The sequence below is a fragment of the Bubalus kerabau genome, chromosome 2 (genome assembly GCF_029407905.1).
Source record: "Bubalus kerabau isolate K-KA32 ecotype Philippines breed swamp buffalo chromosome 2, PCC_UOA_SB_1v2, whole genome shotgun sequence".
Lineage (NCBI taxonomy): Eukaryota > Metazoa > Chordata > Mammalia > Artiodactyla > Bovidae > Bubalus > Bubalus kerabau.
Window position 1 is genome coordinate 98,195,526 of NC_073625.1, and position 72,089 is coordinate 98,267,614.

The 72,089-nt window shown below is 39.7% G+C and overlaps 1 pseudogene; it reads left to right on the top strand.

Moving 5' to 3' along the window:
* The first annotated feature begins 32,719 nt into the window (after window positions 1-32,719).
* LOC129643486 (phosphatidylinositol N-acetylglucosaminyltransferase subunit P-like) lies at window positions 32,720-33,067 on the top strand (annotated as a pseudogene).
* Window positions 33,068-72,089: the final 39,022 nt, after the last annotated feature.

Consider the following 72,089-nt stretch of genomic DNA (forward strand, 5'->3'; position numbering starts at 1 on the left):
ATATCTACAAAAGGAACTCACAGACTTAGAGAACAAACTTATGGTTGCCAGGGGGAAGGATAGGGACAAGCGATAGCTGGGGAGTTTGAGATCAGCATGTACACACTGCTATATTTTAAATGGATAGCCAACAAAATCCTACTGTACGGCACAGGGAACTCTGCTCAAAGTTATGTGGCAACCTGGATGGGAAGGGAGTTTGGGAGAGAATCAATACATGTAAATGTTTGGCTGAGTCCCTTTGCTGTCCACCTGAAACCATCACAACATGGTTAATCAGCTATACCCCAATGCAAAAAGTTTTTAAAAATTGGGTAGTAATAACAAGCTCAATGTATCGCTGCAAGGATTTTAAACAGTTAAAAGATGCATTCACAACATATTAGCCCTTATTATTTATGAATGTTAACTTTTTTTAGTTGGTCTTAAATGGGTGGCATTTTCTGAGGAATCAGTCCCTTATACTGACTCAGTTTCACTTGTTATTGCCATAGTTTAAACTGGATAGATCTTAAAAACTTTAGATCCAACCAATCATTTGGAGGCCAAATGAAACACAGAGCCAAGTCCAATGAGTAGAACTTGCTCCATCCAGACTGCAGACAGGCAGTGGGAGGAAGAACATGTAACAGAGACAGCTGATTGGTTAAAGGAAGTGCCACACAAGTCTGAAGAGAAATATCAGTGGACAAGAAATCCTCACTTCCTGAGAGTTTTCCAAATAAACAATGGAAGCTTTTATTTTCCTTTTAAGGATCTAAGAATGGCTTAGAGAAATGTCACATTTCATCCTATTACAGAATTGGTTACTAAGCAAAACATTTTCTAATGATTGACAATATAACTCTAGAAGTTACCAAGCAAGGTCGCTCCTACATTTTTGAACATGTACATGCTACAACATTTTTCAGTCTTCTCCCTATCTTATGATTCATGAATGTTTCAATTATATTGAAGAGAAGTTTGTGGTTTTTTTTTAACTCTTGGGTTTAATCTCCCATGGAAAGCATTTTCTCCATCTCTTTTAAGGATAGTGGGGACAGCAGTCACTGGAAATTCTGCCCACAAAAACTCCTAAACATAGCACCTTTCAGATACACACCACGCAGAGTTGTCAAAGCACTTTCACTTATATTATCTCACTATCTTCACAACAACCAAACAGAAAGAAAGTCTATATTCCCAGTGAATGAAGAAACTGAAACCCAGACAGATGGTTTTTCTGATTTCTGATGCAAGTGTGTCTTCTGGGTCTTACTTGTAGGCTTCATCCATGACCACTCCACACATGGCAGAGCTGTTAATGTTGCCCACGCATGTTCTATCTCCGCATCTCATCTAGATGACAAAACTGTCTGGCCTAGGGTTCATTAAATTGTAGCCCAATGCCAGAGTTCCCAAACAAGATTGTCAGGGCTTATTTTACTTCAGTCTTTCTATCAGCGCATGGCTATGTTCATAAGCTTCCTCAACCAATTAGATTAGAAACAAAAATAACAATAATAATAATGGCAACTGCAAGACAACACTGTGATAGAACTTTTATTTACTATTTATTTTATCCCCACAACACTGCTGTAAATTATCAATATTTTTACTGTACAGAAGAGTTAACACTCTCAGGTAAGCTAAGAACTCCACAGGGCCACAGAGATGATGATGGCAATGATGTCAGATTTGAAAGCCAACTGTGGCTAGCTTCAAAATCCATCCTCTTCATGATGATACACTGTTTTAAATCTCTGAATTCCCAGCATCCAGCATGTCTACCACATGGTTGTAAGTCACTGCATGCATCTAAGTCACGTCATTCCTGTCCGTCTCTTTGCAACCCTTTGGACTGTAGCCCACCAGGCTCTAATGTCCATGGGATTCTCCAGGCAAGAATACTGGAGTGGGTTACCATGCCCTCCTCCAAGGGATCTTCCAAACCCAGGGATCAAACCCATGGCTCTTATGTCTCCTTCATTGCTTAGCGGGTTCTCTACCACCAGCACCACCTGGAAAGCCCTATAACTCATTAAGAGTTGTTAATAATTAAAGCCAAAGCCAAAAAGAAATGCACTTTCTCCTAATCTGATAGGAAATCTCTGTTCCTGTCTGATGCTCTCAAACAGATGCTGCTCTCCTCCGCTCCTCTGAATTCAGTGGGCTGGAGGAGCTGGCATCCCATAATCTCCACTGCTGCTTCCCAATAATTGCCCATCACCAGCTCTCAGTGCACTTTTGGAGGTACACTTGAGCATTTGTATACTTTCCTACATCTTTATCACTATCATCTGGTGACTGGTGTGATTCTCAAGTTATTTAAAAACTGAAGCATCCAAGAGAAAATCTTCTACAGCCCACCATCTGCCATCTCATCTTTCATGACCTCCTCAATGTCAAACAACTACAATCCACTTCAGCTACTCTGCAGCCTATCATCCCTTAGAACCACCCTCTTCAAGGTTATGATCTTTGTGTTTCCTTTCCTGGGCTATGTTACCCTTGTTTCCACTGCCAATCTCTGCATTACCAAACCTGATCTTTCTCCTTCCACTCTTTTGTTACCAGTCATCATAAACAATCTCCTGTCTCTCTCATACCTTCACTCCTTCCTTCCCTCTCCTCTCTCTTCCCTCTAATACATATACACTCAGCTTCCATAACCTGCAAAATCTTTCCCACAAGCCTACTTAAATCCAAATTATTCCTCTATTTCTGCATTTATTATTTGTCCATTTATTTGAAGTTTATAATTTGAGTAAATCCACAGCTTGTAATTAGCCTTTAGGAGTAACAGAGCAATGTATAGAAGAAGACTTATGCATAAGAATGCAATTACAAGTATGAGTTCCACATGCTTCCGTGATAATGCTTCAAGTGCCAGGAATAAAATGATGATATAACAGAAAATATCCTTGCTTTAACAACTGGTTATCAAAATACAAAGAAATCACATTTAAATTCACTCTATTCTGCCTTCTTAACTATCATGAAAAAAATTTTCTTTTGCTGTTTCCCAGGGAGCAATCCCATGTTTTCATCATTTTTGATAAAAGAAGGTAGATCCTCTCCCTTAGATACAACTTATCATAAAAACAAAATATATACATTTATGCCAATAAAAATTTCTACTGCTATTTTCCTACTAATAATTATGCAAGAATTCTTTTCAAAAGCAGACAATTGTGATTTTAGTTCATTTTCTAAAGCTTGTACTTCTAAAGAGGAGAAAAAATATTCAAAATTTTTAAATTTTATGGTAAAATATGGCTTTGGTTAACTACATAAAGAAAACAAAGATTTTGATGTGAGATACAAAATTTTTAAATTCTGAATTGACTAATCTACATTTATGTGGGTTTATTTATACTTATTTTATTTGCTTATATTGAAGTAAACAGAGCTAAGAATGCCATATATAGGGAACACTTCATTAGTCAAGTTATGATGAAATACAAGTTTATTCAGGATAATGCCAAACTCAAAGATCTCCTTTATATCAGTAAACATAAAACTCTCTTGCCTGGCTTGTCTACCTTCAAATAAATGCCCTCCATCCTAGGTGAACATCTGAGAACAGAGAATATTTGGATCCATTTCCTCTTTTCTCTGATTCACCTGCAGGGGGCAGTACAGTTCTGATGAAGTTGGATTGCCCTGAATCTGAAATCCCTGCTCTGTCAGTTTCAGTTACATAAACTAGGTCAAGTTAGTTAACCTGACCCTTGGTCTCTCATATGTAAAATAAAAGAATAGAACGTATTTTATAGGAAGGTCATAAGAACGAAATGAGAAAATGGTAAGTATATTACAAGTGCTCTTTCAATACTTGTCTGCTATTATTATTTCATATGTTTTCATTGTATTAGCTTTCCCTGTGATTTAACTAAACATAATTTGATTAATATGTTTTAAGCACCCAATATTTGTTAGGTCCTATAGGTGATGAGGCTAAAAACATAACTCCAATCCTTCTCCATAAATTCAGTCTAGTAGGGGAAAACAGATGTGTTGATTATAAACAAAACAATGCAATAAAGACAATATACAAAGTACTGCAAGAATACAAGGTGGATATCTTCACCTCCAACCAGGTAAGTGAGGGAAGGAGGCTTCCTTCTTGTCACTGCTGGGAGAGGAACAGATAGATAAATTGAGCTGAAAATGAAAAAGTCCCCCTCCTAATCTCATGCTCACCCCACCCCCACACCACAGCCCCTCCCTCATCAGGCACCAACCCCAGATGTTTAGACAAACACACTTGACCTGGACTCAGCCAATGAGGTGCTCTTGACTGGCCCTTTGATTCTTGAGAAAGAGATATCAAGTTGCTCAAGTAGCCAGAAAATATTCTGACCCCCATAGCAGAAGGCAGTGATCAGTGGTGCGGTGGTAAATGCTCAGGGGCATCGTTGTCAATGGCAACAAGAATAGTGACCAGTTCTGAGTAGTGGAGGGAGCTCAAATGTGTTCTCAGCTGCTCATCTTCCCTTGGTCCCCAGGCTCTTTCTGAGTTCAATCTCTAGCTCTCTAGATAATTTGTAAGAAACCTAATGTCCTTCCAACAAATTATTTCTCTGCCTGTGTTAGCCAGAGGTTCTCTATTCTTGGAACCAAGAACCCCAACTGGTACCTTTTGTCACCAAGTAAACTTTCCAGTCTCATTGAGACTGTGGCTCTGGCTTTCCAACTGGCCTCTCATTACCACTTTCTTCTGTGTTAACTAAGATACTATTCTGTTGCCCTTTTCAGTACAAACAGAGCTTATCGTGAAACTTTATCTTGGCAAAATGCATATTAAGGAAAGTATTATATGAGTTTTCATTTAGCAAAAGAACAATTGTTTCTATGTGCCACAAAGAAAAAAATCTTCCATGATTCATCTCTTCCAAACAAGATCCTCTTATTCTTTTCATTTTATGATAAACAATGAAGAAGAAAGCAAAAGGGAAGGACAATGTAAGGCAACAAAGACATAAGAAATCATGGAACTGGTTTCCTGTAGAAGTCAACAACCCACTCCTATCTTTATTTTCTTCTTAACATTAGGTTGATCAAATTGGCAGGGCTTTTTAAATCAAATATCAGCAATTATTGAAGTAGAAGCTTCAGTCACAGGAACATCTTAGCCTGAGGACCACTGTCATCGTCCAAGGATAAAAGGTGAAAAAGACTGTGTTGAAAATGCCCACCCCACCAGAAGGCCCTTGAGGATGACCAGATCAGTAACTGCACTTTGAGAATCACTTCTGTGAACACTGCAAAAAGCAATATCTTGGCAACCTGAGCTACTGAAAAAAAAAAAAAAAAGAAAAGAAAGATTAGCTTTGATTCACCATTTGGAGTGGAAGGTATACAGGCAACCAAACCTAAGGAGAATACTTAATAAGACCTTTTCACTTTCATATTCCCAAATTTCTTCTCCCCCGCCCCCAATACCCCACCCCTTATCACTTCCCAGCTGTCTCCAGATTTTAGCTATAAGGTCAGAGTTAAGCCTTCAGGAATGTGTCTCTCTATAGGCAGAAACCTGATTCCATCTGAAAAAAACTCTTGGTAGACCTTGGGAAAACTGCAGTTGCTATCCCATGTTCAGAGAGAGCTTTTGCAGTCATTGGACTTTAAATGCCTGTTTGTTGGCCTGCCAAAAGGTTACAGCTCCCTGGAGAACTGAGCCAGTTCCTCTAAACCCCTCCCACTGACTCATATGTTTGTCTGGCTGCAGCTGCTAAAAAAGATGAGAATTTAAAAGCTGCTACACAAGTGCAAAAGCAATAACCAGAACAGTGGCAATATCCTCAGGTCTTGAAAAGAAAATATTTACTGAGAAAGGCAAAAGGTGAGGGAAGGGACATTGGCAAGAAAACAGTGGACTATAGAACAGATAAAGATGAGAAGAACAGGAAGGAAATCACGGGTTCTCAGGGCTGGAATTTATTCTGCTCCGTGACCTTGCTAAAGGCAGTCTCATGGATTTATTTTCTTTCCCCTGTGGTTAAATTTTCTTTGACCCAGATTTACATGGAAGTTGATATTGATAACTTGTCCACTATCACAACATTATAATCATTTTCTTCAGCAATGCTCAGAGAACTTTAAAAGTTGTTTATTATTTCTATCCTAGCAATATTGCAGTGAGATAGGACAGAAGGTCATTTCCTACATAAAGTAAAGATTCTTTAACTCTCAAGTCATTGTAACAAATCCATGTTTCATTCAGCACAGCCCAAGGAAATATTGGTAAACCAGCACCACTGTCTTCTAGGACTCTGACTCCATTCTACAGTCTCTGCTTTCCCCACCCCCTTCCATATTCACCTCCTTTCATTCTCAAATTTTCCCATCTCTCTGATCAAACAGGAAAGTGATCTAACAAGCATTGATCTAAAGTGTGGAGGAAAGAAAGTGCTGCCATTTTCAGCAATTCTTCCACCTTCAAAAAGAGACAAAAGGAAAGGATGATGTTCATCACTGAGAAATTGCTAATAATGGCACTTTTTAGTCCTAAGTGTGAGAATTAATTGGAGATAGGAAGATTTCCTGAAAGCCCTTAAATCACACTGTTGAGACATATTAAAGATACAGTCTTTTTAAAAAAAAATCTAAACCTTTTTCCCGATGCCTATTATGTCACAAATCCTGCACAACACATTTGATCCAATAGTAGTAACACTGCAAATAAACCCCATGCCCATAGATTAGAAATGTCATCTTTACTGCGCTTGGTATAGAAATCTCTTCCTTACCAGAATGTGTCTCCTCCATAGTCTTTCTTCATCTGTTATCAAAAGTGGGGTTTTTCTTTCTCAAGGCAGAATCAACCTAAGAGGGTACTTGAGAATTTCACTAACTATATCTCACTTTCTAGTTGTGGTTGTATTCCTGTCACCACCTAACCTAAAGTTTTGCATGAATGTCTCTGATAATAGGTACATAATCCATGAACAACTTCTTTGATTTTATATTAGATCTTGCTAAGGAGGGTCCTGCTGAGGTGTCAAATCCCCATGGATTCATTTTCTATCAGTATTTCAGTATATTTCCACAAAGATCTGAAGCTATTTATAAGCTGCTTCACTTCCTGGAAAGTTTTTGCTACTCCAAAGAAATTTTTAAAGTTTAAGAACATCACTTTGGAACTGAACATTCTGGCACAGATCCTATTTTTTTTTTTTTTCTATTTTGGGGGAAAACATTTCAAAAACTCATATTTAAATAATCCTAACTAAATTGTTTATTTTGTGAAATTGTGCCTCCCCAGCAAAACTGTTAACTCGTCGAGGGCAAGAAATGCGCCTACCACTTTGTTTCCTAGTTAGTGAGTCGACTTACTGTCACACTCCTCCCAGAGCCTAACACGGCTCCCATGCACACAGGTGGGTATACAACCGCATTTTGGTAACTGAACTGAAACTAGGCAATTCAATATTTAAGGCTGTGTTTTCAGCAGCCAACTTTTTAAAATTTTTATTTATTATTTTAATTGGAGGATAATTACTTTACAACATTGAGATGGTTTTTTGCCATGTATCAGTATGAATCGGCCATAAGCATATATGTGCCCCCTCCTCCTGAACCTCCTTCCCACCTTCATCTCAACCCTATCCCTCCAAGTTGTCACAAAGCAATGGCTTTGGGTCCCCTGCATCATACATCAAACTCACACTGGCGATCTATTTTACATATGGTAATGTACATATTTCAAAGCTATTCTCTTAAATCATTCCACCCTCTCCTTCTTCCACTGAGTCCAAAAGCCTGTTCTTCATGTCCGTGTCTCCTTTGCTTCAGCAGCCAACTTTTTTGTCTATACAGACAAATGAATATGGGCACAGTTTAAATAGCTTCGGCTATGACATACACATTGACACTTGTCTCTTAGCTAAGAAATGCATAAATGTAGAGCTGAGGGGAGGAATTATATTATTCAATGTCCTGAACACAGGATAATAACACTGATTTATTGAATAGTTACACATCTCAAGGAGCTGGGCCCCCTTGCCCTTAAAATCATCAGTGAACATGTGTAACAGGCCTTTGAGCTTTCAGGGTTTTTTTTTTTCAGATACATTATGACATCAGGCTATTTTGCGTGCACTTATTTTTTCTTTAGGCCATTAACTTTCCACAGTAGTTTTTTTAAATATATGCATACTAAATAAATTTTCCCTGGTAGCTCAGATGGTAAAGAGCCTGCCTGCAAAGAGGGAGACCTGGGTTCAATCCTTGGGTTGCGAAGATCCCCTGGACAAGGAAATGGCAACCCACTCCAGTATTCTTGACTGGAGAATTCCATGGATGGAGTAGCTTGGTAGGCTACAGTCCATGGGGTCACAAAGAGTTGGACATGATGGAGCGATTAACAAATAGCAGGTATATATGTATCACTTATTAGTCATCATTTATGGTATACATTTAAGAATTTTGACTTTAAATACTTCTTTTAAATTTAAAATTATCCTTGTGAGAGTAACTTATGCATTGGCATTCAGTAAAGTATTGACAGTAAAACTGTAGCTTTTTTTATTCAAATAATAATTTAAATACAAATAAATAATTAAACTTAGTGGATACTGAACAAGTCAAATCACTGCATTACAATAATTTCAACAGTTAAATAAGACTCTGTGCCCTAAGTTGGATCCTAATTTTCAGTAGTAACATTTAGGAAATCCTTTGATTTTCTTGGGCAACATTAATGGAAAATATATATTTAAATATGTATATGTATGTATTTATATATATTGGGTTGGTCAAAAATTCTAATGGGTTTTTCCACAAGATGTTATTGAAAAATCTGAACAAACTTTTTGGCCAACCCAATATAAACACATCTATATATATATTTAAGTATAAATACATACATATTCATGTGAATACACATATGTATATATGTATATTCACAATTTTTTAAGGATAAGCTCATTAAAAAGCATCTTTCTCAGATGCTTTTTTTTTTTTTTTCCTCCTAATTTAGATCCAGTTCCCATTCATTCAAAAACACTAGAAAGCAAAAACTGTTTAGGATAACAAAGCAAACATGTGTTGAGCATTTACTGCTTACTAAAAAACCGTGAAGCTCCTAACAATCTTGCTAGGTAGCTATTATTATTCATATATAAAAAATGAAGAAACTACATCACAAAGGAGTTTTGATCAGCTCTCATGGACAGTAAACAAAAGAGTAAAAATTGCCTGGCTGCGAACCCAGTGCTGTTTACACGCACCAGGCCCTTAGAGTAACCAACTGAGAATTACAACCAAGGCAGCTGCTTGCAGAAAACTTTGACTCTACAAAGTGTTTGCAGACCCTTATTTGTGAGGTATTTTCTTAGAACAATAAAACCCATTTTCCCATAAATATAATAAAACCCATTTTGCCATAAAGTGAAAGTGAAGTCGCTCAGTTGTGTCTGACTCTTTGCGGCCCATGAACTGTAGCCTACCAGGCTCCTCTGTCCATGGGATTTTCCAGGCAAGAGTACCGGAGTAGGTTGCCATTTCCTTCTCTAGGAGATCTTCCCGACCCAGGGATTGAACCTGGGTCTCCCACATTGTAGGCAGACACTTTACCATCTGAGCCACCAGGGAAGTCCCATTTCCCCCCACCCCCCATAAACAGTAGCATTATTAATGTATATACAGTACTTTAATCTAACCATCTTATCACAGTCATATCATAAACCTTACCAAATATTCTTTCTCAATATACAATCTGTTAAAAACAAGACAACAGGCCAATATGGAGTCACCTATGTTAAACCCCAAGTCATCAAACCAGGACTTAACTACAGGTTTGGCTCTCCCAGAAATGGGGTGTAAACCAATCAATCAGGAATCACATGATCAGCACTGTTAGGTCATCTGTCTGAGAGACCCCTGGCATCACCGAAAGCAAAGTATCCCTGTGATGACCAATCTGCTTTATCGCCTAATAAAACTTCCTTGTTCCTGCTCTCCTCTGTCTATAAAAGTCTGTCATTTTGTACAGCTCCTTAGAGCTCCTTACTATCTGCTAGATGGGATACTGCCCAATTCATGAATCTCTGAATAAAACCAATGAGATCTTTAAAATTTACTCAATTGAATTTCATTAACAAATCAGAGAATATGAAAATTAGAAGGAACCCTATAAGTAGACTGATCGACTCTGTTTCCCCAAGACTATAAGTGAATCTCAGTTTTAAAACTGGTACTAAGGAGTTCCTGGGACCTGGGACTTGCAGTGCTGAAATTTGTACTCTTCTGTTATTTATACAGAGTCATTGAGTCTCAGCTATATTATAATTTCTCAGGCTTAATCAATTCGTGTATTTGTTCATCATTTATGCTCCTTATTAGGATCTGTGTGTTAGGAAGGAAATCTCTGTTCCCTTTGTATTTTCAGCACTATATTTCCTGACTTGGTCTACACAATTTGATATATATTTGTTGACTGTTATTGATGAGCAATATTATGTTGCTTGGGGGAACTGAGGTCTTTATTCAAGTCATATTGGACCAGAAGAACAATGATATATTAAAGATAGAAAGCTGACAGCTTCATGAGAACATCTTCACCAATTTTTCCTTTACTTCATATATTTTATGTACTCAGTGTATACAACTTCATAATGAAAAATAAAAAGCATTTGTAAAAGACTAATTATCAGTGCCTTGTGTTCCCTAATTAACCAAAGGGCTGCTGATTCAGGAGGTGAAGATCGTGTCATAGGATAAATTACTATCTCAGCTGTCCTGATTGCCAGGCTTCCTGCCAGTCGAGCAACAACAAGCACCTTATCATCCCCCTTCACTGCCCCTCGCCTGTTGCCCTCACAAATTATTTGCAAAGACAGAGGAGAGCAACAGGCGAATAGACTCTGATGCTTCCTTGACTATATCAATAAACATCCCCCAGTTCCTGTTCATATTAAAATCCAAATTGGCAGTGGAACGAGCTTAAAAACTGATGTAGCACTTGAGATATGCGATTTCAAAGAAGAGGATTTTTCTCCAGCTGTGCTGCATCTCCACATCTGCCAAAACACTCATGGTTTGACTGTGCATTCCGAGTTCCATTCCTCCCTCTTAAAACGATGAGAACCATGAGCCAGAACTCATTAAGAAATTACCCAGTAAACACTCTGACTCCCAAGTTGCTTTCTGACACCAAGCAACTTTCTTTGATCAGTAGAAACAGCATATTATATTCACTATAGACCTTTAAATGGGAGTCACTGCCAAGAAATTCCAACAGAGATGAAAATACCAGAATTTTGAAGTTGAACCACAACTACTCCTTGATACCACAGTACACTGTGTTTAAAGAGTTTAATTCATTACTATTTAAATTTGCAAATATTTCTACATCCACTTAAAAATATCCTTTTTCATTTGGCTCCCCTCCTTGAAACTCAGAGTATTATTGTCTTATAACTTGAAACTATACCCTGGGATTGTTTGATTATAGTGCAGAAGTAGATTTCCAGAGCTCCATAGACTGCCACTTGTTATGTAATGGCTCACAAAACACAAGCCATGCGGTGGGTGTGGCTTCCCCTTTCCCATCCCGCTCTCATTCTCATAGGTTAAAATAATTTGAATCAGTTCTACTGAGGTGGATGAAACTGGAGCCTATTATACAGAGTGAAGTAAGCCAGAAAGAAAAACACCAATACAGTATACTAACATATATATATGGAATTTAGAACGATGGTAACAATAACCCTATGTACGAGACAGCAAAAGAGACACTGATGTATAGAACAGTCTTATGGACTCTGTGGGAGAGGGAGAAGGTGGGAAGATTTGGGAGAATGGCATTGAAACATGTATAATATCATATATGAAACGAGTCACCAGTCCAGGTTTGATGCACGATACTGGATGCTTGGGGCTGGTGCACTGGGACAACCCAGAGGGATGGTATGGGGAGGGAGGAGGGAGGAGGGTTCAGGATGGGGAACACATGTATACCTGTGGCAGATTCATTTCGATATTTGGCAAAACCAATACAATATTGTAAAGTTTAAAAATAAAATTAAATTAAATAAATAAATAAAATGCATACTAAAAAATGAAAAAAAAAAAAAAAGTAGTGAGCATAGACTGGAAGAGAAAAATGTCCATCAGTAAAGGACAATCTGGACTGAATATCTGATGGAAGCAAGACTAAATCTCTTGAAGACAGGCTACAAGGAGTTAATGCAATTTCTCTCCGTAGACCAGAGATATTTTCAGCATCAGTGTGTAGGGTCACTTTCTTCTGCTCTCCTGGCTACTTTCCTTAGAGTTCCTAAGCAGAACAAACTCCAAAACCATGATGCTGGTTAGGACAGTCCTGATGGCTCAGTACCGAAAACAACTTGCACAGCAGCATTCAAATTTTTGGGTAGAAAACACAGAAACAAACTCTGGTACTGTGGTGCTCACATCAGAATAACATGGAGAGTTTGGTTAGAATACTCAAGCTCAAACTCACCCCCGAGATGCTTCGAAATGCCCTCCTCCTCACCCACTTGCACCCCCATTAAGACCATTGCTCACAGCTACTGCCTACCTGTGATACCACGAACAGGATGTGGTCAGCATGTCACTAGTCACCCTGCCATTTGACATGTGCATAGCTCATTAGTCAGTGAGTCCACTCATAGAACTTTATTCAACTGACACAGAAAAAGAAAGTCAAAATATGCAAATCACGTGACATTTACCCATGCTTATAATAATAAAATGAACTGATTAAATTAAGCATGATATCAAAGCACTGCTGCTGCTGCTGCTAAGTCACTTCAGTTGTGTCTGACTCTGTGCAACCCCATAGACGGCAGCCCACCAGGCTCCCCCGTCCCTGGGATTCTCCAGGCAAGAACACTGGATTGGGTTGCCATTTCCTTCTCCAATGCATGAAAGGAAAAGTGAAAGTGAAGTCGCTCAGTCGGGTTCGACTCCTAGTCGCCATTGCCTTCTCCGATCAAAGCACTAAAATTTTGTTAAAAAGGTAACTCTGTATCTAACATGATAAAGAAAAATAACTCAACTTCTCACTGATTTTGACTGTCTATTAATTGGCTATGAATCATCATTATTACATAGGAACAGGGAAAGGAATGAGGCTTAGAAATGATATCTTGGGGCTGGGTCCACATAGCACATCCATAAGAATACTTGGAAGTTTTTGTTACATCAAAGCTGCTAGACCTGCAGGAGAACTTCTTGACCCACCTGGTGTAGCACACTAGGACGGTCTACATTTGATACAACTATGACAAGATTTTGTTCCCCTCAATGTGGCCAGGCAAGGACTGTTGCCACCAGCAGAGAGCAGCTTCTTCCGTTCACTCCAGGTGCTGCACAAATAGCCACTGTTCCATGTGTGCACAGAAGTTTGGGAAATTGTGAATTTTGGGAACTGCAGAAGTTACCTGGTACTTGTATCATTGCATGTCTCAAAGACTAATTCCCAAAGAACAGGAAAGAAAATATTGACTGCAACTAGAGCATCTTATGTAAAAGAATGAAGATTCCTGGGGCTATTTGAACCCTTCTTCATCTTTTACCTTAAAGTCACTTTGAAATGCTAAGTGAAAGAAGTCAGACACAAAAGATCATATAATATATGATTCCATTTATGTGAAATGTCCAGAAAAGACAAATCTATACAAACAGAAAGTAGATTAGTGGTTGCCTAGGGCCGGGGGTAGGAACAGACCAACTGCAAATGGGCATCAGGAATCTTTGGGGGATGATGAAATGTTCTAAAATTGGACTGTGCTGATGGCTGAGGGCTGAACAACTCTACAAATAATTGAATGGTACACTTAAAATGACTGAAGTTCACAATATTTAAACCATATATCAATAAAGCTCTTAAGAAACACTCTGAAGTAATATTAAACAATTTATAATTTTATCCATATTACTTAGATTTCTCAACAGAAATATATACGTTATAAAAAAGAGGTTGCAACATTGATATCCTTTTTTTCATTAAAAAAAGAAGTTGTATTTTAAAGGAGGAAAAAAGTATTTAATTTTGAATATGCACAGAAAATAACTCGGAGGAAATACAAGGAATGTGGTTTTTAGTGGATGAGATTAAAGTTTCTTCGCAGGGAAATTTTTACTTCTAACTTCATGTATTTTTGTATCATATATTTTTATAGGAAAATATTCCCTTTGTTTAAAAAAATACAAATTACCCTTAATGTCTATGTCTTTCTTTGAGTCTAAAACAGATCTGTCACCAAGGTTCTTAGAACGTGAGTTATCTATAATTAAATGCATCAGTTCCAGAATAAAATGGTAAAGTATTTGCTGGTTCTGGAAAACATGTGATTAAAGATTTAATGCATAGTTTTTCAGCAAAACTGCCCTGTAATAATGTTTACAGAGTGTGCTATGTGTTGTATTGACGATATGCAGACAATTTTAGGTCAGAGTTTGTCAAGTTTTTCAAAAGGAGTCAGATAATGAATATGCTAGTCATTTTGGGCCAGCCTGTCTTGGTCTCAACTGCTCAGCTGTTACAGGTAAAAGCAGCCATAGACAATTCATAAATGAACAGACTTGACTATGTCTGTTGATTCCTGTATTAGGTGGCAGATTGGATCATTTTTAATTTTAACACTTCTCTGAATACGTTTTAGAAAATTATAACTAGCTTCAAGTCCATGAATTCATAAGTATTATTGCTTAGAATGAGGCTAAATTCATGTAGGTTTTTTTAAAGGTTGGAAATTTTTTAAAAATATTGAATAAATAACAGCACAGAAGATATCCGAGTATGACAAAAATCCATGAAAGATGTTTGCAAATGACAAACATTTGGGAAAACTACATTTGAGTATAAACATCTATTTTAACAATAAATGGTAGAATGAATAAAATCTCTCCAGATGAAGTAACTCTTATCAGAACCCAACCCAATAATTGAGGCAAAGCTCCCTGAAAAAAATAGCAAATGTAGACCAAAAATCCTCAAAAGCAGTGATCCTCACCCAGAGAAAGAAAAAAAAAACACACATAGGTCAAAGTAGCTCCCTGCAATACATCCAAATTCAGAGACTTCAAAATGGTGAAAGAAATGAGAATACACACAACAGTGTCGTCCCGTGTTTTTTCCAAGCGCCCCAGTGCACATGACCTGTGCTCAGCGATGAACTCAGCAAATCAAACAGACAGACCAAGAACACAGTGTTCTTCGGGAACGAGCTGCCTGCTCGCATACCAGTTGTGACGACACAGGAAACCGCAGTGTCAAGAATAGCGTACCGATGCCGCTGGCGATTGTCCCCATTCAACTCGACAGGCTGCAAGCCAGGTCAGAAAAGAAGAGTTCTAAACCCCTTGACTCTTCCTCCACTTTCCTAAACATAGCCATAATTTCCAAACTGATCACCATCATTAGGGCTTGTTTTCCACTTAGGAAAATCAGAAGTGTGAAAAGGCGGGAGAGGCTATATGGTGGAGGAAGAAAGGAGAGAAGAGTTTTTAACATCTACATGCTACGTTCTCTACACATCCTATTTTACTGAGTACTTACAACAAATCCACATCATAGATATAATTATTTTCATTTTGGAGAAAAGGAAATGGAAACATTAGTCTAGACTTATCTCCTTTTTCTCTTCAAAATGACACTTTCATATCAGTAGTACTGAACAGTAAATACTGATCTGTAGATATGTCTTATTATTGTAGTTCATGGTTCCCTGTTAGCTTTGCTCAGGCCACTGGAATGTTCTTTCTATATCTATATTCAACTAAATTGCACATGGCTTTAAGACTCAGCTTAAGCAAGACTTTCCCTAAGACACCTGCCGGAACACCCTCCTCCACTCCCAGTTCACACACTTGGGTTTAATTCCACACGGCACTACCATTCTACATAGCTCCATGGTATACTCATGAAATCGCTGATTTACCTGCCAACCTCTTCCAGTAGCTAAAGTCTCTGAAGATACAGAGATTATTTCTATATGACTTCTCAAGTTTTTCTCAGAGCTTTAATACTGTGTCTGGTACAAAGCAAGAACTCCAGTATTTGCTGAATAAATAAATGGAGGAAGGAATTGCATTGCCCAATGTCCTACAGTATATACATTGTAGAACCAGAATTTGAAACTAATGTCTCTTTCCATTATACCACAATGTGAGTACAAAAAAAATTTAATTATTTACTACTTCAGCCTTAGGATGTTAAAGAAGAATTCATCAATGACTCAATTGCTCTAAATTACCTTGGGAAACCTTCAGGAATTACTGTAAACTTCTAAGGGGAAAAAAGCTTATAAAGGGGAAAAGAATTTAATACCTGAAATCCAGTGAAAATTAAAATTCTGTTATGTAGAAAAACTGAGATTTTCTCAGAATTATAGTGCCCAAAGTGGGAAATGGCAGTGTGGTACTGAAATCTCCATCAAAGTCAGATGACTCTATCTTTGTTGTGAGGTCCGTCTAAACTCACATCAGGACAAAGTATTTCTGTCATTTGTAAAAAAAAAACAAACAAACAAACAAAAACCCTCAGTAAGGTCCCGAGGTGGAAGCTGTTTCATATCAAACTGCCTCTTTGAGATGTCCCAAGAGTAGTTCACAATACCTGAGCACCCAGGAATCTATATATACCCACTATTTGACTAGGAAACAAGCTGAGCTCACACTGAATACCAAGTTGTTATTCCTACTTCTCTTCAGTATTTTTCAGACAGTTCTGTGGTATGGAATGTGGTTGGGGGCTGGAGGCCTTTACCAAAGTGAATCTGCATCCTTTAGGGGCACAAGAACCCAGATTCTGCTGATATTACCACCATGCTGAGCCCCGAGTCCCAAACAAGTTTAGGGACTGACACTGGGGAACAAGAATCTATTGCAAGGTTATAAACAAAGCAGTGATCAGACTGATGTTTGAAGTATTCTAGTTGTATCACCATCATTACTGTTATTGTTCCTATAACCTCTACATGATTGCATTCTCATACACACTCCATAAGCTTCAGGAGAAAGTGCAGCTGCAGCTAGTATATACGAAACTACTTTCAATAGACATGGAGAGATGCGTTAGAAGGTAGAAGCAACATCAGTCATGTACGTCATGAAGGGAAAGTGACAGACAAATGTTTCTCTAGACAAATGTATTCTACTGAACTGACAAAATTAAAACGTATTTGTTGCAGGTCTGCTGTGTGCAAAGCATTGTACCAGGTGCTGCTATATTATCTGTGGAGTGAGATGAGGAGCTCTGACGGCTTCTCAGGCAAGAACTCTGGGGAAATTTTTTTTAGTAACAGCACCATTGTCTAAGTCAGGTCCTATGCTTTTCCACTTCACTTTTTTTAAAGACACAGTTAGCTGACTCATAAATAATTAAATATAAAGAATCATCTGCTATTTTGTGCACAATATATTTTTTCCAGTGACCAAAATATTAACGTCTACTCTCTCTGGCATTGGTTTTTGAGTATCACAGTATTTGAGAAATTCAATTATTAATCAGAAGGTTGTGTGTACAGCACACATCCAGAAATAGAATAGAACTTGCTAATTTTAAAGAACATTTTATGAAACACTGAACCATGTCTGCTCCCAAATTACCTAGGAACCAAAAATACACCCATGCCTTTAAAACTCAGGATCATTCTTCTTTGAATAAAGATATTAACTCCTTACAATCAAACAGCCTTTGTTAAAAGTAACCATAAATACCACTATACCGTGTAATGAAAGTTACAGTACAATTAAATAAATAAAAGTTTTAATTTATATTCCCATTACACTTCCTTGAGGATATACCCTTTTCAACTTTATTGGACTTAGGTATTATTCAACTCTGTAACAGCAACACATTTAGAAACCAACTCTTCAGATGGATACTAGCCACATATGCAGTTAATTCATTTAATAAGCATTTACTGTGCATATGTGCTGGATATTGTTCTAGATACTAGGAATTCAAGCAAAGATGTTGTAGAGGAGACAAGCAGGTAACAGTTAAATACAGTCAGTGTGGCATGTGCTCTATTGAAGTTCCTCAGGAGGGTACCTGATCAGATGTGAGCAGTCAGGAAGCCTTCCTAGTCTTGAAGAAACAGCAGAAACTAAACGGTTTGAAAAACCATGCTAAGCTAATCCACAGTGAGCTAATTATAAAGGAAAAAATTCCATTCAACAAGCAGTCTTTTTTTGACTTTGACCCCCACAGGCAGTCCCTATGGAAGATACCATTAACAGCAAATACCCTATTCATCTACAGGCCTATAATCTAATTAAGCTAGTAAACACACATTTTAGATGATGCTTTATCAGCAGAAAACTTGTGATCAAGCCCTCGATTGCCACTTGCTAACTGCATGATTTGGGACATTAGTGTCTCATCATCTGTATAATGTACATTAATAGCATATATGTCACATGTTACGGCAAAGATGAAATAATGCTACTAAAACACTTAGGCCAACCTGGAGAACTCAGAAAAAATGAGCTATCACAAAAGCCTCATTAGCATGGTTAATCTTACAGTTGAGTGTGCAAATATTCAAAAGAGCATGCAACCATTTTCAAAGTTGGTTATTTTTTTAAAGATTTAGAAGAGACAGTGAGGTTTGAGCTCACACTTGAAGGCTAAATGAAAAAAGTTCTATATGGTAGAATGAATGAGTGAGTGAGTGAAGTTGCTCAGTCATGTCCGACTCTTTGCGACCCCGTGGACTGTAGCCCCCCAGGCTCCTCCATCCATGGGATTCTCCAGGCAAGAATACTGGAGTGGGTTGCCATTTCCGGTAGAATGAATAGCAAAAGTCAAAATAACAGTGATTTGTCCAGAGGATAATGAGAAGACTCAATTTTGACTCTGAGTAAAGTTTGCTTAAGGAAATAGAAGTAGGACTTGAAAGGTAAGCTGGTGCCAGGTTACAAAACTCCTTCAAACAAGCTTGAGCTTTGTCCTATACATGATGGGGACTGAAAGTTTTTGTTCAGTACAGTCTGATGACCAAAAGCAGTAGTTTATAAGAAAAACTGGAAAGGGGGAGACAAGTTAGACAAACTAGTTGTGACTACAGTACCGCTGCATGGCAATGAGTCAATTAAAACCCACATTGGAGCAGTGACAAGCAGAAAGACGGAGACAAGAAGCATTCTGAAGAATAAATAAACAAAGCATAGTCACTGAACGCAAATACTGGCCATAGTCTTTCTAAAAAAATGTTATCAGGCCACATTTTCCTAAGAGTACTTAAGTCTCTGAATTCAACCTGTGAAATTCCAGAGACATGCTGATTCTTCCAGATAGTTTAACAGCTGATAAGGGTATTTTGCTCACCATAAGCATTAAATCAGTGTTGGTGATCATAACACTGTGATCTGTACTTGTACACTCATGCGCATGCCAGCATTATTCACACTAGCCAAAAGGTGGAAGCTACCCAGATGTTTACCAATGGATGAATGGATAAACAAATGTGATATATACATAAATTATGATACTATTCAATCCGAAAAAGAAATAGAATTCTGATTCATGCTACAATATGGATGAAACTTAAAGATATCATGGTAAGTGAAGTAAGCTAAGCACAAATGAACAAATAACACTATGATTCCACTTACAAGAGGTCCTTGCATGTGTGCATGGTAAGCCGCTTTAGTCGTGTTTGACTTTTTGCAATGCTATTGACTGTAGCCCACCAGCATCCTCTGTCCACGGGATTCTCCAGGCAAGAATACTGGGTTGCCATGCCCTCCTCCATGGGATCTTCCCGATCCAGGGATCAAACCCACATCTCCTGTGGCTCCTACATTGCAGGCAGATTCTTTACTGCTGAGCCAAGAGGTCCCTGCTGCTGCTGCTGCTGCATTGCTTTAGTCGTGTCCGACTCTACGACCCCATAGACGGCAGCCTACCAGGCTCCCCTGTCCCTGGGATTCTCCAGGCAAGAACACTGGAGTGGGTTGCCATTTCCTTCTCCAATGCAAGAGGTCCCTAGAGTTATCAAATTCATAGAGACAGAAAGTATAATAGTAGTTGCTAGGGGCTTAGGGAAAGGAAAATGGGGAGTTATTGTTCAATGGGTACAGAGTTTAATTTTACATCTGACCTAGAGACAGATATTAGTGATAGTTGCACAACAATGTGAACACACTTAATACCACTTAACCGTATATTTGCTGCTGCTGCTGCTAAGTCACTTCAGTCGTGTCTGACTCTGTGCGACCCCATAGATGGCAGCCCACCAGGCTCCGCCGTCCCTGGGATTCTCCAGGCAAGAACACTGGAGTGGGTTGCCATTTCCTTCTCCAATGCATGAAAGGGAAAAGTGAAAGTGAAGTCGCTCAGTCACGCCTGACTCTTAGCAACCCCATGGACTGCAGCCTACCAGGCTTCTCTGTCCATGGGATTTTCCAGGCAACAGTACTGGAGTGGGGTGCCAGTGCCTTCTCCGACCATATATTTAAGAATGTTTAAAATGAGTATTACTCAGTCATGAAAAGCAATGTAACAATGCCATTTGCAGCAATGTGGATGGACCTAGAAATAATCATACTAAATGAAATAAGCTAAAATGAGAAAGACACATATCATATGATATCAATTATATGTGGAATCTAAAACATGATATAAATGAATTTATTTAAAAAATAGAGGTAGACACACAGAAAACAAATTTATGGTTACCAAAGGGGAAGACTGCTACTGCTACTGCTAAGTCTCTTCAGTCGTGTCCGGCGCTGTGCAACCCCATAGACGGCAGCCCACCAGGCTCCCCCATCCCTGGGATTCTCAAGACAAGACTACTGGAGTGGGTTGCCATTTCCTTCTCCAATGCATGAAAGTGAAAAGTCAAAGTGAAGTCGCTCAGTCACGTCTGACTCTTAATGACCCCTTGGACTGCATGCAGCCTACCAGGCTCCTCCGTCCATGGGATTTTCCAGGCAAGAGTACTGGAGTGGGGTGCTATTGCCTTCTCCAAAGGGGAAGAGGGGAGGGATAAATAAGGAATTTGGATTAAAATATACACACTACTACATATAAAACAGATAATCAACCATGACCTACCTTATAGCACAGGAAACTATAATTGTAATAACCTATAATGGAAAAGAATATCTCTCTCGCTCTTTGTCTCTCTCTCTCTCTCTCTCTCTCTCTATATATATATATATATATATATATATATACACACACACACACACACACATACATACATACATATATAGAAAGTGATTCGTGATTCATATATATATGAAAGTGAAAGTAAAAGTGTTAGTCATCCAGTCTTGTCCAACTCTTTGTGACCCCATAGACTATAGCCCGCCAGACTCCTCTGTCCATGGATTTCTCCAGGCAAGAATACTGGAGTGGGTTGCCATTCCCTTCTCCAGGGGATCTTCCTGGCCCGAGAATCAAACTCAAGTCTCCTGGATTGCAGGCAAATTCTTTACTATCTGAGTCACCAGGGAAGCCTACATAAATAATAAACATATATGGCAGAAAGTGAAGAACTAAAGAGCCTCTTGATGAAAGTGAAAGAGGAGAGTGAAAAAGTTGGCTTAAAGCTCAACATTCAGAAAACTAAGATCATGGCGTCTGGTCCCATCACTTCCTGGCAAATAGATGGGGCAACAGTGGAAACAGTGGCTGACTTTATTTTTTTGGGCTCCAAAATCACTGCAGATGGTGACTGCAGCCATGAAATTAAAAGACACTTACTCCTTGGAAAGAAAGGTATGACCAACCTAGACAGCATATTAAAAAGCAGAGACATTACTTTGTCAACAAAGGTCCGTCTAGTCAAGGCTATGGTTTTTCCAGTGGTCATGTATGGATGTGAGAGTTGGAGTATACAGAAAGCTGAGCGCCGAAGAATTGATGCTTTTGAACTGTGGTGTTGGAGAAGACTCTTGAGAGTCCGTTGGACTGCAAGGAGATCCAACCAGTCCATCCTAAAGGAGATCAGCCTGGGTGTTCATTGGAAGGACTGATATTGAAGCTGAAACTCCAATACTTTGGCCACCTGATGTGAAGAGCTGACTTATTGGAAAAGACCCTGATGCTGGGAAAGATTGAGGGCAGGAGGAGAAGGGGATGACAGAGGATGAGATGGCTAGATGGCATCACTGACTTAATGTACATGGGTTTGGGTGGACTCCGAGAATTGGTGATGGACAGGGAAGCCTGGCGTGCTGTGGTTCATGGGGTCGCAGAGTCGGACATGATTGAGCGACTGAACCGAACTGAATATATATATATGTATATATATATAAACTGAATCACTTTATTATACACATGAAACAAATGCAACATTGTAAATCAATTATATTTGGATTTAAAAAATTTTAAAAGAATGATTAAAATGGGAAATTTTGCATTACCTATATTTTACTACAATAAAAAGTAATAATGTATATCTAATGCCCTGAGAAAAAGCATGCTCGCTCAAAACAAGAGAAAAGTAAAGCCTGCCAACCCACTTAGCCTAACTACTCAGCCAAAAGAGATACCCATCCTTCTCCAGACACCATTAGTTGGCTTGTCCAACTGAAGAAATGAAGGGGACAAAATGTCAACCATCATCTGTATCAAAATGATAATGGTAGTACAATGGGACATGCCTCCCTGCTTCTCAACTGCCCTGGTCTGACACTAAAGGAAAAAAGAAGTGACTTCATCAGTCAAAGCAATCCTTCACCTTGGTACTTCCACTTAGTGACAAATTCCCTGGGGAAAGGAAAAGTAACTTGCCTATCTCTGTGCCCTTAACTCCAGAGCTGTAACAAATGCTCCATAGACACATTCATGAATTCTGAGGGACTGCTGCTGCTGCTAAGTCGCTTCAGTCGTGTCTGACTGTGTGTGACCCCATAGACAGCAGCCCACCAGGCTCCCCCATCCCTGGGATTCTCCAGGCAAGAATACTGGAGTGGGTTGCCATTTCCTTCTCCAGTGCATGAAAGTGAAAAGTGAAAGTGAAGTCACTCAGTCGTGTCCGACTCTTAGTGACCCCATGGACTGCAGCCCACCAGGCTCCATGGGATTTTCCAGGCAAGAGTACTGGAGTGGGGTGCCATTGCCTTCTCCGTCTGAGGGACTAGAATTGCTTAATATACTTCTATCAATTAAAGTTTTCCCAAGTGAATACTATGCGCAGCACTATACTAAATGGAATGCAAACACAGAAGATAAGATATGGTCCCTGCCTTTTAAGATCATGTAATCTACTTGTGTGGAGAAGGAAATGGCAACCCACTCCAGTGTTCTTGCCTGGAGAACCCCAGGGACGGGGGTGCCTGGTGGGCTGCCGTCTATGGGGTCACACAGAGCTGGACATGACTGAAGCAACTTAGCAGCAGCAGCAGCAATTTACTTGTGGGAACAAGAATCATACAATGATATAATAATGAACAATACAAGACAGTATATAATTAGGTGCTAAATTGTGTAGTCCAATTATAAGTACTCTAGGAGGTCATAATGGAGAAGGCAATGGCAACGCACTCCAGTACTCTTGCCTGGAAAATCCCATGGATGGAGGAGCCTGGTGGGCTGCAGTCCACGGGGTTGCTAAGAGTCGGACATGACTGAGCGACTTCACTTTCACTTTTCCTTTCATGCATTGGAGAAGGAAATGGCAACCCACTCCAGTATTCTTGCCTGGAGAATCCCAGGGATGGGGGAGCCTGGTGGGCTGCCGTCTATGGGGTCGCACAGAGTCAGACACGATTGCAGTGACTTAGCAGCAGCAGCAGGAGGTCATAAACATGTCTAACACCCTGTTGAAATGAACAGTGGGTCAGGAAATCTTTACTCATTGCCCACTTGTAGGAGTAGCAGAGACATCTATAAAATGAACTGAAGGCTTATAAAAATATCATATTTAATTTTGTTTGCAATACACTTCCTCTACCAAATAATTCCTTTTGTGACTTTTTTCTTCCACATTTTCCTTTTTTCTCAGCTTTGTTTAACAGTAATTATAAAGTACTCAAAGGAAAATAAATAAATATGCCAACAGCCATTGAAAGAATGTGTAAATTACTGTGAAACACAGGTACTCAATAAAAAATTAGTAGATTAGTAAATTCAGCCTTTGTAAAAATAAACTTTTCATTCAAAGCTTAATTTGTTCAGACAAAGCCAAGAAGAAATAAGTATACAGACTTCCCCCCATCTCATATGAGGGTTAATGAGATCCAAGGACAATTGTATTTATTTAGTATCAGAATTCAGACCATCTGCTTAAAGAAATAAGAATTTCACAACACTTTACATGTCATAGATCAAAACAGACTTTGTTTCTATGAAGACTCAAACTGTGAATGTATATATCTTTTTTTCTGGCCAACCTCAAACATTAAAAGTTGCATGGCTATGTAGTTTAAGCAGTGAGCTGAAGAAGCAAGGCTTTAAATTCTGTTTCCTAGGCTGCCAGTGACTATAATCTCTCTCCATCACTTTCTTTATCCATTCTCCCTAAGTAGCAATCAGACATATTCTGCTCCATCAGAATTGCATAAATACAAAGCTATCTGGTATTTCTCAGTCAACTATCAACCCTACATAAATCTGGCAAGACTTGAGGGTACTTTGGGTAATATACTGCTGTATAACAAACTCACTCATGATTTTGTGGGTCAGGAATTAACAAGTGCTCAACTTCATGGTCGGAGAAGGCAATGGCACCCCACTCCAGTACTCTTGCCTGGAAAATCCCATGGACGGAGGAGCCTGGTAGGCTGTAGTCCATAGGGTCGCTAAGAGTCGGACAAGACTGAGCGACTTCACTTTCATTTTTCACTTTCATGCATTGGAGAAGGAAATGGCAACCCACTCATGTTCTTGCCTGGAGAATCCCAGGGACGGGGAAGCCTGGTGGGCTGCCGTCTATGGGGTCGCACAGAGTCAGACACGACTGACACGACTTAGCAGCAGCAGCAGCAGCAACTTAGTGGTTCATCTCATCCATCTGGTGCAAACTAGTAACTGAGGCCAGAGGATCAATATTCAAGATGGTTTCCTCACTTAAATGTATTGCACCTCTCTGGTACTTCAGTTCTCTCTGTTTCTTCTGCTCAATCTCACTACCCACTCTTTCTCTCCTCCCCCCTGCCCTTCTCCCTCTCTGTCTTTCTCTCCACTTGGTATGTCATCCTCCAGGAAGGGCAAGGACTAGGGTAAGGAAACAAGAGGTGCCTTGGGCACAAAATTTAAGGAGGCACAAATTCCCAAGTGCTGCCACTGTACTTACTGAACCTTGAGAATGAGTGCCTTCTTAAGAGTGACTCTCCCAGTGTGCAAAATTTAAGGAGGTGCTCACTCTCAGTATTGTGCAAGTACACCTGAGAGACAGCATCTCCTTAAATTTTGCACCCGAGAAAACCCACTTGCCTCAACTCATGGTCCTCCTCTAGGGCCTCTCCATATGGATCAGAAATACCAAACTGAGACACATCAAGCATGGTGATCTCAGGGAAGACCACCTATGTCACAACTATGGGAGTTAAAGCTGCTGGGCCAAGGAAAGTCTTTGCATATAACTGGGTGGTATCACTTTAACCCTATTCTATTGGTCAGTCAGTCAGTGACTCTGCCCGTGTTCATGGGTAAAGAAACAGACACCAACTACTGATAAGGTTTAAGGCAATCTCGTTACAGAAGAGCAAGTGGTATAAGGACAATTTTGGAGCTACCTTTGGAATATACACTCTTCTCCATCTTCCTTGATAAACTTCCCTTCATGTTATTCCTGGAACATTGCAACTAATTAATATTCTAGCTGCTAAACTTCATTTTCAATTCAGTATACTGAAGCATACTGCTTGCTACCAGACCTTCCTTTACTAACTATGCTGCTGCTAAGTCGTGTCAGTCGTGTCCGACTCTGTGCGACCCCATAGACGGCAGCCCACCAGGCTCCTCCGTCCCTGGGATTCTCCAGGCAAGAACACTGGAGTGGGTTGCCATTTCCTTCTCCAAAGCATGAAAGTGAAAGTGAAGTCGCTCAGTCATGTCCGACTCTTCACAACCCCATGAACTGCAGCCTACCAGGCTCCTCCGTCCATGGGAGTTTCCAAGCAAGAGTACTGGAGTGGGTTGCAACTGCCTTCTCCGACTCTTGCTTAAAATTTACAGCAATTTCACTGGCTTACAAATAAAACCTAGTCTTCAATCTATCATTTAAAGTGCTCCCTGATTTAGTGCTGTCTCACCTGTTGTGGGTTAAACTGTGTTCCCAAAAAGATACATTCAAACACTAACCCTTAGTACTAGTAAATATGACTTTATTGGGGGTGGGGGGTAATGTCTTAACATGTAAGCGAGTTAAAATGAGATTATGCTGGATTAGTTCAGTTCAGTCACTCAGTCGTGTCTGATTCTTTGCGACCCCATGGACTACAGCATGCCAGGCCTCCCTGTCCATCACCAACTCCCAGAGTTTACTCAAACTCATGTCCATTGAGTCAGTGATGCCTTCCAACCATCTCATCCTCTGTTGTCCCCTTCTCATCCCTTTCTCCTCCTGCATTCAATCTTTCCCAGCATCAGGGTCTCTTCCAATGAGTCAGTTCTTTGCATCAGGTGGCCAAAGTATTAGAGTATCAGCTTCAGCATCAGTCCTTCCAATGAATATCCAGGACTAATTTCCTTTAGGATGGACTGGTTGGATCTCCTAGCTGTCCAAGGGACTCTCAAGAGTCTTCTCCAACACCACGGTTAAAAGCATCAATTCTTTGGCACTCAGCTTTCTTTATAGTCCAACCCTCACATCCACACACGATTATAGGAAAAACCATAGCTTTGACTAGACGGACCTTTGTTGTAATGTCTCTGCCTTTTAATATGCCATCTAGGTTGGTCATAGCTTTTCTTCCAAAGAGCTGCAGTCACCATCTACAATGATTTTGGAGCCCAAAAAAATAGAGTCTATCACTGTTTCCATTGTTTCCTCATCTATTTGCCATGAAGTGATGAGACCAGATGCCATGATCTTAGTTTTCTGAATGCTGAGTTTTAAGTCAACTTCTGCACTCTCCTCTTTCACTTTCATCAAGAGGCTCTTTACTTCTTAGATTGGGTCCTAATCCAATGACTGGTGCCTTTGTAAGAAAAGGAGAGAGAGATCTGGACAGACACAAGGAGAGACAGGAAAGAAAGCCACATGAAAACACAATCAGACAGGAACAATGCACCTACAAACCAAGGAATGCCTAGGAGCCATCAAAGCTGGGAGGAAGCAAGGAAGGATTCTTCCATGGAGCCTCCAGAGAGAGCATGGCTTTACCAACACCTTGATTTTGGATTTCTGGCCTCCTGGCTAGGAGAGAACAAATCTCTGTTGTTTCAAGCCACAAAGTTTGTGGTAATTTGTTATGGCAGTCCTAGGAAACTAACACACTGCCCCTCCAATTCTAATCCACACTGCTTCCAAACACTCCCCCTTATTTAAGTAGAGTTTTCTTCCCTCTCCCCACCTTCCAAATAATTATTGCATCTCTCTTTGTCCTGTCTTTTCACTAAAAGGACTTCCCTGTAGCTCAAACGGTAAAGAATCTGCCTGCAATGCAGGAGACCTGGGTTTGATCCCAGGGTTGGGAAGATCCTCTGGAGAAGGCAATGGCAACTCACTCCAGTATTCTTGCCTGGAGAATCCCATGGACAGAGAAGCCTGGCAGGCTACAGCTCGTGGGGTCACAAAGAGTTGGACATGACTGAGCAACTAACATTTCACTTCCACTAAAATGACTAAAGCAGTGTACGCACCTATAAATCGTCACTGAGTTATAATTGGCATCTTGTGGCATTCTGCTAGGCAAGGCTACTTGTCCCAAACACTGAGTTAGAGTACACCTGGTATAAAGAGAATTTCACCTCAATAAAAATGTTGAGAAGATACCAAGTTTTTTTAGTAACGTGCTTAGAGTTATAAGTAGAACAATTCTTTCCCTGTCATGTTCTTTGTTCACCAAAAAATAAATAAAATAAAAAGTTTCAGTGAGAGAGTAATTTATAGAAACAGACCATGCAAAACTATAGAAATCCTTCCTCGGCTGGTCAGAAATCTCTTCAGTTCAGTTCACTTCAGTCACTCGGTCGTGTCCGACTCTTTGCGACCCCATGAATCGCAGCACGCCAGGCCTCCCTGTCTATCACCAACTCCCAGAGTTTACTCAAACTCACGTCCATCAAGTCAGTGATGCCATCCAGCCATCTCATCCTCTGTCATCCCCTTCTCCTCCTGCCCCCAATCCCTCCCAGCATCAGAGTCTTTTCCAATGAGTCAACTCTTCGTATGAGGTAGCCAAAGTACTGGAGTTTCAGCTTCAGCATCATTCCTTCCAAAGAAATCCCAGGGCTGATCTCCTTCAGAATGGACTGGTTGGATCTCCTTGCAGTCCAAGGGACTCTCAAGAGTCTTCTCCAACACCACTCTGTCAGAAAATGTATGAACAACAGTGGCTTTAATCAACTGGACCAAAAATGCCTTCCAAATAATAATTCAATAACCCAGAATTCAGGTTGCCTCATTATAATTCCCATTTGGAATGTCACATAGAATATATGAGAAGCACTTCAAGAAATTAAGAAGGTCATTTATCCTTTTCCCCAAAATACCTTACATGGCAACTTGTGCAAAATAAATACAGTACTTTTGAATAGTTACACATTGATCACTCAGGGAGATTTCAGGGACAGAATCTGGAATGCAGGAAGTAATCATACTGCTGTATCCTGCAATGGTCGGACTACATCTGGAGCCCTGAATACCCAGTGGCTACCACAACTTTGGGCTTCTCAGGTGGTGCTAGTGGTAAAGAACCTGCCTGTCAATGCAAGAGACATAAGAGATGCAGGTTTGATCCCTGGGTTGGAAGGATCCCCTGGAGAAGGAAATGGCAACCCACTCCAGTATTCTGGAGAACTCCATGGAGAGAGGAGCTTGGCAGGCTACAGGCCATAGGGCCCCAAAGACTTGAACATGACTGAAGCAGCTTAGCACACACCGCACCTTTAGAGGTAAGTAAATGACCTGGAAGGCACTCATGGGAGTGAGAAAGATGATGAAGAAGAGGCTTGAGAAATAGCAGGATACAGTGATGTTTAATTTGAAGAATTAAGAAAAAAGAAAGTTAATTATCTTAATAAGAGAGATATTTATATTACAGAATCTGACATTTTTTGTGACCCAAAGAGTAAAGCTAACACCAATAAATGAAAGTTACAGGAAGACAAATTTTGAATGGTCATAAGAGAGATTCCTAAAAATCAAGCTAGTAATTGTGAATTGTCCTTGGAAATGTTCGTGCAAAGAGCTGTAACTACTTGACAATAGTAACTTACTTATCTTTAAAACACTAGTGCACAGAATATATACTTTCATGTAATAACTAATATATACTTGATAAAGAGGAATTCAAACAGTCCCTTCTTAAACCTAGGATTCCAGGATTTTAGGATTCCAAAAGAAACATAACTGTGAGACACTATTTTCCTTTCAATAGGTCATATTATCATAATTTTCTTTATGCTGGATGTGTACAACTCAAGAAAATAAAAAAGGACACCAAGCATGTCAGTAAGGACATCCTAGGTAATACCACAGAATAGTAAGTATAAAATGTGAAACACTTAACAAGCTCAAAGATTCAAATATACATATTTACACATACATTTAATCCCTCTAAAATTCCTCTTAATCAAAGCAAAAGTGAGCTGCAACTTATCAAAGCTTTATCACACACATTAAACTAAGTACTTTTGTATTCATTCAAAAACATTTATTGAATGCTGATGATATGCCAGACATGTCTAGTACTATCAACCAATTTAGTGAGGTAGGTATTAATATCTTCACTTGAAGGCCAAAGGAGTTACGTAACTTGTCCAAGTTCAGGCCACCACTACCCTATACAGAGGATTTGCACACACACAAAAAAGTACCTCTTCCTCAAGACTCTTCACTTCCATTTGTCAGAAAATGTATCATAATATACTAATTCTATTAGAACAAGAAAACATATTACCTTCTGCCATAAAATTGTCTTAATAAATATTCAAATTGATAAGTCTATGACCTGATGGCTCAGCAGTAAAGAATCTGCCTGCAATGCAGGAGATGTAGGTTCAATCCCTGGGTTAGGAAGAGCCCCTGGAGAAGGAAACGGCAACCCACTATGGTATTCTTGCCTGGGAAAACCCATGGACAAACGAGCCTGGCAGGCTACAGACCATAGGGTCACAAAGAGTCGAACACGATTTTAAGCTACTTAGCAGCATGATATAAAGTTTGCACCTTTCATGGGTTTCTTTGTGCAGTGAACAATTTACTTAATGGTCAATCCCATACGATATCTAATAAATGCAGCACCAGGGATTTTACTCCAGGGTACTACTATTAACTCCCACCCTAAATGGGAATCATTAAGAATCTCATGTGAATTACATAATCCTCTGGCTGCATATGATCGTTGCCTCCTTTCAGCATTGTTTCATACTCAAAGCACTTATAAATATGTATTTATGGACATAAACCCCTGAATACATAGAAAGCTACAAATGCTGGATGAATGAGAAGGGTTTCTCAGAAAGACCATCATTAGCATCTCCCAAACAAGAACTGTTTCTCCAAAGCCTGGTTTTACCCACCAGGCAAATTGGAAAATATTAAGATGAATATAAAATATTTGTTCTCATAAATATCAAGCAAATGACCTGAAGATCTTAATTATCACAAAAATGATTTTAATCAGATTCCACTAAGAAGGAATCTTAGTTCTTCAGATCAAAGTCAAGTCAAAGTGCTTCAGATCAATATTCTGTCAAGTTCTGAAAGATTTTTCAGAAACAAGGGATTTAACAAAAAGATTTTGCTTTTTCCTAGAGGAAGATATCTCAGAGTGTAAAACAGTCTTAATATCCAATAAAAATAAACACGTCTTTAGAAAGAACAATGTATGTTTATGTGGTGCTTTAATTCATCCAAATCTCCCTTGTTGGGTCTCTATCAGGTTTCAAGTTTTGTGTCAGATGCTGAGAACATGCGGATGATCAAATCCAGACCACGCACTACTCTCATTCCAGCAGGCAAAATTGTGGTAAGTGCTACAATAGAGATCTAGACAAAATGTAATAGACCCACTTGCTCTTGCCTTGATTTGTTCTCCATACACGATTTCTTGGAATTTAGGTAAATAAACCTCACAAAATTTTAAGTATGCTCTAAAATGAACGTGAAGGCCAATCACTGTCATCGTATCTGGCACATAGTAAATATATAATAGATGTGGAACGAATAAATAAATCAACTTTCCAGATTACAAATTAGAGTTGGGCCACAAGCAAACATTCCCATCAATTATAAAATAAGTGTTCATGAATACAAAATATTTTTAAATAACCAAAGCCTAAGGCAATTTGAATTGAGAGAAGAGACCATTTAAATATAAACCTCATACTACCTAGCCTAAAACATAAGATAAATTATTTCCTATGTCTTAGTCTATTTAACGATATATTTTCAACATCTCAGCAGCACATTCATTTTTATTTTCAAAGTTATGTCAGCTATTTTTTTTTTCCTAAATCCCAACCATATCTGTCAATCTGGTTTTGGTAAGAGTGATTAATTATGAGGAGGTCTAATAATTTCCATTGTTTTCAGTCATCCAGACAGAGAAGATCTGGGATTAAAGGCAAAAGAGAGAGAGAGAGATACACGGGCAGATTCCTTGCTGTATAGAAGGGATCTATATTCACGAATTCCAACTTTTCAGGTGGGTAATTTGAGGTTTGTATCTTCAACGGTTTAACCACTCCATCCGGTACTAACCAAACGTCCCCAAAGACATTTCACTGAATTACAAACAAAACGCTATCCACCTTACTCACTTTTTCTTCTAATTCTGTGCTTTTGGACTTCTTTTTATTCGTCTCACATTCTGTTAAAAATAACTTGAGGATGGGAACACAGTCTATGCTATCTCCTTCATCAGCACCTAGCCCGGCACCTTATGCAATGAAGCACTTACAAAATGCCTTGGGATAATATTACTAGACACGAAGCCACCGCACGTATGAAACTCCGAGGTTAGCACTTTCTAACATGCTTTCAGGCAATGCCTGATGTAAAGAAGAATCACAAAATACTAAATTAAAAGAGGCCTTTACGCTGTTTAAAATACAGTTCTTACCACCACCACCACCACCACGAGAAAATAGTTCCAAACTTTCCACGCATAGTTAATGCTCCTCCGCTCACACGCTCCAGCCGAGGACTGTGCGCCTGCGCCCTAGGGGGTGGTACCTTTGCACCTGGCTGCTGCTGCCGTTGCTGATGCTAAGTCGCTTCAGTCTTGTCCGACTCTGTGCGACCCCATAGATGGCAGCCCACCAGGCTCCGCCGTCCCTGGGATTCTCCAGGCAAGAAAACTGGAGCGGGTTGCCATTTCCTTCTCCAATGCATGAAAGTGAAAAGTGAAAGTGAAGTTGCTCAGTCGTGTCCGACTCTTCGCCACCCCATGGACTGTAGCCTACCAGACTCCTCCATCCATGGGATTTTCCAGGCAAGAGTACTGGAGTGGGTTGCCATTGCCTTCTCCATTGCACCTGGCCTTACCCTCAATTTCTCTTTCCCCGCCACCTGCGGCTTCCTGATCCGTGCTTGCGCAGGGGTCTGAGGTGGCCAAGCTGTCAAGAGAAGGGCCCGAGTGGGCTCTTGGAGGGCCCAAGATTGTCCATAGCCACAGAGGGGAAAAAATGGTGGAAAATTCAACGCTGCCATTTGCAGAAAGAGCATTCTATGGTTTTCTCCGTTAAGCTCCCAATTTTGGTGCACACTCTGTCTCAGATGGGCTTTTATTCCTGAATCTTGAAATTATTCGGCAGTTCCATTACTACCTCCTTGTTACCATAGTAATCCATTATATACTCTTATTTGGAATAAACATGACGAGTCAACTGCATTCATGTTATCACAGATAACATTGCTAAAAATCAACAGCAGAAGAAATGCCAAGAGGCCATCCAGTATTAGAAGATATACCTATTAGTGAAGTAAACTAAATATTCCTTCTTGTAACCAAAGAACTTCACACCAAAAACTGAATTGTAGGTAGACTAACACCAAGCATTTATTATTTTTGACATAGTAATCCCTTATGATTATACAGTGGAAGTGAGAACTAGATTTAAGGGACTAGATCTGATAGAGTGCCTGATGAACTATGGACTGAGGTTCGTGACATTGTGCAGGAGACAGGGATCAAGACCATCCCCATGGAAAAGAAATGCAAAAAAGCAAAATGGCTGTCTGGGGAGGCCTTACAAATAGCTGTGAAAAGAAGAGAAGTGAAAAGCAAAGGAGAAAAGGAAAGATATAAGCATCTGAATGCAGAGTTCCAAAGAATAGCAAGAAGAGATAAGAAAGCCTTCCTCAGCAATCAATGCAAAGAAATAGAGGGAAACAACAGAATGGGAAAGACTAGAGATCTCTTCAAGAAAATTAGAGATAACAAGGGAACATTTCGTGCAAAGATGGGCTCGATAAAGGACAGAAATGGTATGGACCTAACAAAAGCAGAAGATATTGAGAAGAGGTGGCAAGACTACACAGAAGAACTGTACAAAAAAGATCTTCACGACCCAGATAATCATGATGGTGTGATCACTGACCTAGAGCCAGACATCCTGGAATGTGAAGTCAAGTGGGCCTTAGAAAGCATCACTGCAAACAAAGTTAGTGGAGGTGATGGAATTCCAGTTGAGCTATTTCAAATCCTGAAAGATGATGCTGTGAAAGTGCTGCACTCAATATACCAGCAAATTTGGAAAACCCAACAGTGGCCACAGGACTGGAAAAGGTCCATTTTCATTCCAGTCCCAAAGAAAGGCAATGCCAAAGAATGCTCAAACTACCGCACAATTGCACTCATCTCACATGCTAGTAAAGTAATGCTCAAAATTCTCCAAGCCGGGCTTCAGCAATATGTGAACTGTGAACTTCCTGATGTTCAAGCTGGTTTTAGAAAAGGCAGAGGAACAAGAGATCAAATTCCCAACATCTGCTGGATCATGTAAAAAGCAAGAGAGTTCCAGAAAAACATCTATTTCTGCTGTATTGACTATGCCAAAGCCTTTGACTGTGTGGATCACAATAAACTGTGGAAAAGTCTGAAAGAGATGGGAATACCAGACCACCTGACCTGCCTCTTGAGAAATCTGTATGCAGGTGAGGAAGCAACAGTTAGAACTGGACATGGAACAACAGACGGGTTCCAAATAGGAAAAGGAGTATGTCAAGGCTGTATATTGTCACCCTGCTTATTTAACTTATATGCAGAGTACATCATGAGAAATGCTGGACTGGAAGAAACACAAACTGGAATCAAGATTTCCGGGAGAAATATCAATCACCTCAGATATGCAGATGACACCACCCTTATGGCAGAAAGTGAAGAGGAACTCAAAAGCCTCTTGATGAAAGTGAAAGTAGAGAGTGAAAAAGTTGGCTTAAAGCTCAACATCCAGAAAACGAAGATCATGGCATCTGGTCCCATCACTTCATGGGAAATAGATGGGGAAACAGTGGAAACAGTGTCAGACTTAATTTTGGGGGGGGCTCCAAAATCACAGCAGATGGTGACTGCAGCCATGAAATTAAAAGACGCTTACTCCTGGGAAGGAAAGTTATGACCAACCTAGATAGCATATTCAAAAGCAGAGACATTACTTTGCCAACAAAGGTCCGTCTAGTCTAGGCTATGGTTTTTCCTGTGGTCATGTATGGATGTGAGAGTTGGACTGTGAAGAAAGCTGAGTGCTGAAGAATTGATGCTTTTGAACTGTGGTGTTGGAGAAGACTCTTGAGAGTTCCTTGGACTGCAAGGAGATCCAACCAGTCCATTCTGAAGGAGATCAGCCCTGGGATTTCTTTGGAAGGAATGATGCTGAAGCTGAAACTCCAGTACTTTGGCCACCTCATGCGAAGAGTTGACTCATTGGAAAAGACTCTGATGCTGGGAGGGACTGGGGGCAGGAGGAGAAGGGGAAGACAGAGGATGAGATGGCTGGATGGCATCACTGACTCAATGCATGTGAGTCTGAGTGAACTCCGGGAGTTGGTGATGGACAGGGAGGCCTGCATGCTGCGGTTCATGGGGTCGCAAAGAGTTAGACATGACTGAGCAACTGAACTGAACTGAACTGAATAATAGTGATCATAATTTTGACTCTCTCTCTTATTAACAGCTAATATTAAAATATAAAAGGGCTTCCCAGATGACTCAGTGGTAAAGAATCCACCTACTAGTTCAGGTGACCCAGGAGACTTGGGTTCCATCCCTGAGTTCGGAAGATCCCCCGGAGGAGGAACTAGCAACCTGCTTCACTCTTCTTGCCTGGGAAATTCCATGGATGGAGGAGCCTGGCAGGCTACAGTCCATGGGGTTGCAAAGAGTTGGAAATGACTAAGCTACTAAATGCACACACACACACACACACACACACACACACACAGTGAAATGTAAAAAGAAAACAATGTTAAGTTGAATTTTTCTTAGATTGAGCATGTGTGTGCCAAGTCACGTCTGACTCTTTGTGATGCTATGGACTGTAGCCCACCAGGCTCCTCTGTCCATGGGGTCCTCAGGCAAGAGTTCTGGAGTGGATTGCCATGCCCTCCTCCAGGGGATTATCCTGACCCAGGGATTATCCTGACCCCTGCAACTCTTATGTCTCCTGCATTGGCATGTGGGTTCTTTACCACAAGCGCCACACTTAGATTAAGATAGAAGCCCCTCTCTTAGACTAAGTCCCATTAATAGTGTGAAAGTGAAAGTATTAGTCATTCAGTTCTGTCCAACTCTTTGCGATTCCATAGACTGTAGCCCACCAAACTTCTCTGTCCGTGGGAATTTCCAGACAAGAATACTGCAGTGGATTGCCATTTCCTTTCCAGGGGATCTTCCTGACCCAGGGATCGAACCCACGTTTCCTGCATTGCAGGCAGAGTCTTTACCATCTCAGCCACCAGCAAAGCCCTTATTAACACTGCAAATGTTCTCAAATAGCAGGCATTAATAGAATAAACTAATGTTACATTACTCTATATAGATATCTTTATATCAGTAGTTACAGAAACTATATATGCAAAACTAAATATACGCCAGGCTCCTCTGACTATGGAATTCTCCAGGCAAGAATACTGGAGTGGGTTGCCCCCTTCTCCAGGGTATCTTCCCAATGCAGGAATTGAACCTGCGTCCTCCACATCGCAGGCAGATTCTTTACCATTTGAGCTACCCGGAGAGCCTCATATACTCTATAGTATAACACAGTATATTTGCAGAGAAGATCCATTTCTCAGTAATCCAAAGAAATTCAGAAACCATTTATGCTTACAGTTTTCTTAGATACTGGCATTCAATACAATTTAAGTAGAACAATTTAATAACAGCAGATAATTTGGGTTATGCCATTAAGGTGGCAAAAAAGCATGTTTCAATATACTATGAATTTTGTACAATGAAACACTGATAAATAAATTCTTGACCAAAAAGAAAATGTTTCAGCTTCCTTTTGAAACACAAGCATCATCATTCATTGCTCTCTACTTATCTTGGTGTTTCTACCAGGTAGGCTGCATATACCCAGATCGGATAAGAACTTCACAGACAGAAATATTGAAAATTAATAAGCAATTTATGAAAATCATTAAAAAAGAGATTCAAGTACTGACATGGTGGAATTTTGATGTTTTAGTTTTCCTCATTTAAAAAGTTTCTAAATATACTTTAGCATTTGAATAGAAACAAATATTTCTAATACTTCCTTCCAGGTTTATATAAATTCCTCCTAATTTCACTCTTCTCCTCTGTAGAAATCAAATGTGTATCTAGTTTACATAGGCACAGCATAGTACAAAGGCTCCTAATAAGTAAGTGCTCATATTTCATTTAGCGGATATTTACTGCAAATGTGTGCAAACTTGTATAAAGCACTTGTATAAAGTGCTAGAGTACTAGGGATCGTGTAAAGATACATAAAAAGGATAGTCAGCTTTCCTGATTTGTAATTTTAAAAAATAAAATGAATACAAATAAAATAAAATAGTAAAGAGAAGAAATGAAATAAAATGATAAAATGAAAAAGGATGCGGAGATTATTTTTCTATCTCTTGGGCTCCTTCTTTTATGATTATCATATTGTTGTTCTACATTTTGCTAAATTACTATAAAAAGCTTAAAGGCAGAGTCTATCATATTTTTCACCCTATCTTTAACATCTGCCATAATGAAGAAGAGGCTTTCCTGGTGGCTCAGGCAGTAAAGAATTCGCCTGCAATGCAGAAGACCTGGGTTCAATCCCCAGGTTGGAAGATCCCCTGGAGAAGGGCATAGCAACCCACTCCAGTATTCTTGCCTGAAGAATCCCTGTGGACAGAGGAGCCTGGCAGGCTACAGCCCATGGGGTCACAGAGTCGGACACGACTGAGCAACTAAGCACAGCACATAATGAAGAATATAAATTTAAGTGAGTAAATAAACATTAAAATGTCACATAAGAGAGAGAAACAAAATGCTATAAGCACTAAAATCAACACTGTGATTGCAACTCCCTCAAGTATTAAGGAAACAGCTTATTGTTACCTGAAATAAATGATTTAAATGTTTTCTCAAAATCCACCATTTATGATTTGAGGTAGGGACTTCAGAAGTTAGAAACAGCATTCTTAGCAATATCTAGAGCCAAATCTAAATCTTTGAAGAGTAGTTCAGGCTGGATTTCTAGGTGTATCCTAACAGGATGTAATTTTGTATATAAATATGCATGTGATTTTCTAAATATTAAAAGATTCTTCTCTAGTCATGTTCCTCATGGAGAAAGAGTCTGAGCAAAAATCAAATGCTGAAACAAGGCCCCTACTTTTTAAATTGCTGTTTCTGAATGTGAGGGGATCCTGGCAGCACCTTATTACCTAATCCCATGGAAGAGCTGGAATACAGATTATTCTAGCAGCCCACAGTTGCTACAGTTCTGAAACAAATACCATGAACTCCCATGCTCAAACACACACATCTGCACATGGACCGACTTCCATCCAGGAAATAGACCTGACCCCTTTAGAAATGGCAGAGTAAATCAGGAAATCAGCTCCAAGGATTCTGTCCTTCTACTCTGCTTCAGGGACCCAAATTCATACCCTAATGGTTTTAAGTTTCCATGACCAAACCCAAGAACAAGGGGCAGAAGACCTGAAGACTCACAAATAGCCCATCCACGCTTTTCTGTGGAAACAAAACAGTTTTATCCAACATCCCTGGAAAAATGTGAATGATCTGTTCGGGACTGAACTGCTTCACCCCTGTTGTATGTAAATTATTCATGACCCTCTCCTTTGGCACATTTTGCACTCCATTTTCTCTGCTCACTTCATCAGCTTTTTTCCAAGCTATCTCAATTGCCTTGTGCTCTGCTCTCTTCAGAAACTTAAAGAGGAAACTGCATGATTCATTCAATTAACTGAATCATACATTTCTTTTCGATATATTGGGAAGTAGGGAAGGTGCTTTGGGATTTCTTTAATAGCTTTTTAGAAAACAACTCCTTAAATTATTCTATTTTAAATCTTTGAAATGCTTTGTATAACTTTCTCTGATAGCATGATATTGCACTAAAACCCTGGAGTGTTAGGAAAACCTATTTCTGTTGTCAGTACTTCACTGTGAACAGCAGGGGGCAATAGCATATCAAAAATTGTGGAAACTGTCTCAGGCTCTGAGAAACACTGTTGACTTGCTGCACTGGGTCTGTGTTTCCCAGCCCGATGATCTCAGCTCTTAGATGAAGTCTTTTGTTTTGTGTCCTATTTTACAATGCACTGTTCAGTTTTCTGTGAGTTGTGACTTATTCAGACAGCATTTCACTGTCAGTTTAGCTTAAGAAAAAAAAAAAAGGTGAGAAAAAAAAAAGAGGAAGGAGAAAATTAAATTGCAGCTAAATGAAATACAAAAAGACAAGTAATCCTGCCTGTATTTAAAGTTTGTCCCTTCTCTGTTCCCATCCATTGCAATCTTGAAAATAGTTTTTCTGGATTACAGACTTAATATACCCTTGAGCCTTCCCACATAGATGCACGCATTTCATTTTCCCTTCTTTGTCATACAGTTAACAGATATCTGTATAAAAAGGAAAAACTGTTTTAAGCTGAACATTTTTTAAAATAGTTCAAAAAAACTTCTATGTTGTGTGCTAGCCTTTGGTCAAGCATCTCTGATTAGAATTTTTATATTTTTCTGCCTTTTAAACATTTATTAGTCAAGATACATTTCATTGTTATGTTTCAATAAAATTATTCCCCTGTGAATTCACACCTTCAGCTAAATGGCAAAAAAGCTGAAGTTGTGAAGCTACAGCTGATGAATTTGGGGGTAGAATATAATGTAGAAACTAAAACATCAAACATTTGAGAATATAGTCAAGGATCATTTCCACTGCATTGGAAGGTGTTTCATAATCCAACCTTCAAAATCAGCAGAAATTAAACTATTTCATGCATAATTTGAGTTACACCTTAAAACATAAAACCGCTAAGACTGGCTTCTCCCACTCAGGCTGAAATTCCCAGAGTTATTAATTTATTACTGTGGAATGGCAGAAGTAATATTATTTCAACATCTGGCAACAAAATTACTCTTCAAGAGATATTCCTTCCCTCCTTGAGACTGAGGGCCCTATCTGATACTCTGATACTCTTCTGGCCTGTCTCCTAGTATTCAGCTGCACACAGCACTCCAGTCACACCAGCCTCGTTGCTGGTCTTTGAAAACACACCAAGTAATCATGTGTCTCTAGGCCTTGCTGTTCTCTCAGTCAGGATAAATCTTACTCCACTTATCTAAATGACTCATTCCTTCACCTACTTCTATGTCCAGGGACTTCCCTGGTGGTCCAATGGCTAACACTCTGTGCTCCCAATGTAGAGGCCCCAGGTTCAATCCCTGACCAGGGAACTAGATCTCATATGCCTCAACTAAGAGTCTGCATGCCACAACTGAGACCCAGAGTAGCCAAATAGATAATTTTTTTTTTAAGAATGTGTCCAAAAGTCAGTTTCTCCATGAGGCTTTTCCTGACCACCTACTTAAAACAGAAAATTTCCCCCAGCATTTCCTATACTCCTTGTCCTCCTTTATCTTCCTCATTAGTACTTATCACCAAATATGTCACATATTACATGTAAATATAATAAAGATGAGTTATCTGAGACCAAACATATCAACTAATAGGGACTTAACCCCTCCATATTACAAGGACAAACAAAGCAGTTGATTGTAAAGCAAAATCCAACTTTTTGCTGCACATAAAAGACAAACACATACCGAAAACAAAATAATTCATAAATGTTAATAATGAAAGGAGGCAAAACGGTATACCAAGAAAATACAAAGAAAGAATTAATATTTTGAAATCCAATTAAACAGAATTTAGACCGAAGCCTATTACCAAGTCAAAGAGCACTTTACAACTTTAAAGGCTACAATCACAGTGAAAATAAAATATTTAGGAAAGATATGCAGCAAATAACACAGTAGCTTCTTTCACTTAGCAGAAACTACAAGAGAGTCAAAGACACTAGAAATACCTAATAATAGCAGACTTTAGTATACTTATTGTGGTCCAAGACCAAAAATGATACCAAAAACACTTTAATAGTTGAGTCTATAGTTACATACAGAGACATCTATACCTCAGTAAATTACAGTAAGAAAAATACAAATAATATTCTCCATCAATGACATGATAAAAGTATGAATCCATAACAAGCAAAGCACAAGAAAATCTTCCCACCTTGAAATTTTAAGTTTTCTATTAAACTTAGCTTGGCTCAAGAAAAAACAACAACTGATAATGAAATTTTTTAGAAAAAAAATAATGAAAACATGATATCAGGGTTTACAAGATACTGCTGAAAAGTGTCCAGAGAAAAATTCATGAATTTAAAAATTTATATCAATAAAAATGAGAGAAGATGAGTTAGATATTATATTCAAAAAGTTATAAATATTTAAGGCTTGCTTTTTTTTTTTACATTTTGGACTTAATTTTCTTTTTAATTAAGTAACCTATACTTGAAAACAACCTGGAGCAAATCTAGCTGTATCAAACTGCATTTAGCACTTTTATAATTCATTATCACATTGGTACTGTTATTTTGAAACTACTATATATATTAAGGGAAAAAGTAAATATGAAATTATTTAACATTCGGAATCATGCTTTTCAGTAGAAAAGAGATACAACATAAAATCAAATAAGTAGAAAATTATGTAATCTTTCATTAAAAGTGGAACATCAGCACAAATTTATGATTTATTTTTCTTTGAAAACCACATAATTCCTACATCTTGTATTTATAACTCTGAGAAGTAACAATAAGCCTTTCAGTCATGAAGATCCCATATGCACAGAGTGTGGTCACCAAATACCATTTTCAGTGAATGCAATGAAGACTCTTTTGAGAAATGTCTCATTCTAGGTGTGGAACAGTAAATGAGACTGTTACAATATGAGACTGGGACTCAGGGTCTTCATATATTTAAGCAATAAGCAATTATAGAGGAAAATAGAGGAGATGACTCTATTTATATTACCAATAAACCGAAAAATTATCCTAGGAGTAAATGTCATAAGAACTGTGCAAAATCTATATGAGAAAAACTTTGAAGCTTTTCTGAAAGATAGAAAACTGTGACTTGAATAAAAGGAAAAATAAACCTTGCTCCTCAATTAAATAATAAAAAAATTATAAATTAATGCCACTTTTCAAAGTATGTTTAGGTTAATGAGGCAGTACTGAGGAAGGCAATCCTGTGAACTTCTAGTTCCTGTAGTGTACATGGAAGAAATAAATAAGCAACATTATTTCCCCCAAAACCAGGAAATCAAAATAAGAAAACAGCAATAAACTATTTTGTCAATAACTAGCTCTACCAGATATTGAAATATACAGTTTCTATACTTTAAAGAGTATATTATTAGCACTTGAGTAGACAATCAGATCAATGGAAAAAATAGAAAATATAAATGTAGAGCCAAGAATGATGTGAAAATTTATGTATGTGATAAAAGTGGTATCTCAAATCACTGGGAGATAAGTGGACTTTTGAAAATTAAACGCTGTTAGAACAGCTAAGTAGGTCTTAGAACTAGGAAAAAAGTGGATATAACACTACCCATGTGGAATTTCAGCCAATAAAAGCCAAAAAATTTAACATGAATCTTACAATGAAGACCAATTTGATTATCCAAATAGAAAGACATTTTGGAAAACCACTGGTCTGAACTTTCCAAAAAAGCCAATGCCAGAAAAAAACAATAAACAAAAAAGGCTGAGGAAGTAGTCTAAATTGACGGAAGCTAGAGACTTGATAACTATAATCAATATGTGATCCTCGTTAAATCATGAATTTATATTTTACAAACAAGTATAGGGGAAGCAAGGATTGAGGGTGGAGGGGGACAATCAAGGAAATTCTAATATGTGTTATATATTAAATTACAGAAATGTACCAATGTTTAGTGCATTCCGACTCCCTATGTTGGAAAAATCTAGTGATATATATCCTAATGACATACCACTGTGATCCTATTGGACAGTAGTCCTCAATCAGGGCGATTTTGCCCTCCCCTCCCCTGTCACACAATGTCTGAAAACATTTTTGATGGTCACAAGTTGGGGAGCGGAGGGGAGGGTTGCTACTGGTGTCTAGCAGCCTCTAAAGCCAGGAGTTCTACTAAACATTGCACAATGCACAAGACGGCGGCCCCACTCCCCTCGCAACAAAGAAACATCATGCTAAAAATCAATAGCGCCACAGTTGACAAACCCTGATGTAGGAGAATCCCTTATTCTTAAGGGATAGTACTGAGATACTGGGCTTCCCTCGTGGCTCAGCCGGGAAAGAATCTGGTTGCAAAGCAGGAAACCCAGGTTTGATCCTTGGGTCCAGAAGATCCTCTGGAGAAGGGAAGGGCTACCCACTCCAGTATTCTTACCGGGAGAATTCCATGGACAGAGGAGCCTGGCGGGCTACAGTCTACTGGCTTGCAAACAATTTGTCACGTCTGAGCGACTACGCAACTAAGACACACACACACACCCGAGATATTAGGCTGAATTAAATGAAACTGTCTTCTGTTCAGTTCAAATATCCGTAATATTGAAGGGTGAAGGGATATAGTATTCACAACTGTCAAACTGTGCAGCAAAAAACACCGTACACAACCTTCCGCCCTGCTTCCTCCCCCATGGGCTACCGCAGCAGGGTCGCACTCCTCCAGGGCGTGCTGACCTGCCGAGCCTGCGCGATGGGAGGATCCTGCGAGCAGCCACTGCGCAGGCGCTGGGTGGCAGCCGCACCCACGCGGCGCTTGTCCAAAAGTTACAGATGTGCACAGGGACCTCGCAGTCCGCGCGGCTGCCTACAGCAGAGGAGAGAAGAGAGAACGCCGCAGGGCGCGCCGTTGGCTTCTGCGTGAGTGACAACGCTGCTTTCCCAGTTCGACCCCGTCTCCTCTGCGTTCCGCAGAGGGCTGCAGTGAGCATCGTTTATCCTTTGGAGCATTTATCCTTCGCCAGGAAGAGCCAGTTGTGTTTGGTCCCTCGTGCCTGGCCATTCCCAGGCTGGATTCTTCGGAGGTGGGCTTTTACACTCTCCTTAGTGGATTCTGACTTCCTGTGTCTGACGAGCCTGGGCAGTACTACATCTCCTGACCAGGGACCGAAAGTGCCCTGGTAGGCTCATTCCACACCCGGCTTCTCGTCAGGAAGAGCTTACCCAGGTAACATTTTTAACTACCTTAAAGTTTTCAGCCTAGAGTTTCCTAAGGAGTCGGCAGACTTTTTCAGTAAAAAAGCCAGAGAGCAGACGTTTTAGGATTTGCAGGCCAGGAACAGTCGTTTTTGTCGCTTTTCTTTTCTTTTCTTTTAACAATCTCATAAAAATGTAAATAAATAAATAAAACGCTCTTAGCTTCGGACTTCACAGAAACATGAGGATTACAGTGTTTAGACTACAGTCTTTCAATTTACCCAGCACGGAGGCTAGAGCTTTAGCCCCCAGTTCAACCACGGTTTTGCAATAGACTCAGAGGACTACGACCCACCCCCGAGTGTACTGGGCCCCGCCTACCGAGGCTGAGCTTACCATCTTTGGGGTCCCTACACCTGCACTTCTGCTTTTCCATGATGAGTGTGGCCAGTGGCGAGTTCCTAGCAGTCAGCAGAGCTGCTAGGAAATCCCCAGACCAACAGCCACACCCTCCTTCTCTCTAAAAGGGCAGTCTCTTCCTATCTGGGAGCAAAAACCAGTCCTTACACTGAGACTAGGTGAGTATAAACAATACAAGAAGATCTCACAATGCAGTATCAACTGTATTTGTAATTTGTATAGCATTTTTTCTATTGATAAATGTAATATATTTACGCCCACTATGGTAATTTGGGAAATGCTGAAAAGTAGATAGAAGAAAATTAAAATTTAGCATACTCCCAAGCCACAAAAATGAACTATCAAAATGTTTATGTATTTGTTTAGTTGGTCTTTTAAGTGTATATGAATAGGATAACTTACTGAACTGGATTTGTAAAAAATGTTTCTTAATCAACTTTTGTTGAAGTGAAAAATCCAGGAAAGTGGTCAAATTGTAAATGAACAGTTCAATAAACTTTTGAAGGCTAACACAAACATATCCTTACATCCACCACCCAGATCAAGAGATAGGGCATACCTAGCTCCTCCAGCCCCATATTCAGTCAAGGGCAGCTTCTTCCCAAATATAACCATTGTCTTATCCTCAAATTCATAGATTAGTTTAATTTCTTTAAATTCACGTGAACTGAATTAATCAGTAAATTTTCTTTAATTTCATGTGAAATGAATTAATCAGTAAATATCCTCCTCCTGTAATATTTTCTTTCCCTCCATATTACATTTGAGACTCATTCAATGTTGCATGTAATGTCTATGTATTTTGTCTTATGCTGTACAGCATTTAATTGTGTGAATATACTGCAATTTATCATTTATACTGTTGTTTTTTAAATTTAAGCTATATTGAGATATAGTTCCCATACCCTGCAATTTTCATCCATTTAAAACGTACAGTTTAATATTTTTGTAGTATATTTACAGATAAGTGCAACCACTGGCAGGCACAGTCAATTTCAGAACATTTTCATCACCTCAAAACAGCTCCATACTCTTTAGCTATCACTCCCCTACCCTGCATCCTCTCCAGCCCGAAGCAACTACTTTTTGCCTCTATAGATATGCCTATTTTAGACAGTTCATAAAACTGGTCCGTTATACTGATACTAAATATTGTGATTGGTTCCTTATACTGATAGTGAATATTCATGTTATTTCCAGGTTTGGAACTAGAAATACAAATAATACTTCTGTGAACATCATTATACTTAATCAGCATATTATATGTATCTAAAGCTATATATGTATTGAATAGATACATATTTCTATGGGATATATATCTAAAAGTAGAATAGCTCCAACATAGGGTATATTTCCATGGTTAGCTATAGTTGATGGTGCCAAACAATTTTCAAATTTACACTCCCGCCAGCAGCGGATGAGACTTTTCATTGCTCCACACCCTCACCAACATTTGGTGATTGTGTGGTTTCAATTTACACTCCTCGGATGACTAATGGGAAAAGAGTGTCTTTTCATGTAATTATTAGTTGTCTGAAGATCCTCTTTAGTAAAATGCCTTAAAGGTCTTCATTTCATTTTTGGAGGGGTTGTCTTTTTCTGTTTGATTTATATATTCTAGATGTGAGTCCATTTTCATTAATGAGTACTGCAATCAAACAGATACTTTTTCTTATCTGACTTGCATTTTAACCATCTCGTTAAATTTTAATGACTGTACATTTTAAACTTTTACTGAAGTCTTAATTTCTCAGTCTTCTTCTATGGTTAGTACCTTTGCTATCCTAAGAAACCATCGCCTACAAGAACCTTCTCCTATTTCACCATCTAAAAACATGTTTTTCTTTGCATCTTTAAATCCACTAACCACGAATCGATTTTGGAGTATGGCGGGCAGTAAGTGTTAATTTTTTTTTTCATATAGCTGTCCAGCTGATCCAGATGCTTTTCTTGAGACTTCTTTTCTTATTGCCCTGCAGTGTTACCTTTCTCACAAATCAATAGAAACATAAATCAGTACAGATATTGGAATAAATAGGCAAGGTCTTTGACCATGACAAATATATTAAGGAATCTTACAAAAATAAGATGTAATATATGAAGAAGTAGAGAATTTCAAGAGAGAAAAAAATCTTTTTTTTGTGAGATGGAAGTCCTACAACTGAAAAATACAATATCTGAAATTATTTGATAGGTTATCAGTAGGTTGGACACAATCATGAAAGCATCATTAAACTTGAAGTCAGGTTGCTAGAAATCACCCAAATATAAGTGCACTGAGACAAAAATATTGTAAATAAACAAAGCAGCAGTGACTGATACGAATAGTATCAAGTGGCCTAAAATATATGAAATTTAACTCCTAAAAAAGCAAAGGGAGAGAACCTGGGACAGAATTATATTTGAAAAAATATTGGCAGAAGCTTTCCAAAATTAATCAACTCTGTATTACCCAGGACATTTGCTTGTTTCCAAGGAAGAGAGTGGATCCCAATACCCTTGCTTGCCATGAATGGAATTTGGAAGTGAGCACAAATAAACTTCTCCATCTACATGAATGAGCAGTAGAACATTTTAAAGGCACACAAAATTGGGGGAAATACCTTGTTTGGTGGAACTGTCCCAAACATTACTATACTTTTAACATAAATTTTGCTTACCCACTAAAGCCCAGAAGACCACCTCAATCATAGTAATACCAAAATGTCCTCCCAGGTTTTCAGAATATCCCCTCAGGGCATTGTATGGCCCTACATCCATTGAGGGCCCCTCTCTCATGCGATCTGCCACTGCCTTCTTTCCCACCTCATCTTCTAATGTTCACCTCTCTCAAACCACTCTGGCATCTTTCCATCTGAGGGCTTTGGGGATGGCTTTTCTTGCTTCCTGAATGGTCCCCTCCCAAACATCCATATGACTGACGCTTTTCTCCTCCTCAGGTCTTTGTTCAAACATCATTTTCTCAGTAAGACCTAGAAATTAAACAAAACAAAACAGAAAACTTGCATGTTCATTCCCGCATCCCCAGTTTATTTTTATCTGTACCCTTTATTTGAAGTGCTATATATTTTAATTATTTAATTCCCTTACTGTCTCACCTTCCCCACTCACAAAATATAAGTTTCAGTGAGGAGGGAGAGGAATTTACCAATTTTGTTCTCTGTAGTGTCTTCAGTACCTTAAATAAGTAAAAAATTTTAATGATAACATTTTTCTCAGAGATGGCATGTGGGCATCCTTAGTGTATTCCTAATAACCCCTAAATCTTTCAAGATATTCTTTCAGTGTTTCATGAATAAGAAAGTTCTGACAGTACTCCAGTAATTTTTACATTTTTAAAGTATGTTTGAGTGTCTTAGAAAAAAGGATTACAGCGCTAAAAGCTCCAGCTTTTTACCAAAGAGAATAAGAAATGTGATATGGTTGTTTCCAAAGCAACAAAAAGCTTTACCTCATTAAGTAGACTGAGGGCTTCTCCTTATTAGATTGAAAAATCCAATCAAATAGCTGAGGGCTGCCTCACAAAGAAAAAATACTTAGAGCTGTCATCGCAAAGAAATTTGCCTATTCAATTCTAAGCTAATTTGTACCAACTTTTTTTTTCTTCAGGCATTCAGGCATCAGGATCAATGATGAACTTTCAAAAAGGAAAAAGATGGAAAATCATCGAAATTATCATAATCTGTGCTCACAGCTAAATAAGTGTTTCTTTGTAGCATGTGTAGAGTTCAGGGAAATTATATTCCTGTGTTATTTAGTCTACCAGCCACCTATCTGCATACTGTCTTCATCTAGACTATTCTTGAAAGCAGAGCCTGAGACAAAGGTAGAGACATATTCTATTTGGAAATGTGGTCCCAGGGAACAAGGATGAGATGGGAGAAAACAGGTGGAAAAGGAAAGAATGTCCAAGCAAAACAGGTAGTGTTAGTGAGTGGCCCACTAGTGTTCTTGGCTACTTAGTGCAGAACCCTCCCAGTATCCTAATTAAACTGTGTCTCAGAATTGTCTGCCTGAGGGATGAAAAGAAGAAGCATTTATCTGTCAGCTGATCTCACCTGTGTGCTGAGGGCTGCTCCCAGGGGGCAGCAACACCCCCACGAGGAGAGCCTCACTGCGCTACAGCATCACACGTGCTGCAGCAGAGAAGCTTCAGGACAAGAAGCTAGATTCTTGATACAAGCCTGAGATGAGGCACGGTCAGCACAGAGCAGAGCGAAACCTGCCCAGAGCTGTTCACCAAAGCCACAGCTGGAATTGGAGGTGGAGGACATGGGAGGCAGTGCACAGGAGGCATTTCTGAAGCCTAGAGAATGTGCTGTTAGCCTTGTCTAAATCCTCTCTCCTTTCTATCATCACAATTTTATTGTCCAGAACAGAGGTTGGCAGAGGGCTAAATAGGAAGACTAAATGTATTTCCTAGAAGCTGTATGTTAATAACAGTTTTAACCTTGAGTAATGCTCATAAGAAATAGAAAGTGACATTAGAACTTGAAAAAACTTAAGTTACTCTATTGGATAGCAGGATTAGATATCCTCTAAATTCATGTAATCTGAGAAGTAATCATAAATTGGAGAAATAAAATCAACCATTTCTTATATTTCTATGAGCTTTATAAATGTCATTAGTTTTTCCTAAGATATTGTCTTGTATTGTCACATAGCACTAGTGATATAGAAATTACAACCAATGAAGGGAACACTGGTAGGAACACAGGAATGAAAAATGTTGGAATAATTTCCATCACATAAAGGTTGGTATTAATATAGGTTGGAATCAGCAGGGGATGGGGGATAACTGCACATTTTGATTTGGGGTTCCTCTTTGAAGTTCCATTTTATCAGAAATAATTTTCTTTCTGCCTACATCCACGTGATAGCATAATCATCCTCTCTTATCTGGTCTGGAATTACCATCAATAGGAATAAACTTTTGAGTTACTTAGTATGGCTTGAGTTCCTACTGTTTGCTGTTTGTTAGCACAGTGCATGCATGTTAGACATGAAACATTACATCCAAACATTTCAGAATGCATGCTCTTTTAAGGTATGAAAGTGTTAGTTGTTCAGTCTCGTCTGACTCTTTGCGACCCCATGGACTGGAGCCTGCCAGGCTACTCTGTCTTTGGAATTCTCCAGGCAAGAATACTGGAGTGGGTTGCCATTTCCTCCTCCAGAGGATCTTCCCAACCCAGAGATTGAGCTGAGGTCTCCCACATTGCAGGCAGATGCTTTACCATCTGAGCCACCAGGGAAGATATACACAAGACATTTACCAAAACTAACCATATGACTGGTCACAAATCATCTGAACAAATCGCAAAAGACTGACATCCTATAAGAGTATGAAATCAAAATCAATTATATAAAGGTTAAAAAAATGTCCCAAATGGTAGTAATGTAAGGAACATACCACTAATGATCACTGAGTCAAACTATAAATCAGAGTGGTATTTAGAAAATAATTTTGAAATGAATTCTAATGAAAATACAACATATCAAAACTTGGTGGGATACTGTGAAAGCATATGCTTATGGGAAATTTATATCTCTAAATATCTAAGTATCTTAGAAACTTTACAAAATGGTTAGCTGTCAAAGTTTCAAGAAGCTAAAACAATTGTGTGAAGCAGCTTTTTAGACACCGGACAACCGGAAGCAAAGGACTGGTCACTGAGCAGGTGAAACAAGGTGACCCTACCACTGTCCTGCCTTTCTAGGGTTAAGCACTCTGGATCACATTGCAGGAGGAGGAGCTTGAGCAGAGCAGAGGAGTCTTGCTGAGTTGAGGAGACAAAGACTGGTATTGAATGGGACAGGTGTCTTGAGTTTTCAAGGCAGAGTATCAGCAAGAAAGAAGGTATGCAGAGAAAACATTCCCAGAAATTTGCTTACACATCCCACTGTACCCACTGCTAAATACTAAACAATTCCCCAAACTAGCAATCCATTGAGCCATAGTGGAGAGTCCTCACAGAGAACTCCAAACTTTTACTCGGATCTCAGGAAGTTATACATTACGTGCTATCTCTAAACTAGCGTGATGATAAAATCTACACTGTTGCTGCTGCTAAGTCGCTTCAGTCGTGTCCGACTCTGTGCGACCCCATAGACAGCAGCCCACCAGGCTCCCCCATCCCTGGGATTCTCCAGGCAAGAACACTGGAGTGGGTTGCCATTTCCTTCTCCAATGCATGAAAGTGAAAAGTGAAAGTGAAGTCACTCAGTCGTGTGTGACTCTTAGCGACCCCATGGACTGCAGCCTACCATGCTCCTCTGTCCATGAGATTTTCCAGGCAAGAGTATTGGAGTGGGGTGCCATTGCCTTCTCCAAAATCTACACTAGACTTGCTCAAAAAACAAGCCTCAGTAACATGAAGCTGATCCTCAGGTAACTACCTGCGAGAATGTCCAAGAAGCACATGCAAATATGGGATTCAATTTATAAGAGATGTACTTGGGGAAATGCCTGTAAGGGCTGAAAAGAGAGGAAGCCAGAGGAGCAGAATCTTCAGACTACCTAACATGTGTGCCCCTTTGAAAGAAAGGAAGGCTGAGAAGCAAGAGTCCCAGACTGCAGCACAATTTCAGGAGGAATCTAATCAGATGTCAGCTGAGAGGGCAATGTCAGTGGAGAAGCGCCACTAAGCAGAAGGACAGCTTGAAAAATGGGTTAAGAACAGTAAAGAACAGGGAACCCCTTTTTCCACACACCTGACTATGTGACTTGTAAGCCCATACTTAGTATAACAACACCAAAGTTTTCAAGCAGGACCTATAGGCAGGGGAGGGTGGAGAACACCATCTGTACTTAGTTCTTTTAACATAGCCTGCAAGGCACTGTAAGACTAGTGAGAAATTTATGATATTATGTTCTGTGATACAGTAGTTCCATAGGATGTGAATTGATGGTAGGAAAAAAACAAAGCTGGAAGGTTTCTTCGGTGCCAGATTCTCAAAGCCATTCATATGTGGAAGTTTAGCACAACTCTTCCAAGGAGATGATCTGACTCCCATGGCAGCTTGTGATCTACAACTCAGATCCCCCATCAAGGAAGCACTAGCTCCTCATTTGCTGGGAGTACTGTCAGCAGGCAGCCTATAGCTGTCTGCTTTCTTTGGGAGCTGCCTCAGCTTCAGGGAACTGCTCAACTGAGGTCGCACCCTTTGTGGTGTTGCCCATATCCAGTGACCTGCCAGTGCAAGATGATGAAGCTGTCCTTTTGCCCATCTCAGGACACCTCTGAAGGTCATTCCGACCCCAGAGCTCTCGGGTTGCTGGCCAAGGCTGCTGTTGGATTTGGATTACAACACAGTTTTTCCTTCTATCCATTCCTGCTGCTTTCCCTCTTTCCTACAAATACTGGTTTCTACAAGCACTCTGCTTAATAAACATCCTGCAGGTTATGCTTCATCTCAGGAGACTGCATCTTAGAGAACCCAGGCTGAGATGCCCCACTTCCCAATTCTGTTTGCCCACCAAAGCCTTTCTTCATAGAGTATCTAATGAGCTCAGGGATAGGAAACATTTTGATGCTGTTAAGTACGAGTGTGAGAACTAAGTGCTTGTTTGGGACGTGAGAGGGGTGCCTGAGCCTGAACACAAGCCCATGAGTCCTTTGCAATTTGAAATCAGGTCAATATTGAGAAGATGTTGTTTAGTCACTAAGTCATGTCCGATTCTTTGCGACCACATTAACTTCAGCCTGCCAGGCTCCTCTGTCCATGGGATTTCTCAGGCAAGAGTATCAGAGCGTGTTGCCATTTCCTCCTCCAGGGGATCTTCTCGACCCAAGGAATGAACTAGTGTCTCCTGCATAGGCAGGCGGATTCTTTACCACCAAGCCACCAGGGAAGACCCTTGTCTGATTCTGAAAGTGCTACAGAATCCATTAGCTATTGAGGCAGATGGAGAAGATCTAAATATTATATGACCTATGCAAATAAATTTTCATTTATCCTGTAACAATGCTAAAGGTGATCAGTGAGGTTGGATGAAATGCAGTCATTTTTGTCTGACAAAGATTTTGTCTTCACTGCTGCCTTGGGATATTCAGTGGGAGAAGAAAAAGGAAAAGTATAATGAAAGCCTTTGAAAATCATTTTCCAAGAAATGAAAACTAGGCAGTAGATCTTCAGAACTGGGAAGTCTATCCTAAAAGAGTCCAGTGAATTATAAAACACTTATTTAAATATTTGTGTTTGGCAAGCCACTAATACTATCTCAAGATGTATTACTTAAAAAAAAAAATTGTTACAAATCTTTGAAATAATCATTTTTGTATTTTCATACTGCTCTGAAACAAGAGCTGGCTTGGAAGACTTGCACTTAAATGATCAGAGACGGTGAGCTATCAGACGGCATAACCAGCATAAAGCAATTTCCAAATAAGATGAGATGTGCACAGCCTCTACAAACATGGCTTGGGGAGGAGTTTGCCTTAGCTCACTTGAATAAGCTACTGTCTATAGCTCACAAGGGTCCCGTTCTTAATGAGGTGGTGCATAGCAGCAGCACACTGTGAGTGCAAATAGCAGATGGAACACTGTTGAGTAGGCTGGCAGTCTGATGTCTAGCAACCAACTGGCAGCAGTCATTATTAAACTGATTCATGTGCCCAGGGAAAATCTTTACAAGACTCTCAGCAAATGTGAGCAGTGAGAAGCAAATGATCTGTCTGCTATTCCTATCTTCTATGGATACCTATATTTTAAAAAATATTATTCCCCAAGGCAATCTCCAGAAAGAAGTGGCATGATGCATGAGCTGGAGGCCCTATTCCTTTCCTATATACTCATGTACCTTTAAACATGATGGCTTTGATTTCTGTCTTCAGTGAATCACTATTAACTCAAAGGAAATAGCTTCATTGTATTCACCCTATGGACTTAATGGCAAATATTCAATGATTTGTAAGCACTTATAGATTTTCTAAATAAGCTTCCATGTAAATGGTATTGCAAATGTAATAACAACATATTCTGTCTCACATAATGAAGCAATGGCCTTTGTTCATGATCCATTTACCTGCAGCAGATAACACATCCCTGGGTGAAGAGCTTGTTATTATCACAATTGGTTAGGAATGCTGACTAAGAAAGCCACTGACTTTATTTTATTTATTTAGTTTGGTCACCCTAGCTTCCCTCTCTTTGCACCAAGGTCAAAGCAGCTCCAGGCCTGAGGGCTGTTAGAGGCCAAAGTGCACAGTAGCTGGGGGTGGGGTGAAGAAATCCACTAGCTTTAGAAAACTGTTATCATCTAAGGATTTTACACACACACACATTAAAAAAAAATTTTTGAAACTATTTGTTTTAAAAATTCTGTCTTTACAAATCAAAATGTTAAGTAAATGTCATTTTTTCTTTTCAAATGTTAAAGGATTTGCTATTTGTTATTATAAAGCCAATTTCTATACCTCTATATAATAATATGCAGATGACACCACCCTTATGGCAAAAAGTGAAGAGGAACTAAAAAGCCTCTTGATGAAAGTGAAAGAAGAGAGTGAAAAAGTTGGCTTAAAGCTCAACATTCAGAAAACAAAGATCATGGCATCTGGTCCCATCACTTCATGGGAAATAGATGGGGAAACAGTGAAAACAGTGTCAGACTTTATTTTTGGGGGCTCCAAAATCACTGCAGAAGGGGGTTGCAGCCATGAAATTAAAAGACTCTTACTCCTTGGAAGAAACGTTATGACCAACCTAGATAGCATATTGAAAACCAGAGACATTACTTTGCCAACAAAGGTCCGCCTAGTCAAGGCTATGGTTTTTCCAGTGGTCATGTATGGATGTAAGAGTTGGACTGTGAAGAAAGTTGAGTGCTGAAGAATTGATGCTTTTGAACTGTGGTGTTGGAGAAGACTCTTGAGAGCCCCTTGGACTGCAAGGAGATCCAACCAGTCCATTCTAAAGGAGATCAGCCCTGGGATTTCTTTGGAAGGAATGATGCTAAAGCTGAAACTCCAGTACTTTGGCTACCTCATGCGAAGAGTTGACTCATTGGAAAAGACTCTGATGCTGGGAGGGATTGGGGGCAAGAGGAGAAGGGGACAATAGAGGATGAGATGGCTGGATGGCATCACCAACTCGATGGATGTGAGTTTGAGTGAACTCTGGGAGTTGGTGATGGACAGGGAGGCCTGGCGTGCTGCGGTTCATGGGGTCGCAAAGAGTCAGACACGACTGAGTGACTGAACTGAGCTGAACTGATATATTAATAATTAAGACTTAAAGGGGAATAGGTATGATGATATTACTAGCACTCAGTTGTGTCCGACTCTTCACGACCGCATGGACTGCAGCCTACCAGACTCCTCTGTCCATGGGATTCTCCAGGCAAGAATACTGGAGTGGGTTGCCATTTCCTTCTCCAGGGGATCTTCCCATATATGAATAAGACTTAAAGGTGAATAGGTATGATGATATTAATAGCAGGACTACAAAAGCTCAATCTGAATGTCAGCCACCTTACCAAAAGATAAATATGGTATTCTCTTTTAGAACAGAAGAGTTCTAGTGATCATGACCTAGATGGAAACGCGTTGTATAAATTTGTATGTACCAAGTAGTCATCTTCTAATTTTCCAGGCAAGAATACAGGAGTGGATTGCCATTTCCTTCTCCATTCTAAATCCCACCTTTCATTAAAGCTGCTCTTATCAAAGACATCAATGATATACATCTTGCCAAAAACAATTTCATTCTCACACTCGAACTTACTCTAACTTCCAGAGGCATTTAAAGCAATCGATCACTACCAGCATCCTGAAACACTTTCTTGGCTTGGTTTCTAGAACAGCAGTGCACCTGCCTGGTTTTCCTCTCTGTTGCTTCAATTCACTGTCCGTTTTCCTCATGAAAATCCAGACCTTGTGACATCTGAATAGCCTTAGATATTCTCTGCATGCATTCTGACATTTGAATGAACTCAGACATTCTGTTATGTACACTTTAATGAGGGCAGGCACTGTGTCTGACTTACAGCACACAGTGAACACTCAAATACTTGTTGAGGGAATAAATGAACACAGGGACAACATACCGTTTGAATAGATGAGTGTTAAGAACAATGATGATGACCTGGAATTAAATGTTTCCTAATGTTATTGAGTTGGGCATAAATATCATAATCCTTATTTGTTATCTTTTTAGAATACAAAATTGAGGTTTAGATAGGTCAAATAACTTGCTCAATAACATGCAGCTTCAAATTACTAGAGCTGAGACTTGTACTCCTTTGTCCTAGTCCAAAGGCTGTGCTCTTAACTCAGTGTTCCATGAACTGATAAGTATAAGAGAAAACAAAGAAGAGGACCCCTAGTTCAGCTTGCTTATCTTCTCTGCTACAATAGTGTAGTCTTGAGGTTGGTGGTTCTGATGACAGCAGAACTAAAAATGCTATTTTTTCTCACATTCAAAATTTAAAAAGACCCATCCCCTTAGCTGTAAAACAGAGATGAAAATACTATCAACCGATCTTCCATAGATTGTTACTTTTAGGGAGAAATAAGATAATGGATATGCAAAATATAAATCACCATACAAAAATATGGATGGTTTCCATTCAATAATTATTACTACTGGGAGATACTAAATGAAGTGCTGAAGTAGGGAGGCAGAAAATCTGACTCACAGGAACAGACTAAAGGAGCAGGAAGAAGACAATCAGGAAAGAGCTATATTTAGTCAGTAATATTGCATTAACTTTGTAAAGTAACAGAAAAAAATTTATATAAAAAAAGAGCTAGAACATTCTTCACCTACTTAACACTTATCAGTTAGGGAAAAAAAGAGTTAATGTTCTCTAGTTCCCATGTAAAAGATAATGAACACCCACTACAAAATTACAGAATTAAAGGTTCATTGACTTAGCCATATTATAATTATTTTTAACAACCAAAAAAAGAAAATCATAAGGATAAAAGCCTGATGCTGTGAAATAAAACTAGCATTTCTGTAGTTTATTCATTTTGTGCTTGTGTGGTTTCTACCTTCCATTGACTCCAGAGGCATTACAATTAGCCTCTCCCAGGGATGACTGGAGATGGAGGAGGCAGGGGAAATCAGGTTAATGAGGCAGTACAGAGGAGGGCAATCCTGTGAACTTCTGGTCCTCAGAATATACAGGTCTTTGAACTGTAATCAGGTAGCCACAGTTAGGAGCACTCCCAAAACTTCCTTTCACTACTGGATTCCAGGTTGTAATATTAAGTTATTATAGAAAATGGTGACCAAGATAACTTAAATTCTGGTACTTTAGTTTGCTATGAGGGCTTCCCTCATAGCTCAGTTGGTAACAGATCCGCCTGCAATGGAGGAGATCCTGGTTCGATTCCTGGGTCAGGAAGATCTGCTGGAGAAGGGATAGGCTTCCCACTCCAGTATTCTTGGGCTTCCCTTGTGGATCAGCTGATAAAGAATCTGCCTGCAATGCGGGAGACCTGGGTTCGATCCCTGAGTAGGGAAGATGCCCTGGAGAAGGGAAAGGCTACCCACTCCAGTATTCTGGCCTGGAGAATTCCATGGACTATACAGTTCATGGGGTCACAGAGAACCAGACATGACTGAGCAACTTTCACTTTCACTTTAGTTTACTAATGGTACCTCCGTCCTTTGTTAGCAATGTAGTCATCAGTTCTCTATTAAGGAGACTAAGGATGTGTGTGTGTATGCCGCTCAGTCATGTCTGACTCTGTGACCCTGTGGACTGTAGCCGAACAGGCTCCTCTGATTCTCCAGGCAAGAATACTGGAGTGGGTTGCCATGCCCTTCTCCAGAGGATCCTCCCCAAATAGCCAGATCTCCTGGTCACATCTGTGTCTCCACTGTGGACATCACAGGACATTTAACTTAGTTACCCAAAAGTATTTCTTAACCCACAAAGCACAGAGGTATGACCAAATGGGTAGAGCTTTGGAATCAGTCAGGTTAATATTTAAATCTTAGTTCACATACTTAGCAAACATAATGCTCAGCCTCAAAATGTTCATTATTTAAATGGATATAATCCCTCACAAGTTAGTTTTGAAGTCTCATGATGATAAATTTAAAGTGATTAGATTGCCTGGCACAGAGTCAGTTTTCAATAAAGCATGGCTGTTACAATTACCAAAGTTGTTAATTATTGGAATGGTGATACCAAAATTGTTGTGATTTTTCACTAATTGTTTTTTTTTTTTAAAGAGAGATCCATATGTGTGTTTACATAGAATTTATTCTAGAGATTTAGTCATTCGTGCAACAATCACCTCAGTTCTCTTCTAATTATTAACGGAGTCAAAGAACGGTAACTAAGTGCCTACTATGTGCCAAGTACCATGACTCTAAGGTCTAGGGAAGATACAAAAATAAATGTACTATAGACTCCATTATAGAGAATATGTAAAAAATAATTTCAAAAAGAAAATAAGCAACATAAATGAGGCATAAACAAAATACTGTGGAATTCAGAAGTACATGGTTCTTCTCTGTAAAAGATTCTAGGAAACTATCATGGAAGAGGAGGTATTTAATCTAAGCCTTACAGTAAACATACAATTTAGATACACAGAGATTGAGGAGGAGGAAGACAAATGAATGGATGATTCATGAATGAGTCATTCATTTCAAAATCTTCCCATTGCTCAAATTCCTGGAGATCAGCCTTTGTGGTGCCTACACTCTAGCGATGGCCAGCAAAGTCATATGAAAGTGAGGTGACATGAGAAAGACACATGTAGAGGTCTGGGATGGCCTAAGGGAAGAGTGACTGTTAATAAATCTGCTATAAAATCTTGGGAAGTTTCAGATGCTGAGGTTAAATATTTTAACTTTATTCAAGACTTTCAGAACGAAATTTCAAAAACATTAACCACATGTTGAAGTTAAAAACAAAAAACATCTGGTCCAAAGTACAAGCTGACTGAAAGAACATTGTTAAAAGATAAACTGAGGCATACTGAAAATTATAAGAGTTTATTTAAGCTAAAATCATTGTGCATTCAGTTCAGTTCAGTTCAGTGGCTCCGTCGTGTCTGACTTTTTGCAACCCCATGAATTGCAGCATACCAGGCCTCCCTGTCCATCACCAACTCCCAGAGTTCACTAAGACTCACATCCATCGAGTCAGTGATGCCATCCAGCCATCTCATCCACTCGTCCCCTTCTCCTCCTGCCCCCAATCCCTCCCAGCATCAGAGTCTTTACCAATGAGTCAAGTCTTCTCATGAGGTGGCCAAAGTACTGGAGTTTCAGCTTTAGCATCATGCCTTCCAAAGAACACCCAGGGCTGATCTTCAGAATGGACTGGCTGGATCTCCTTGCAGTCCAAGAGACTCTCAAAAGTCTTCTCCAACACCACAGTTCAAAAGCATCAATTCTTCAGCACTCAGCTTTCTTCACAGTCCAACTCTCACATCCATACATGACCACAGGAAAAACCATAACCTTGACTAGACTGACCTTTGTTGACAAAGTAATGTCTCTGCTTTTCAATATGCTATCTAGGTTGGTCATAACTTTTCTTCCAAGGAGTAAGCGTCTTTTAATTTCATGGCTGCAGTCACCATCTGCAGCGATTTTGGAGCCCCCCCCAAAAAAAGTCTGACACTGTTTCCACTGTTTCCCCATCTATTTCCCATGAAGTGATGGGACCAGATGCCATGATCTTCGTTTTCTGAATGTTGAGTTTTAAGCCAACTTTTTCACTCTCCTCTTTCACTTTCATCAAGAGGCTTTTGAGTTCCTCTTCACTTTCTGCCATAAGGGTGGTGTCATCTGCATATCTGAGGTGATTGATATTTCTTCCGGCAATCTTGATTCCAGCTTGTGCTTTTTCCAGCCCAGGGTTTCTCATGATGTACTCTGCATAGAAGTTAAATAAGCAGGGTGACAATATACAGCCTTGACGTACTCCTTTTCCTATTTGGAATCAATCTGTTGTTCCATGTCCAGTTCTAACTGTTGCTTCCTCACCTGCATACAAATTTCTCAAGAGGCAGGTCAGGTGGTCTGGTATTCCCATCTCTTTCAGAATTTTCCACAGTTTATTGTGATCCACACAGTCAAAGGCTTTGGCATAGTCAATAAAGCAGAAATAGATGTTTTTCTGGAACTCTCTTGCTTTTTCCATGATCCAGCGGATGTTGGCAATTTGATCTCTGGTTCCTCTGCCTTTTCTAAAACCAGCTTGAACATCTGGAAGTTCAAGGTTCATGTATTGCTGAAGCTTGGCTTGGAGAATTTTGAGCATTACTTTACTAGCATGTGAGATGAGTGCAATTGTGTGGTAGTTTGAGCATTCTTTGGCATTGCCTTTCTTTGGGATTGGAATGAAAACTGACCTTTTTCAGTCCTGTGGCCTCTGCTGAGTTTTCCAAATTTGCTGGCATATTGAGTGCAGCACTTTCACAGCATCATCTTTCAGGATTTGAAATAGCTCAACTGGAATTCCATCACCTCCACTAGCTTTGTTTGTAGTGATGCTTTCTAAGGCCCACTTCACTTCACATTCCAGGATGTCTGGCTCTAGGTGAGTGATCACACCATCATGATTATCTGGGTCATGAAGATCTTTTTTGTACATTTTTTTTGTACATTGTGCATTATGCAACCCCAAATTGGAAGTGGTCAGGAGTGACCCACCAACAGAAGCCAGGAAAAAGATATATAGAGAAAGTGTGGAAGCAAAGAAAGGAAATCATTGATTGGTTAAAGTTTAATGCCTAGTTGACTATTTGTGACTGGCGGAGGAGTCTGGTGGGCTGCAGTCCACGGGGTCGCTGGGAGTTGGACATGTTTGAGCAACTTCACTTTAACTTTTCACTTTCATGCATTGGAGAAGAAAATGGCAACCCACTCCAGTGTTCTTGCCTGGAGAATCCCAGGGACGGGGGAGCCTGGTGGGCTGCCGTCCATGGGGTCGCACAGAGTTGGACACGACTGAAGCGACTTAGCAGCAGCAGCAGCAGCAGTCCTCTGTTTTGATTTCCTAACCTTTATGCATTGACAGGCTTAGAGGCTGGTTTCCTTACAGGCTGCCAGGGCATTAGAGCTGTAGTGTAATGGCCTCCTTACTTAATTAATTTAGTAACATGCACATTGTTAAGACTTGTTGAATGGCATCTAAAATTCTTTCTAGAAGTTTCTGAAATGAATTAGAAGCAAGCAAGTTTGGAAGTAGGAACACAGCAGAGAGAAGCCTCTTTCAGTAGGTCAGGAGTGAGGCAATGACAAGATAAACTGAGGCAGAAAGACAAATGGGAGACATTGTGATGGTACTTCATGACTGTAACTCTGTCCTACCTCCTACCAAGATGGGGAATCTGGTCAAATTTTAAAAAATCAAATGGCCTCTCTCTGTCAATTTTTTCACTTACAGATATATAAACATTTCAACTTTTAAATCATACATGAAATAAATAACAAAGTGATTGAAAATTCAGTTAATCTGGCAGATTCAAATGCAAGCCAAAAATGTATCAAAGAGATACCTCGCAGGCTATGCTTTCTTTTCTTTTTTTTATTGGGTTATAGTCACTGTACAATGTTATGTTAGTTTCTGCTGTACAATGAAGTCAATCAGTCAACCAGCTATGTGTACACATATATGCCCTCTGTCTTAGACCTCCCTCTCACTCCCATCCCCCATCTCATTCTTCTAGGACACCACAGAGCACTGAGCTGAGCTTCTTCTGTTTTACACCAAGTTCCCACTAGCCATCTGTTTTACACATGGTAGGTACATATGTCAATCCTAATCTCCCAGTTAGTCCCATCCTGCTCTCCCCACACTGGATCTTCATGTCTGTTCTCTATGTCTGCATTTCCATTCCTTCACTGAAAATAGATATGTGCTGTGCTTAATTGTTCAGTCATGTCCAACTCTTTGCGATCCCATGGACTGTAGCCTATCAGGCTCTCTGTCCATGGGGATTCTCCAGGCAAGAATACTGGAGTAGGTTTCCATTTCCTTGTCCAGGCGATCTTCCCAACCCAGGGATTGAACCCAGGTCTCCTGCACTGCAGGTGGATTCTTTATCATCTGAGCCACCAGGGAAGCCCCAAAATAGATTTATCTGTACCATTTTTCTAGATTCCACATATTTCTGTTAATAAACAATATTTGTTTTTCTCTTTCTGACTTACTTCACTCTATATGACAGACTCTATGTCCATCCACGTCTCTATGAAATGTATTCTTTTCCATTCCAACGCTGTCCTGTCTGTCTGCCTCAATGTCTTTTTCAAGAATGTTCAGTTAATTCCTCCCTTAAAGTTTAAATGAGTTGACAAGTGCTGAACCCCCTTCGTGACTGCAACCAGCAAGGCATATCTAGCTAACTTTAAATCTGGCCCATTTTTGTGTGATGACACTTTCCTGAAGTGACTAATACTATCTCTATGTGTGACAGAGCCCTATGTGTGACTTTTCATTATAAAAATATCCACTGAGTACATAACATTATTCATGAAAACATGAGAGCTTGCATAAGAAGTAAACAGCTGAAAGGGCAGCAAGACAAGATAAATGTTTCCTAATAAAAAACATGAGAGTGTATTCCATTATCTGTGAGGAGCAAAGAGCTTAGCCTAAGAGATATATAAGGTTAAAAAATATACCATGAGAGATATACTCACACACAACTATAGATAAATATATTAATAGAAATATAAAATTTATCATAGTCCTATTCGCCCAATGACAGCTTATTCCCACCCATCCCCTCTCTATTATTATCCAATTATAAAATCAGGGACGTGGGAAGTCCACTTAATCTTTCCTTTTCCCTAATTATTAAAAATGTTCTGGGTATATTTTACTAACTGAATTTCTCCTGCTGATCTAATTTCAGCTAATGGCTATTTTCCCCTTCTTGTATAGGATGAAGTGCGAACTCTTTATGATGGAATAAAGGCCCATTGATTTAGCTACATTATAGCCTTATCGCCAATCCTACTTCCTTACGCATCCTTGCACAAGCTGTTCCCTCTATGTGGAATGGCTCCTTCCACTGTGGGTGAACTCCAACAAAAAGGCTCAAAGATCATCTCCTGGGTGAAACCTTTGCTGCTCCCTATGGCCAAGCATAAAGCACTTATTATTAATCTACATCCCTGATGCCCTAAATATTTTCTATAGCTTACCTGTCCCCATCACTCATCTAAATGAAATTCTTGAAATCAGATAGGTCTCATTAATCACAGTGAAAAATCAAAACCATGTACCACATACACACATACACACCCACACAAACATACACAGTCTATAGAGTCAAGATTAACAGAATTTAATATTAAACTCTTCATTAGCATAAATATTAAGACAATTTCAAGAGACTCCTACCCAAGAAAATAACGTTGCAAGTTACTATACTGTTCCTTCCAGAAATTTCTCTAAAATCCATCAACTCAATAGAAAATATCAACCAACAGTTTATGCACTAAGACTCTTTAAATAATATATTTAGATGAAATAAATATCTTTAAATGTATTATAATAATAGTAACATAATAGTGAATGGAGGAGAGTTATTACTGAGTAAAATGTACAAATGAATTCCAGTCCTTCTACTCATTCCTTCTCCACAGTGTCCAGTGATCCCATTTCTCACCACTTTTCTAAGCTAACGAAAGGGAGGAAATATTTGCATTTTCTGAGCTCTGTCCAGAGATATTTTCCAGATAAATTTTTAAATTAACAAAGGCATGGCCAACAGATTCCCTCAGTCAAATATACATGTATGGTAAGCTGTTTCAGTCAAGTACGACTCTGTGCAACCGTATGGACTGCAACCTTCCAGGCTTCCCTGTCCCTGGGATTCTCCTGGAGTGGGTCGCCATGCCCTCCTCCAGGGCATCTTCCCAACCCAGGGATCGAACCCTAGTCTCTCACTGTCTCCTGCATTGTCACGTGGGTTCTTCACCACTAGCGCCACCTGGGAAGCCCTGAAGTACAACAAAAATGTCTACATCCATGAACTCATAATTACACTAAAAATGATAATATTTGGTCAACATTGGAGGATGTGAAGGAATTATCTATTTTATATACTGATTTAAAAAAAAAAAAAACAACCATTCATTTACATGAACTGTCCACTGGTGTCCTAAATACTACCTGAGGAGAAATTTCTGCTTATAAAAATATTCTAAAGGACTTCCAGTCTCAGTCATGCATGATAAAGTAGCTGGTATTGAACAAAGCCTTCTGCCAAGAACAACTATAAAAGCTGATGACATACATAAATCAACTGTTTGAAGGAGCTGGCACAAAACCAGGATAGGCAGGACTCTCTCAGTCTCTGAGAAGAAGGGAAGCACATACAGTGAGGTCTATGTTCATGCTATGGCTTTTCTCTGAGGGCATTTTTCTAATTGTAATGTATGGAATATAACTCAAACAAAGCGACAGTCTTATTGGATTGAGGGGAAAGAGGTCTGAGTTCAGAACTGCCAGTGTGTCTTGGAATTGAGCATCACACCCCAGATGGAAAAGAACTGAGAGAAGGATCCCAAAATTTGCATTCAAATTCCCTTCTACTCATGTTAATGACTCAGGGCCAGCAACACTAGCACAAATGATGGCAGGTGAGTAGATGGAATTAAACTGTTGACGTGTTCTCATATTGGTCAGTAACTGGTAAATTACTAATTTAAGGTAGATAACAATAAAATATGGATGCATATTGTAGTTACATGGAAAATATCAAAAAGGATAATTTTTATAGTACATAAGAAAAAAATCCTATAGAGGGAAAATAGAGTAACAAACAATATCTGATTAGTCTAAAGTAATACAAGAAAGGATAAATAAAGGATCAAAGAACAGATGAGATAAATACAAAATAAATAATGGGTTAGTAGACATAAACCAAACTATTTTAGTCAGTTTGGGCTGCTATAAGAAAACACCATGGGCTCCCAGGTGGCACAGTGCTAAAGGATCCACCTGCCAAGCAGGAGATGCAGGTTTAATCCCTGGGCCAGGAAGATCCCCTGAAGGAAGAAATAGCAACCCACTTCAGTAATTTTGCCTACGAAATCCCATGGACAGAGGAGTCTGGCAGGCTGCAGTCCATGGGGTCCCAAAGAGTCGGACGCGACTGAGCACACACACACACACACACACACACACGAAAATGCCATAGGCTGAATGGCTTATAAACAACAGAAACTTATTCTTCACAGTTCTAAAGCCTGGACGTCCAAGATTAGGCAGCTAGCACAGCTGAGTGCTGGTGAAGCCTTCTTCCAGGCTGAAGATTTCTTGTATCCTCACACAGCAGAGAGAAGAAAGGAGAAGCAAGTCCCCCTTTCCCGTCTAAAGGCACTAATCCCACTCATAAGGGCTCCACTATCAGGACCTCATCTAATCCTAATTAACTCCCAAAGTCTCCACCTCTTAATATGGTCACATTAAGAGGTAAGGTTTCAACAGATGATTTTTGGGAGGAAAGCATTCACTCCATAACACCAGCTCTTAACACCAGTAGTTATACAAGACATAACTAGAAAAAAGACTTCGAAAGGACAGACTGTTGGACTGAACTTCAAACAAACCATCCAGCTATATGATTGAGCTTCCCAGGTGGCTCAGTGGTAAAGAATCTGTGTGTCAATGCAGGAGCCCCTCAATCCCTGGGGTGAGGAGATCCCCTGGAGAAGGAAATGGCAATGCACTCCAGTATTCTTGCCTGGAAAATCCCATGGACATAGGAGCCTGGTGGGTTATAGTTGACGGGGTCGCAAAGATTCAGACACGACTGAGCATGCACGCATAATATGATGCTGATAAAAGACAGACTCTAAATATAAGAACACAGAAACTTCAAAAATAGAAAGAGTGGAAATATATACAGTATGCAGAAACTAAACAAAAGAAAGCTGGTACAGCTTTAATAATACTAACAAAGTAGACTTTAAGTATTACTTGAAATAAAATGATATTTCAAAATTATAAAAAGAGTCCATTAAATAGGAAGATAATACAATTTTTTTGTTTGTTTTTCCAAATGCACTTAGACATTTGCCAAAATAGACCAAAGCAAATGTTAACAAATTTTAAAGAATTGAAATCATAGAGTATATTTTCTCACTGGAGTGGAATTAAACTAAATAGTGACATAAAGATAACTAGCAAAACTCCTAAATGCTTGAAAATTCAGCAATGCACTTCTAAATAATGTATGAATAAGAGGAAAAATTGTGATGGAAATAACACAAGTTCTTACAAAGTCACTTTCATAAGTTGATCTGTTTTTGAATTACTCATTTCATAAAACAGTTTTTGGAAAACATTAAAGGAAGCTTACAGGCTCCCTCCACTTCTCCAATCTAAAATAGACATTTTCCCAACTACAGTTCCAGCCATTACTGGACTTAAATTTGTAAAGAACTGTGAAGGGTCTACGATTTTATTGCACTTGCTACCTAACATATTAGGCCAGCACAGTTTTAAGGATGCTAACCCAAGATGTGGGTCAGAGCCAAGGACTTTATTACTCACAGCACAGGGACAGCAGGAGCTTCAAGTTCACATGGGTTTCCTGCCTCACAAACCCAACCAGGGGTGATACGGAGTATCTCTATCTAGTGTGCATGCAGCTCACTAGAGTGACCCAGCCCACGCTGCACTCCAAACTGAAGGGTTCCTGGCATGCAGGACGTTATGCTGTAATCAGGAAAATCTCAGGCAGCTAAGACAAGCTCATCACCTGCTGCACAACGAGCTTGTATCACAGCCCAGACGCCTTGACTTTAGGAAACACCAAACCTTTAAAGGAAACTGCCAGCAAATTTGCCCAAACTTTGCTCCAGAAAGAGACATTATCGTTATTATCCTGGATGGCAAACAAATCTGCCCTTTGCCTCAGAGAGAAACTCTATCTTTATCTTTTCAAGCTGTTTGCCATACAAACATACTTAAGAAGATATTCCAGAATAGAAGCTGCCAACATATCTGCTCAGAAGTGTGCAGAAAAGCAAGAGATCTGAAGGGAATTGTCTCCTGCTACTGTCCCCATAAAATTACAAGTGCAATTATACTGTAATCATCCCTTTACTAATCTATATCTTGGCTTCAGAAATGAAAAGTCCATTCTCTTCCATACTTTGGTCAAGTTTCCTTTGTTAAGAACCCAATACAAAATGTTTGCTCACTATTTTTTCTTTTGATTGCAAGTTTGTGATAAAGGCACCTAAGTATATTGAAAATGACCTATGTCTTAAGTTGCTATTTTATCTCAGCAAAAATTTAATAATAAAGAAAAAAGAGATACTTGTTTCTACTGCTTCCACTATCTAAGGATATTTACTTATTAAATCTACTTTTGGGCATCTAACAAAAGAGATTCCAAGGGCCAAGAAAAAGACAACAGAATTTAGGAGTGGGGACAAGTAAATCAGATAAAAACAAAGAAAAAAACAACACAAAACTGTGTCCCTTTTGGTAAATGAGGTTATATTAATACTAGGAGATTTAACTAACCTGGACTTTATTGAGATGTGTAGAGGCAATTTCCGTGAACTTCATCAGCCCATAGGTTCCAGCAGCTCATATTAACTGTTAACAGTCTAAATTTCTGATTGCTTCCCCAGGAGAATTTCTGGGAGTGGCTAGGGGATGTTTCACAAGCCCTCACCAAGCCCTTTCTCGCCGTGTCCACCATTCACCACTGGCACCCACTGTATACCACCATGTCTGAGGGACTCTGGGGCTTCCCACTAGCAATGAGACTTGAGTCCCAGAAGGTACAGGCTTCATCGATTCCATTACTGCCTTAGTTTTCTCTCACTGCATAGAAAAATCACCATATACATAGGGACTTAAAACAACACAAATCGTCTCACACTTCTGTGTCAGAACTCTGAGCAGGCTCAACTGGATTATTTTCTTAGGGTCTCACAAGGCTGAAATCAAGATGTTCCCTGGGCTGGGCTTTTATCTGGAAACCCTAGGAAAGAATCTGCTTCCATACTCATTCAGGCCATTGGCTCAACATCAACTGAGATCCATATGTCTTTGCCGACTGTCAGAAACAGGCTACTTTTATGTTCCTTAAGACCACCTGCATTCCTTGACACAAGGCTCCTTTCGTGTTCGTTTCAGCAATAGCGCATCAAATCTACCCCTGTGCTTTGAATCTTTGACCTCCTTTTGTGCCCCTACCTACAGATGAGAGCTTATCTGATAGGATCAGGCCCAGTTGAGTAATCTTCATACTTTAAGGTCAACTGACTTGGGACTTCAGTTACAACTGCAAAATCCCTTCAAAGATGTACCTAGATAACTGTTGAATGGGTAGCTGTTGAAAGTGAGTCAGAAGCCCTGGGGTGGGGTGGGGGCAAAGCAACTTTAGACTCTTGTCCACCACACTTACAGCATGGAGAGAGCATTTGCCTCTCTGCATTTGTTTTATGGAGCTGCAGTAAGGCACTGTTTGTGCACTTATACTTGAGAGTTTTTAGAAAATCAGATTTTTCAGGGTTTAAGTACATTGCTCACCACGGGATTTTAATCTCCATCCAATAGCACCTTGCTTAGTAGCCAAGTGAAAATAAAAATTCTTATGTTGTATTCAGAATCACTCATTCACCCAGACAACTAAAGTTTATTACAAGGTGAAACTCTCCTCTTTTAGGACACATACTTTCTCAGAAATCTCCTTAGTTCATCAGAAAAACAAGTCTTGGGGAGATGGCCTTACCAGTACACCAGGCATGTCCAGACAAGTCTGAATTCCAGAGCCTGCAGCCTGTTTTCCTGCTACATTTACATACTACTGATATGGGATCTCTGAGCTCTGTGTCAGTTCAGTTCAGTTCAGTCACTCAGTTGTGTCCGACTCTTTGTGACCCCATGAATCGCAGCACGCCAGGCCTCCCTGTCCATCACCAACTCCCGGAGTTCACTCAGACTCACATCCATCAAGTCAGTGATGCCATCCAGCCATCTAATCCTCTGTCGTCCCCTTCTCCTCCTGCCCCCAATCCCTCCCAGCATCAGAGTCTTTTCCAATGAGTCAACTCTTCACATGAGGTGGCCAAAATACTGCAGTTTCAGCTTTAGCATCATTCCTTCCAAAGAAATCCCAGGGCCGATCTCCTTCAGAATGGACTGGCTGGATCTCCTTGCAGTCCATGGGACTCTCAAGAGTCTTCTCCAACACCACAGTTCAAAAGCATCAATTCTTCGGCACTCAGCTTTCTTCACAGTCCAACTCTCACATCCATACATGACCACAGGAAAAACCATAGCCTTGACTAGACAGACCTTTGTTGGCAAAGTAATGTCTCCGCTTTTGAAAATGCTATCTAGGTTGGTCAAAACTTTCCTTCCCAGGAGTAAGCGTCTTTTAATTTCATGGCTGCAGTCACCATCTGCAGCGATTTTGGAGCCCCCAAAAATAAAGTCTGACACTGTTTTCACTGTTTCCCCATCTATTTCCCATGAAGTGATGGGACCAGATGCCATGATCTTCGTTTTCTGAATGTTGAGCTTTAAGCCAACTTTTTCACTCTCCTCTTTCACTTTCATCAAGAGGCTTTTGAGTTCCTCTTCACTTTTTGCCATAAGGGTGGTGTCATCTGCATATCTAAGGTGATTGATATTTCTCCCGGCAATCTTGATTCCAGCTTGTGCTTCTTTCAGCCCAGCATTTCTTATGATGTACTCAGAATATAAGTTAAATAAGCAGGGTGACAATATACAGCCTTGACGTACTCCTTTTCCTATTTGGAACCAGTCTGTTGTTCCATGTCCAGTTCTAACTGTTGCTTCCTGACCTGCATACAGGTGTCTCAAGAGGCAGGTCAGGTGGTCTGGTATTCCCATCTCTTTCAGAATTTTCCACAGTTTATTGTGATCCACACAGTCAAAGGATTTGGTATACTCAATAAAGCAGAAATAGATGTTTTTGTCGAACTCTCTTGCTTTTTTCATGATTCAGCGGATGTTGGCAATTTGATCTCTGGTTCCTTTTCTAAAATCAGCTTGAACATCTGGAAGTTCACAATTCATGTATTGCTGAAGCCTGGCTTGGAGAATTTTGAGCATTACTTTACTAGCATGTGAGATGAGTGCAATTGTGTGGTAGTTTGAGCATTCTTTGGCATTGCCTTTCTTTGGGATTGGAATGAAAACTGACCTTTTCCAGTCCTGTGGCCACTGCTGAGTTTTCCAAATTTGCTGGCATATTGAGTGCAGCACTTTCACAGCATCATCTTTCAGGATTTGAAAGAGCTCAACTGGAATTCCATCACCTCCACTAGCTTTGTTATAGTGATGCTTTCTAAGGCCCACTTGACTTCACATACCAGGATGTCTGGCTCTAGGTCAGTGATCACAGCATCGTGATTATCTGGGTTGTGAAGATCTTTTTTCTACAGTTCTTCTGTGTATTCTTACCACCTCTTCTTAATAACTTCTGCTTCTGTTAGGTCCATACCATTTCTGTCCTTTATTGTGCCCATCTTTTCATGAAATATTCCCTTTGTATCTCTAATTTTCTTGACAAGATCTCTATTCTTTCCCATTCTGTTGTTTTCCTCTATTTAGGTTTATTGATCACTGAGGAAGGCTTTCTTATCTCTCCTTGCTATCCTTTGGAACTCTGCATTCAGATGTTTATATTTTTCCTTTTCTCCTTTGCTTTTTGCTTCTCTTCTTTTCACAGCTATTTGTAAGGCCTCCTCAGACAGCTACTTTGCTTTTTTGCATTTCTTTTCCATGGGGATGGTCTTGATCCCTGTCTCCTGTACAATGTCATGAACCTCCGTCCATAGTTCATCAGGCACTCTGTCTATCAGACCTAGTCCCTTAAATCTATTTCTCACTTCCACTGTATAATCATAAGGGATTTGATTTAGGTCATACCTGAATGGCCTAGTGGTTTTCCCTATTTTCTTCAATTTCAGTCTGAATTTGGCAATAAGGAGCTCATGATCTGAGCCACAGTCAGCTCCTGGTCTTGTTTTTGCTGACTGTATAGAGCTTCTCCATCTTTGGCTGCAAAGAATATAATCAATCTGATTTCGGTGTTGACCATCTGGTGATGTCCATGTGTAGAGTCTTCTCTTGTGTTGTTGGAAGAGGGTGTTTGCTGTGATCAGTTCATTCTCTTAGCAAAACTCTATTAGTCTTTGCCTGGCTTCATTCTGTACTCCAAGGCCAAATTTGCCTGTTACTCCAGGTGTTTCTTGACTTCCTACTTTTGCATTTCGGTCCCCTATAATGAAAAGGATATCTTTTTTTGGTGTTAGTTCTAAAAGGTCTTGTAGGTCTTCACAGAACCATTCAACTTCAGCTTCTTCAGCATTACTGGTCAGGGCTTAGACTTGGATTATCGTGATATTGAATTGTTTGCCTTGAAAACGAACAGAGATCATTCTGGTTTTTTTTTGAGATTGCATCCAAGTACTGCATTTTGGACTCTTTTGTTGACTATGATGGCTACTCCATTTCTTCTAAGGGAGTCCTGTCCGCAGTAGTAAATATAATGGTCATCTAAGTTAAATTCACCTACTCCAGTCCGTTTTAGTTCGCTGATTCCTAGAATGTCGACGTTCACTCTTGCCATCTCCTGTTTGACCACTTCCAATTTGCCTTGATTCACGGACGTGACATTCCAGGTTCCTATGCAATATTTCTCTTTACAGCATCGGACCTAGCTTCTATCACCAGTCACATCCACAGCTGGGTGTTGTTTTTGCTTTGGCTCCATCCCTTCATTCTTTCTGGAGTTATTTCTCCACTGATCTCCAGTAGCATATTGGGCACCTACTGACCTGGGGAGTTCCTCTTTCAGTATCCTATCATTTTGCCTTTTCATACTGTTCATGGGGTTCTCAAGGCAAGAATACTGAAGTGGTTTGCCATTCCCTTCTCCAGTGGACCTCACCACCATGCCTGCCCATCTTGGGTGGCCCCACAGGGCATGGCTTAGTTTCATTGAGTTAGACAAGGCTGTGGTCCTGTGTCAGTAGGAACACTAAGTATACTGAGCTGCTACGCTCTGAGGAACAGAGAAAAAAAAGTTTTTTGATAAACTGCTAAATGTATGACTTGTCATTTGAGACAAACAGGGATTTATGCTGCACTAGCTGACATGCTTCCTCAAAGAACAAGCCTCAGAGTTTTTCTGCTTGGAAAGGGTAAGGGCAAAGCAACAATTAACCTGACACAGTTCCAGAAAGGATAGGTAGAAAATCCTGAGTGTTGTTTCTGCAGGATGATGTGCTGTTCCAGAATCAAGCATTCTAAGTATGAATCAATATCAATAACCTCAGATATGCAGATGACACCACCCTTGTGGCAGAAAGTGAAGAGGAACTAAAGAGCCTCTTGATGAAAGTGAAAGAGGAGAGTGAAAAAGTTGTTTTAAAACTCAACATTCAAAAAACGAAGATCATGGCATCCAGTCTCATCACGTCAGAGCAAATAGATGGGGAAACAATGGAAACAGTGACAGACTTTATTTTCTTTGGCTCCAAAATCACTGCAGATGGTGACTGCAGCCTTGGAAGGAAAACTATGACAAACTTAGACAGCATATTAAAAAGCAGAGACATTACTTTACCAACAAAGGTCTGTATAGTCAAAGATATGGTTTCCCCAGTAGTCATGTATGGATGTGAGAGTTGGACCAAAAAGAAAGCTGAGCACTGAAGAATTGATGCTTTTGAACTGTGGTGTTAGAGAAGATTCTTTAGAGTTCCTTGGACTGCAACGAGATCTAACCAGTCAATCCTAAAGGAAATCAGTCCTGAATATTCATTGGAAGGACTGATGGTGAAGATAAAGCTCCAACACTTTGGCCAACTGATGCAAAGAACTCATTAGAAAAGACTCTGGTTTTGGGAAAGATTGAAAGCAGGAGGAGAAAGGGACGACAGAGGATGAGATTGTTGGA